The following is a 72,089-nucleotide window of genomic DNA, read 5'->3' as shown; positions in this document are numbered from 1 at the left end:
ATAAAAATATAATTAATTTAAGAATGAATGAGTTTATAATTAAAATTAAAATAAATTAAATAAAAGTAAACTATTTGATGAAAGATATCTATATGTATTATAATTTGCATTAATTTTAATAGAAAACATAGTGGTTTGGTGGTTGTGGGGCCTTTTGGGTTCCTTGAGGGCAGGGATTCGAACCCTACCTCAAGCATTTTAGAAATATTTTCTCCCAATTTTCGGTCGAACCGGCCGGTCCGATCCGGTTTTTACAACTATGCATCTCAATAATGTGTATTAAATAAGAAAATCAATCCTAACATGAAAAGTTCATAAGCCAATTGGGCAACACAAATCAGATACAAATGAAAGCATAAACTGATGAAGAGTTGAAATAAATCCTAATTTCTAAATCCTAAGAGAGAGGAGAGAACCTCTCTCTCTAAAAACTACATCTAAACTAAAAATTATGAATTATCAAAAGCATGTTGAGTCTCTGCATGTTCCCTGACTTTAATCTGTGTTTCTAGGCCGAAAACTGGGTTGAAATGCAGCCCAAAATCTCTGCCAGCGACTTTTGTAATTCTGCAGATTGCGCACGTCACGCGTCTGCATCGTCCACGCGATCGCGTCACTCAGCGTTTTTCGTACCACGCGTGCGCGTCGTTTACGCATTCGCGTCGTTCGTGCAGCTTACAATCCGCGCGGTCACGTCAGGCATACGAACACGTTACTCTGATTTCTTCCATTTCGCGCGGTCGCGTGAGCCATGCGACCGCGTCACTTCTCGCTGGTCATCTCCTCAATTCCTTGTGTTCCTTCCATTTTTGCACGCTTCCTCTTGATTCTCTAAGCCATTCCTGCCCTATGAAGCCTGAAACACTTAACACACAAATCAAGGCATCGAATGGTAATAGGAGAGGATTAAGATTAGCTAAATTAAGACCAAAGAAGCATGTTTGCAATCATAGAACTAAACTAGGAAGGAATTGTAAAATCATGCAAATCCTATGAATAAGTGGGTGGAAAGCTTGATAAAACCACTCAATTAAATACAATATAAACTATGAAATAGTGGTTTATCACCTATTCACATGGACCCCTGCGAACATGCTCAAAATTAATCTGAGTATCATTTGCCATAAGTTGGCAATCAACCATTCTACTTGACCAGTTTCCCAAAAGAAGCATAACTTAGGAATTGAAAAAAGGTCAGCATCCTTGAAGGAAACCAGAAAACTACTCACAATTGGGTTCATCCGAGAGATACGATTCACAACTTGGCTATCTAATGTGGTAATGGTAAGAAAACATTCAGGTAAATGACGCATGTGCGTTGATTTTATTAATCCTAATAAAGCATGCCCCAAGGATGCATACCCTCTTTCCTACATTGATAACTTAGTAGATAATGCATCTGGCTTTGGTAGTCTGAGCTTTATAAATGTATACTCTAGTTATAACCAGATCCAGATACATCTAGAAGATCAAGATAAAACAGCCTTTATCACCGAGTTTAGTAATTTTTGTTACAAGGTAATGCCATTTGGACTTAAAAATGTAGGTGCAACTTATCAATAGTTGATGGATAAAATCATCCAACAACAACTCAACAGAAATATAGAAGATTACATATATAATATGGTAGCGAAGACTCCACAAGAGGGTTCTCACTGTTCAGACTTAACCGAGATCTTTGATCAACTTACAATATACAATATAAGCCTCAACCCAGAAGAGTGTGCTTTCGGGGTACAGGGGAAAAATTCCTAGGGTTTATGTTAACTTCACGAGGAATTGAAGCCAATCCAGAAAAATATCAAGCTATATTGCAAATTAAAATCCCCAAAAATATCAAAGAAGTATAGTAGTTGATTGGTTGTTTAGCCGCGTTATCACGATTTTTACTAATCATTGTACATTGTTTATATCACTTCTTCCGAACCTTGGAAAAGAAAAGGAAGTTCGAGTGGAATTCAGATTGTGAGGTTGCATTCCAAGAATTAAAGGAGATCATATTCAAACCACCCATTCTACATAAGCCAGAGGCAAGTAAACCTCTATATGTATATCTTTCTGTTTCTAATTATGCAATTAGCACTGTTCTTATCATTGAAACAGGAAGAACACAATACCCAGTGTGCTTTGTGAGCAAAATGCTACAGCTAGCCAAGCGATATCCAAAGCTTGAACAGTTAGCTTTATCACTCATAACAATAACAGGCATGCTTCAACATTACTTTCAGAGCCATCTTATCATTTTTCGCACTAAGCAACAATTACGACATATACTAACCAAACCAGAGGTGGCTGGAAGGTTCATTAAGTGGTCCATTGAGTTATCCGAATTTGACATTCAATACCAACCAAGGACTGTTTTAAAATCTCAGATGTTCACCGACTTCATTGCAGAGTTCACCGTTCCAAACGAACAACCAAGGAGTTGGAGCCTACATGTCGATGGAGCATTCAAAAATGAAGGAAGTGGAGCAGGTATCCTTCTCGAGGACGAGATAAACATCACCATCAAAACAATCCTTATAGTTCTCATTCACAACAGGTAAGAATCAGGCTGAGTATGAAGCTCTCCTGACTGGCTTACATCTAGCAAAAGCATATTCATCACTTAAAGGTCTATTGCGACTCCTTACTAGTAGTCCCGCAAATAAACGGTGGTTTTTAGGTACGAGATCCTCTCCTTGAGCAGTACTGGCTCATGACTAAGGATCTCATTATACATTTTACTTTATTTGAAATCACACACATACCTCAAGAATCTAACAGCTAAGCTAACACTTTATCTAAGCTAGCCACTACACGAAAACACACTAACATGCCCATTTTATCATAATACACGCTGGATAAACCCAGTGTGAGTCTTATACATGTCTTAAGTATGAAACAGGACACAAATTGACGTACTCCATTCATAAAGTACATTAAGGAGGGCACTTTACCGAGCAATGACACCAACCACAAGGCTTTCAAAAGGAAGGCCATCTTTTACACTTTGGTCGGCAATAACCTTTATAGAAAAGGCTTTACTCATCCTCTACTAAAATGTCTCGATAAAGGTAATGCTATGTTGGCCATGGCCAAAGTACATAAAGATATTTGTGAAAGTCACATAAGAGGACGTAGCTTGTCAGCAAAAATCCTACGAGCAGGCTACTTCTAGCCCTCACTACGAGCAGACTGCATACTTATGGTTCAAAAATATGAAAACTACCAGTGACATTCCACTATAATACACAATCCTGCCGGGCTCTTACATGCAACAGAGGTACGTTGGCCGTTCTATAGGTAGGGGATGGACATCCTCGGCCCCTTCCCCATAGCGCCAGGACAGGTAAAGTTTCCATTGGTTGCCATCGATTATTTTTCCAAATGGATTGAAGCTAATCACTTGCAAAAATCATAGCCAAGAAGGTGAGATTGTTCCTATGGAAAAATAATTTGCCGGTTTGGAATACCAGGGGAGATCGTAACTGAAAATGGTCGACAATTCATTGATAGTAGTATTTCTGGTCTTATGCAGAATTTCCACATCAAACACCATTTTAGTTTGATTGAGCACCCACAAACTAATGGACAAGCGGAGGCGGCCAACCAAGTTATTTTATAAGCTCTTTGAAAGAAGCTTGATGAAGCCAAAGGATAATGTGCCAAGCTTATACCAGAAGTTCTTTGGAGGTATAACACAACAATACATTCCACCACAGGAGAAACTCCTTTCCATTTGGTCTATGGTAGTGACACCATGATACCAATTAAGACATCCCAAGCTTCATTCCAAATGGACCTATAAAACAACTACACAAATGCAAAAATCTGATCAGTCGAGCTGGATCTAGTAGAGGAGGACCGAGACACCGTAGTGCTTCGACAAAAAGCAATACAACATTTTATATAGAAGAAGTACAACAAAAAGGTGGTTCCCCGAGATTTTCAGTTGCATGATATGGTTCTAAGGCATACAGAGGTTGTGTGAAGACCACATGGCCATGGGAAAGTAGTAGCAACAAGGGATGGTTTATATAAGGTAGCCAAGATACTTGGCATTGGGGCTTATGCCCTTCAAACATTATTGCAAGGCAAAGACATTCCTGGCACATGGAATATTTCATCCTTAAAATGTATCAAAGTTAAACAAATTATAAGTACGGTGGATGAAGGTACTCTTTTTCTACTTATGGGCTTTTTCCCGCATTGGATATTATCCAGAGAGGTTTTAATGAGGCCCAACACCCCAATTTCTTTTCAAACAAAAAGTACCACTTCTTCTTTTAACTTTGTACTGTTTATTTGATGATTATCATAGCATACATAAACTAACTTCAATACTAACATTCAAACTCAACATGTCATCATTAAATATCCAACTTTAAATTCAAAACTAGTATTGGCAAACTGAGATTATTACTCGGATTCAGTTCATAATTACAAATTGAAAGCTAGTATTAAGCAAACCGAGATTATTAATCAGATTTAGTTTATAACTACAAAATGAAACTATTTGACCATCTAAGTTGGTTCCTAACTACAACGGTGTTAACATATCTTGAACAACGTCAAACATTTTTTTCTAGAATGGTCAAGCTTTCCCCCTCGCCCTCACCTAAGGCATCATCATCTACAAGCTTACCATGTACGACAACTTTCGTCACATCAAACTCTTCAACATTCACTCCTAGCAGCTCATTCACCTCACCTACCAGCTCCTGAAGATGTGCAGTAAGTTTCTTCTTCTTGGACTCAAGATCCCTAACTTGATCCTCCAAATATTTTCCCTGTTCTTTCACTTTCAAACTCAGCATCTTTCTTATTAACATTAGATATTAGCCTGGTCACTTCTTTTTTCTTCTCCTGTAAAGCTTTGGTTAAGTCTTTCACTTTCAATTTCTCTGCTTTCTCCCTCTCCAGTACACATTCCTATGTCCTTCCTACAGATACACGTCGAGCTCTAATTACCTGCAAATAGCCGACCACATCACCTAGTCAACTCACAAAAAAAGAAGAGAGAGAGAGAGAGAGAGAGAGAGAGAGAGAGAGAGAGAGAGAGAGAGAGAGAGAGAGAGACTATTATATAAATTTTATTAAAATACTATTATATATTATTATATTTATAAATTTTATTTTAATATAAATACTATTATATATTTTTTATTAAAATTTTTTGCCTCTTCAAACATTTTTTCAAGTTCCGTCTGTACTTCTACGTACTTTCATTCTCTATTAAATTAGTTTGTACTTGATGTAGAAAAATTTGGAGTCACATGGCTATTTTAGTCATTTCATATAATATTTTAGTCTTGTCCATGTATATCCAAACATAATACTAGACATTATATTAGTGTCTTGTACATCGTATCCAAACACAATACACAAAGAATAATTTTTAGTGTCTCTGTCTCAATGTCATGTTCTCTCCTGTCTCTAAAAACAAACACAGACTAAGTGATTAAACTCTAATTCTTTAGTGAGTTAATCTCATCTAACTTAATCAACCGCTAATTCTTTAGTCACTTAATTTAAATTAGAAGATTAAGTCCAATTATAGTTTATGAGCCACACAAGCCCTAAGTTCCCAAAAAGAGACGTTATGTGTCACGTATCGCGTTAAATCCAGATAGTTAGATAGTTGTGAGGAATTGATTTCAAGCTTTAATTCCAGTGATATAAATTTTCCAAGATTCAACAAGAATTCAAATAGAAAAGAGTTATCTTCCAATATACTCTAATTCCTAGGATGAAGAACGAATCCTTGAATGTAAATCAGTGCATTGATTAAGAGTAGAATGGCAATAGTATTAATCCATTAAAATAAACAAAGCTCCTAACCATAATAATGCAGGTTTAGTTGCTCATGACTCAGAGAAAAACCTTGAGTTCTAAAAAAAATGTAAATTGCAGAATGAGAAAGAAGAAGAGAAGAAAGCCCGAATGACTGAATCTTTTCTCCTTTTATATCTAATCATAATTTTTCTAAAATTAAAATTCTAATAACCTAAAAATTATATTTTCTAAATTTAAAACTTAAATTAAAAAACCAATAAAGTCTTCCGTGGAGTTGCTAGACACGGGCTTGGCGCTAAACACCAGGCATTGGCGTTTAGCGCCACCAAACAGAATGCATCACTAAGGTTTCTGGACACCTGGCGCTAAACACCATGTAATGGCATTTAGCGCCACCTTCATAGAATTATGGCACAAGTTACAAGGCACCTGGCATTAAATACCGCATTTGACGTCAGCTTCACAAAATGCTTGCACACTTTACGAGGCTTGTGGCGCTAAACGCTGGGTAGTGGCGTTTAGCGCCAGCTTGACAGCAACTAATTTTCTTCTTTGTTATTCTGCACAAACTCTATCAAACTCGTCCAAAATTTGCCTGTAATAAAAAAATAGCAACACAACTCAAAGTAGCATTTATGGTGGTTTATAACACCAAAATCTTATAAAAACTCAGCAAATCTACATCTAAATCACTGAAAAAAGACAGGAAAGATGTTCACGTATCACAACACCAAACTTAGATTATTGCTTGTCCTCAAGCAACTAAAAACAATAAGAACATAATATGTGGGTTTGTCTAAAAGTTGCGTTTTCAATTAAGCTCCTATCTATCTTCTGAGTGGGGTTGATGATACTATGATCCTGAATAATTTTGGCATCTCACTGTACCTTAGAGACTCAGGAATGCCAATATCATTCAAAACTAGAATCCGGATAATATTATGAATTATCTCCCTCTTAACCTCTGGTTAATCCTTGAACACAACATTTTCTTTTCTTTGGTGCTTAGCACCTTGAACCTAGCCATGACTCTAAATATTTTATCTCAAGCTTTTCTTGACACAGAAACACCACAAGCAGTTAACTGGGGAGCCCTTTGAACTTTGATATTTCTATTGATTGTTCCTAGTCAGTGGTGCTCAGAGCCTTTGGCTTCTCTTTGTTTGCACTTGGCTTTTACCCTAAGTGCTCTGTCTCCAGAATTTCTTGACACATTCACACCACAAGCATATAGCTAGGAAAATAACTCTTTGAGCCTTGATCATTTTTAACCTTCCTCGCCATTGATGTTCAAAGCCTTGGGCCTTACTTTTTATTTTCTTTTTCTTGCTGTTTTTTTTATTTCAAGGATCAATTTCTTGTTTGATTTTTAAGAATGCATAATACTTTTCTAAATTCCTGTTCCTCATAAATTAACAACCTTTGTCCCAGGATCAAATATGCACTGTTCTTTTTCATGCATTCAAAATCACAAATAAATGCCACCACATCTAAGTAGATAAGATAATTCTAAATATAAACTCAGCTGCTCATGCATTATACCACTTTTCTCTTCTCTTGTAATTTTTTTTTTAATTTAAGCTTGGTGAATTATACATAAGACATTTTTTCAAAATAAAAATAACCAAATTAAAGTAAACTAAACTAAAAAGACCGAAAATATTAAAGATCATGCCAGGGGTAGAAAATTAATCAACAAAAAATAGGGAAATAACAAAATAAGAACTGAAGGGGATATAAAATGAAAGGAAAAGCAACCACCTCAATCATCCTGGTGGTCATCTCCCTGGACAGGTTGAGCTCCCTGGTATCCTCTCAGTCACCCTATGTCAAGTCTCATTTGGGTGAGCTCCTGGCACTACCTCTGCTGCTTGGCCAAAGCCTGCTAAAGGAGGGCACTGTGACCATCTGGCCAATCCTCAGCTGCTTAATGGAAGAGATCAGCTGATGCCAATACTTCTGTGGGAAAAATAGTGTCTCTGAGGTATCATGGGCTGCTCATGTGTAACCGGCTTTCCCTCGGCTGCTGTCTCATCTCTTGGGGCCCGTGCATATTCTCTAGAATACTCTATATTCCTTCGAGAGATCAACCTCTTTATGGGAATGAGAATGTCATTCTCTAGGTACACTCTTACGGCATCACTGAGGCAGTAGATAAGATGCGGGAAGGCCAGCTTGGCATGAGTGGAGGTATTAGAGGCAATGCTATAAATATGCTGTGGAATTGTGAGCTCCACCTCCATCTCATTCCCAAGCATAATACAATGAATCATCACAGGCCGGTCCACGGTAACCTCAGAGTGGTTACTAGTCAGAATGATGGATCGTTGAATAAACTCCAACCAACCTTGGGATACTGGCTTCAGATCATGTCTCCCCAACTGATATGGCTATCCCTCTGAATTTAGCCTCCTCATCTGAAATACATCATCGGATGATACTATCTGAGCATCTCTTGAAAAAATAAAGCTCCTCCTATAAGAAATACTTGGCATCACTGAGTAGCATCTTCACTTGCTGTTTAGTATATTCCTTTGGGATGAATCTCAAAGCCTTGTAATTTGCAATATCTACAAATGACGGGGCTCTTTGTAAGGCAAAGAGTTGCTCATCAAAAAAGGTTTCATTCACCGGAATGGGTTGTTATTCACCATCTTCAGGCTCAATTCTAGAGAGGTGGTCAGCCACTTGATTCTCTGACCCTTTTCTGTCTCTAATCTCAATATCAAACTGTTGAAAAAGGAGCACCCATCTGATCAATCTTGGTTTAGCATCCTGTTTGGTTAGAAGGTACTTAAGAGCAATATGGTTAGTATAAACAATAACCTTATAACCAATCAAATAGGACCTAAACTTATCAAAACCAAAAACTATAACTAATAGTTCTTTTTCTGTAGTTGTGTAATTCTGTTGTGCATCATTTAGCATACGGCTAACATAATAAATAACATGCACAAGCTTGTCTTATCTCTGCCCCCAAGATAGCTCCTATAGCATGATCATTCATACATAAATTCAAACAGTAAATCCCAGTTAGGAAAAGCTATGATGGGTGCAGAGACAAGCTGAGCTTTCAGAGTCTCAAAAGCATGCAAACAATTATTATCAAAGCAAAAAGGAATGTTCGCAACCAAGAGGTTGCTCAGAGGTTTAGAAATTTTAGAAGAATCCTTTATATACCTTCTATTAAGTCCTATATGTCCTAAGAAACTTCGGATTACCTTTACATTGGTGGGTAATGATAATTTTTTAATTACCTCCACCTTAACTTTATCAACCTCTATTCCTTTACTTGAAATCCGGTGTCCGAGAACAATACCTTCAATTACCATAAAATGGTATTTTTTTCCAATTCAAAAAAAGGTTTGTTTCTTAGCACCGCTTTAAGACTAAAGAAATGTGTCTCAGGCAAGAATCAAAAGAATTACCAAATACAAAAAAACCATTCATAAATACCTCAATAAACTTTTCAACCATGTGAGAAAATATGGAAATCATACACCTCAGAAAAGTTCCTGGGGCATTTCACAGTCCGAACGGCATTCTCTGTTAAGGAAATACACCAAAGGAACAAGTGAAAGCCATCTTCTCTTGATCTTGAGGGTCCACTGCAATCTACTTATATCCAGAAGATTAAGTCACTTAATTTAAATTAAAAGATTAAGTCCAATTCTAGTTTATGAGCCACACAAGTCCTAAGTACCCAAAAATGAGGCGATTATATGTCACGTATCGCGTTAAATCCAGATAATTAGATAGTTGTGAGGAATTGATTTCAAGCTTTAATTCCAGTGATATAACTTTTCTAAGATTCAAGAAGAATTCAAATGGAAAAAGAGTTATCTTCCAATATACTCTAATTCCTAGGATGAAGAACGAAATCAATTCTTTAATGTAAATCAGTGCATTGATTAATAGTAGAATGACAATAGTATTAATTCATTAAAATAAATAGATCTCCTAACTTTAACAATAGAGGTTTAGTTGCTCATGATTTAGAGAAAAACCTTGAGTTCTCAAAAAAAATGTAAATTGCGAAATGAAGAAGAAGAAGAGAAGAAATCTCAAAGGGTTGAATCTTTTCTCCTTTTATATCTAATCATAATTTTTCTAAAATTAAAACTCTAAAAACCTAAAAATTATATTTTCTAAATTTAAAACTTAAATTAAAAAAATCAATGAAGTTTTCCTTGGAGTTGCTAGAAACGGGCCTAGTGCTAAACACCGGACAATGGAGTTTAGCGCCACCAAATAGAATGCATCACTAAGATTTCTGGACACCTGACACTAAATGCCAAGTAGTGGCGTTTAGCGCCACTTTCGCAGAATTACAGCACGCGTTACGAGGCGGCGCTAAACGCCGAATAGTGACGTTTAGCGCCAGTTTGACAACAACTAATTTTTTTCTTTTTCTTTTGTACAAATTCTGTCAAATTTGTTCGAATTTTGTCTGTAATCAACAAATAGCAACATAATTCAAAATGGTATTTATAGTAATTTAAAACACCAAAATCTTATAAAAATCCAACAAATTCACGTTTAAATCACTGAAAAAAGATGCTCACGCATCAATGACCAAAAAAGATATACTTCGGATTGAGTTCTTAGAAGGACCAGAACAATACTCATTCTAAAAATTTCATTTCAATTCTCTCAATATTTGTTCTATTACTCTGCTGCTCTTTCTCTGGTTTAGAGTCTTTGGGACCTGCAGTTTCATTAGCAACATACTTTTCCATATAATTATCATGTATAAATGATTAGATATCTAACTATTATATATTCTTCTATTCAGCAAGGTAAACATCTTTGTTTAGTAGAATTTTCTTGATCAACTTTATGGTATCATTATTATATTATTCCTTTTCTAGAGAATCAAACATGATTTCATTATTGAATAATCATGATGTATAATTTATTATATAACATTTTTCTTCAGTAATTCTTAGTAATCAACTAATCATTCATTGAATATACAGGGAGTGGAGTGTGGGGTCTATCGAAATTATAATTAATTCTCACTAATCATTCTCAAATGATTTATATGGCATATATAGTCTGGTCCTAGGGCATCTAAATTTTTTCCTAATTTAACCCTTGATTTGGGGTGATCAGGAGAAAAGCATTATCACATAATATAACAATATTAGTTAAATAGATTTTCAACAAGTTGATGCATTATTCGGGAAGTAGGGGCAATCATTCAAAAAAGGCGATCCCCTAAGTCAGATTTTACTTTTATCGTATTAGGTTTGTCATTTTATAACGCCGTCCTTGTTGTTGTTATTGTTTCTTTATATATGGTTTGTTTCGATGCTCTCAACTAGAAGATTAGATACATAGGAAAATTGAATGATAATGGTGGAAGGTGAAAGGCAAGTAGGCATTAATGGATGGAGGGAGAAAAGGCGACAGGGGTGAGACTAGGTTCACTTTCAGATAAGTGTGTTTATTTTTTCTTCATAAGGAAGAGAAGAGTAAGACAATGGACATAGTTGCTATACATCACATGGGAGCGATGACGATGATGTTCTTCTTTTCTTGGTAGGCCATGCATTGTCGACTAAAAATTGCGCATCAACAAAACATGATTTACAGGAATGAATATGACAGAGAGGGAGGGTGGATGCTCTCTCTTAATCAGATATGATATATATAAAAGATATCCAGAGAATGAATGAAGAAGGAGATAGGGGACCCAATGCAAGTCGCCGATTAATTATTATTTAATAATACTAACTTTTTATTATTTCCATATTAACATTTTCCTTGGCATTATTCAATGTATTTTGTTTTGGTGAAAATTCAGGTGCAATTGAGTGAAAGTCATAGGATGAAAATTTAGTCAAATCAGTTAAATTATCTAACGACTCTCAATTATTAACTTCGCGTAAAGTCGATTATACTTGAGTTTTTACTTTTTGCTTTTTGCTTTGGCCAAACTATTATCTCAAAGAAAGCCAAAAACTTATTATTATTATTATTATTATTATTATTATTATTATTATTATTATTGGAGGCCACTCAGATAAAAGACGCTTAAAACGTCTTTTTTTAAAGATGTTTCCATGTTGTGTTTTAATTGGTTTTTGTATAATTTATTTGGTGTTCCTCATCACATATTATTAAATTCCTCAAAAGATTTTTTTTCTAAAAACAATAAAAAAACATTTAATTTAGGATAAAACAAAAAAAGTAATAGATTAACTATTAGATTTTTTTTAAAATATTATTTACATAAAAAATATATCACATTCATCAAAAATATATATATATATATATAATAAGCTCTTAAAATTTTTATAAATAAAAAAATAATTAATTTTTATTCGTATAATATATAAAACAATTACTATATTATTATTATATTATAGATTAAAATTTACTAATTTAAATTTTGTTTTTATTTTTAATATAAGTATTAGAAATAAATAAATTTTTTATAACAAGATGTAATGTAACAAAAAATATATAATATTAATTAGTTTTTAAAAATTCTGAAAAGATGATTTTTTCTAATAAAGTGTTATTAAAAAAATTAACATTATAAAAAATAATTTCAACCAATATGATATAATAGGTTATTAAATATATTTAATATAAAATATATTGAATATGAATTTTTGTTGAGTTTAAATTTTAAATAATTTTTAATTGAATTTCGAATATTTTTTTTAAAGAGTTAGAATATTTTAACATCATTTTTTTGTATCTTTTTAATTGAGTCTTTGATTTTTTAAATTATAATTAAGAGTAATGTTTTAACACCACCAATTAGTCACACATATAAAAATAATTCTATTGTCATAATTATAATCTAACTTTATAAGCAATACAATACAATAAAATTATATATAAATAATATAACTAAATTTTATCTATATCTATAGTCACATTTCATAAATAATATAATTAACTTATATTTATGTTTATAATTAAAATATGAATAAAAATACAAAAAATTATCAGGATGGTTAATTTTTTTCGTTCATAATTTTTTTATTATTTTTGTTGTGAAAAGTTTAATTATTTTAATAATTATTTTTAAAAAAAAAAGATAATTGAATAACACAAAAAAATCTTATTAAGAGTAATTTATTTATATATGATTAAAAAATAATTGAATAATTATATACGGTAAAAAATTAATATTATTAAAAAATAAAATTAAAATTTATTTTAAAATTAAAAATAAAGTTTATTTAAAAATAAAATTAAAAATCATGGTTTTTTTTTTCAAAATTTATCTACGAGTAATTCTATAAATATTTTATGATGAATAAAAATATTAAACTCGTACTAAAATTTATTCTAATAAAATTTATTTTTATTCTACTAAACGTTAAATAAACTATTGAAAAAAATTTTGTTTCCTCCATTAGAGAAGAATGATAAACTTTCATACTTCTATTATGTTTTGGCAATAATTTGGCTTGTTATTTTTTAATAATAATAATAATAATAATAATAATAATAACAATAATAATAATAATAAACAAGTATATCACAGTAAAAAGGAAGCACGTCATCAAATAATTTATCATCCAAATTATATATGAATCAAATTGATAATATGAGGTCTAACACTACAAAATCGATAACAAGGTTAGGGACTTACAAAACCTTTCTTAAGATTATAGAAAAAAATGTTTATATTTGTGTGATATATAAAACAATTATCATATTATTATTATTATTATTATTATTATTATTATTATTATTATTATTATTATTATTATTATTATTATTATTATTATTATTATTATTATTATTATTATTATTATTATTATTATTATTATTATTATTATTATTATTATTACTACATTATATATATATGAGCAAAAATAGTCCAAATGTTTTAAAGTAAAATTTTCTTTTAATATTTGATTAAATGTTAGTTCTTGCACTTTCTCTTAGTTAAAAATATAATCATTATAATTTTTTAGTTATTATTGCTAGGGATGTTTACAAATGGGATATAGCTGAAATCTTGATCCAATCCGCACTAAACTCATTAGATCAAATTCGATATTCGCACTTTTTATGTTTGGATCAGATATCAAATATATCCATAAAATAAAAATATTAAAAAAATTTATTTTTATAAAAAAAGTCAATAATTTTTTTGTTTACGTTTTTAAACATATTTACTTCTATCTTATTAGAGTGTGGATCCGATTCGATCCAATCCGATCATCTTACAGATCAGATCATATCCTCAAATTACAGATCAGATACGGATAAATATTATGAATTTATATGGATATGATCTAATTTATGAACACCCCTAACTACTACTATAGGTTCATTATTACAAAAGAATGCTTCTTTTATTATAAACCATTATTAGATCTTAATTACCATTAAAATAACTTAATTGTCAATAAAGAGATCATACTTATTGGTATCTGAAATTATGTTTGTATTTCAATCCATAGTTGTAAAAACCGAACTGGATCGGCTGATTCGACCGGAAAACTAGTGAACTGGATTAGAACTGGACCCTAGTCCGGTTCGGTTTACTCCTTGGACCGTTTAAGGAATAAAATCGGTATGAACCGGTACAAACCAGTCTAACCGAACTGGTCTGCTTGAAAAAAATTTTAAAATGTCGTCTCCACAAAGTCTCGAACCAAGAAACTTGCAACAAAAATAACCTCTACTTACCACTTAGCCATTACACTTCTAAGTACTATACTTAACAAATAATAATTATATAGTATACATAAATATCTAATTTAATTTAATTTTTGTTTTTTCTATTTTTAAAATTAATTATATTTTAATTATATACGATTATTAATATAAATATAAATTTTACTAAAAATTTATTAATTTACTTGATCTATTTTATTGCTAGTATTGTGATTAAGGTTATTTGTTTTGATGTTAGTGTTAAAATCTACTGATATTATAGGTAGATGATAGGCTTTGTGAATTAATTATTTTTTTATTGTGTCAAAATAAGATACTATTGTAGTATTAAAATTTTATGGTTTTTTTACATTAGTTATTTTTAGAAGTTGAGACTTGATTCTTCATAAAATATTAATGAAGATATGTATTTCAAATTTTAATTTTAAATTTTTAACTATTTTATATTTTATATTTACGTGAGACCGGTTTTATCGGTTCAACTAGTGATTTATCGGTTGAACCAATAAACAAGTGAATCAGTAGCTTGACCGGTTCAATCACTGGTTCGGTTCTAACAACTATGTTTCAATCTAATTTCAAAAATTTCGATTTACTCAATTTAGTCTCCCAACTTAATAGTTATGACTCACATTGGTTCCTAATCTTATTTTTGTCACTGTCTCACAAAATCGTTAACGACATGCTGAGATGGACTAACGACTGCTACATTATACATTCTAGCGACTATTTGATGTGACAATTGAAGTTTTTTTACCTTATTTTTTTCAACTAAACACTTAAAACCCTAATATGAGTCACGGAAACCTAAATTAAAAAATCAAACTAAGTAAAATATATAAAACATTAAGGTGATGGAACGCTTAGAAGCCGATAGTTTAAAGGAAAAGTATATGGAATCAAGTGATTATCAGCCAAAAATTAAATAAAATTACATTAATTTATATTAATAATTAATTTTAAATTTTTTAAATTTAAAATTTAAAAAATTTAAAATTGATTAAATAAATCTAATTAAAACCTATAAAAACATTACTTTTCTCTTTCACTTAATCTATTCACTTCCAACAATTACACACACAGACCTCTCTCTCTTACTGTAAGGTCCTCTCCACCTCTCCACCGCGACTCACTCCTCTTCTATCACCGACATCTAGCTCGTCGGATTCGTCACCGTTGATAAGAACCGCTTCCCTTTCGTAAATCAGATGTGTTATCACCGACATCTGGCTCAAACTTAATTGATTACACCTTCAACCAAGAAGACATACCTCAGCAGGATCCAAATGTAAATCATCCTTAAGAAAAAAGTTGACAGCCAGCCTTGCAAGGCCTAAAACACCTTGAACAAAGTATACCATAGCGACGGCGATGTTATTCGGGGACAAGTCTACACCAAACAATGTGATGTTTCTCATACGGTATTTATTCTTTCTAGGAACACTTGTTTTACTATTGGAACAAGCTTCCAGATCTGTCTCGGTTGTTAATGTATCCCCTTTTTCTGCACCTGCATCAATCGTGCACAAACAAACACAAACAGAGTACACTAATTAAAACAAGCAATCATAACAATTCAATCAACCGATCAGTGTCAGCTAATCCTTAAAATTTAACATAATCTAAATACTAATATTGGTTGGCAGAAATGGTTGAACTAAGAACTGTATTCAACGGCCACAATTACAGAAATATAAAAAAACATTCATTTAATATGAAAAAAATATCCTAATATTTAACAAAAGAAATATTCAATTATATTTTAGTAAAAATAATTAAATATCTATAAAGTTTTAAAAAAATATGAAATTCTTAAAGAAATAGAGACATTCACATTTACAATACAAAAAAATTCAAAAAATATTTAAAAGAACATCTATTTAGTATGAAAAAAAATATTCTGATACTTAACAGAAGAAACATCTATATATATTAACTCGTAGAAATTTTGGATTTACCCAAAAGTATTTGGCTGATTTTTTACTAATATCCTTTTGGTTCCCGAGCATTATTCTAGTTTAAATGGTTTCTATTGGTTGGTTGTGTAAGGATTTTGAAGATGGTCATATACAACAAATTAGTGAGACTACTAAAATCTAAGGTGACAAAAATCGGATCGATTATTGAACTGGTCAAGTAATAACTAGTTTAATAGTTTAATAATTTAATAATTTAATCAAAGTTAAATTGTAGTTGAACCAATTTAATTAAATATACAATAAAATTATATTCAGCAGCCAAATATCTTGAATGAGTTTTTGTTAAAATAAACTAATGATTGTCATGGCATGCTAAATAACTTTGTTGAAACTAAATAGGTATCATATATGGCCGTCAAGCAAAGACCCCTCAAAAAATCTATGATGATCAGAATTACAGCAAAGTCACCCGATATATACAAAAGAGATGAATTTTATAATAATAGATATGATAGGTGAAAAAAATTACTTGATATATTCAGAGCAGTGTTGTCGATTTTAGTAAGAAGGTAAAATTTTTAAACTTATATTATAGACGGAAACACTGTCGATTTCATTAAATTATTATCGACGGCTACGCGAGCCGTCGATTTTATTAGAATTTTAAAAAATTAACAAGTTTAATAGCGACCATCTCCGCCATCTATTTTGCCGTCTATTTTTAATATTATCGACGGCTTAGCCGTCGATTTAGCCGTCAATTTTAATGATGTTTCTTGTAGTGTATGTTATTGTTGTTTTTCATACGAAGAGCGCAACCCACCTCGATGAGTTTTGCAGATGATGACAGAATGGAGGATGGCTTAATGTTTTACTATTGTGGATGGTGACAAAGCCTTTGAGGCTTTTTACTTGAAAACTTTGAGAGACAAAATGTAGCCATTTTATTATAAAAATTCTGTTGTATCTTTGAAACTAGCAGGCCTAAACTCGGCGGATAGTGATTAGTTTTCTTTTGAATATATATATATATATATATATATATATATATATATATATATATAAAACTTGTTTATCTATTACCTTACATATCTTGGAGCTTGTACAAGATTTTATGTATTTTGTTCTTAACTGTGTCAATGCGCTTTAGCTATCGTGTGTGAATGCTTCGCGTTTTGTATTTCTGAGTTATTCTTTGATTCATCGGGATTCTAATCTTAACACTCCTTGATTATATATTATTTTATGAGCTTTAGTCCTATTGTGATGCTTTATCGCCTTTACTTTACGACTATAGGGTAAAGTTTAGCGTGATAGGTATTACACTCTGGCCCAAAATCACCAATACTCATTATCACCATCATTATACACCACATTCATTTATATACCATATCAAATCTTCCTTCAATTAATCATACATATTACACACATTCAAACCACCAAATCATGCAATTTAAACTTATCTTAGGGCCATTAGTCTAAATTTCACACAACATTACATATTATCTAGGAAAAATCGACACCATATCTTAGCCGATTCTCTCTGTACAAAATACCAAAAAAACCTTCTTTTCTACAAGTTTTTCAAGCCTCCAATTTCAACAAGCTCCGGCCACTAATACTCAAACCCAAGCACTCTAATGCCAAATTCAAACTCCAAACAACATCAATTTAATCTAATTCCATGCAATATACCCAAAATCAATACTAGGGCTAATAACTTCCATAAACCACAAGAGTTTATTGAATCCTTACCTTATCCAAAGATGTTTGGGGCAAAATCCACTATCAAATTTATAAATTAAAACACTTAAATAGTAATTTAAATAATAACATATAATTTAAAATTTTATTATTTAGGTTGCATAATTTTAAAGAAATTGAGTAATCTTTTTCTTAATAATACAATCTAAATATCTCTCTTTCTATATATATATATATATATATATATATATATATATATATATATATATATATATATAATTATTTAAAAATTTACTTCTCATACAATTAGAAGTAAACTCTTATGGATATTCATAGTTGAAAAGGTTCTTTCAATTAATGCAGTTGCTATAAAAAAAATTAAAGCTAATATAAAAAAAAAATATAATACTCTTTTGAGTCGATCCTTAAAAAAAACATAAATTTTATATAAATTAAGAATTGATAATTTTAATAGACATGTACTATAAAATTTTTAAATTAACTATTAAGTATCAAAAATTGAATAAAAAATAATTATGAAGTTAAACTCTATAATTTAATAAAAACAAATAAATATTATTATTATATATTATTCAAAAAATTTTAAAAATTGAAGTGGGACACTTGGCCCCACACTAATAATACATGTATATCCGTCCCTGGCCTCTACATTTCTATTGATTGTTTCACCATATCTCAAAGCCCAACAAAATTTGCTATCTTGTCTACCAATGGTTAGTGGAGAATGAAAAAAAGTAGATAAAAGCTTGTGTAGAATTTTTAGTTCCAAAATATCTCAAATTAAGTTTCGATAATTAAAAAAATAGATATAATTTAATTTTTTTAATGTGTTATCTAATATTTGTTCAAGTGTACTAAGAAATAACTTGAGAAATATAAGCAAATTAGATAACTTCTGAACCTAAAAAAGTTTAAACAATAACAATACAACTTCAAAAGCTGAACTAAGTAAACTGGCTATGTCAGGAAGCTATGTAACTAACTCAGAAAAATATAACACACCTCAAAGAATATTGTATTATCCCTTAGTGAAAAACAGATGAGGGTGCGAAGTTGCTGATCTTAGAAAGTCATAAATAAAATAGTTTATTTTGACTTCAACATTTGAATTTGATCGTACTCAACAAGAAAAATAGTTTCAAAGAAGCTTCTTATCTCATCTGCTCAAAGAACACTACAAAGCTTTTAAAAAATGATAAAAAAAAATACTGACAGGAATAAAAGGCACATCACCTTTCACACATCTCTATAGATATACAAGGACAATGACTAATTAAAAGAGGTTTCTAACTACTCATTTTGTCTCAGGACTATATAATAAATATATCTTTAAAACCTCTACAAGATGAAGAAGATTTCTGAGAAGACCACCTACAGAAAAATTTTATTGTAAATCGATTTCTCATCTTCACTCGATAAGTTTTAGACTTATGAAAGTTTAGAAACCTCAGTTGTAGCCTAAATTTGTATTATATAGCAGTTATAGATTACTCTTGTGTTGATCTAAGATAGCTCTATTGAGTATAGATAATCTGTTAGGCTACATCTTAGAATATATAGGATAGAATTTGTATATGAAGTTGTGAAGTTGAAAATTTTCACCATGCATCTGCATTACCGTGAGTACCAATACTCATCAATATCTGAAATATGTTAACCCTTCATAGCTAATATCTTAAAACTATCTCAGGAACTTGGGAAAGGATTTGTCAACTCAGTTATATATAAAAGTTGAGAACATCTTTTTAGTTGGTTTACATTACGAGTCTATAGACTCTACAATTATTTAATAATTTAGACATTTACTGATCCTTACTCATGAGAAGACTTAAATTAAAGAAAGAATATCTAAGGTTTTTAAACCATCTCCATTAGGAAACTCATCCCAGTTTATAACCCATCTGTCATAAAAAGTAACTCCACATCAACTTTTGTGTCATAAATAGTAAATAGGAACTCAAAACATCTCCCTCTTCTCCATTAGGAGGAACTAACTTTAGTCCCTATTGTGGTCCCACTTAATTAATTAATTAAAATACTTGAAATTAATGTAATTAATTTTTTTCAATAATGTAATTTAAATTTATAAATTTAAAAATAATTCACTATTAAAAGATATTAATATTAAATAAATTCATATATAATAATAATACACAATATATAATTTGGGGTTACACTAATTTGTAACATTACTTAATACAAAGAAAAACATAATTAAACTTTATAGTTGACGACAAGCATTGTGAAATTGCGATATATGTTCAATTAAGTCTTCTTTCAATTGTCTATGCTGCTGCATATTTCGAAATTGGACATTTCTTTGGAGAAATTAATGGTATGGTGCGAAATCTTCTTCTCCCAGCTGAGGTTGTGAGAATAGAAGTGTATCTAAGTGGTGTATATAGAGTAACAAAATATTAATTTATTAATAATAACGGTAACATAATAACGGCTAGTTTTGCAACAGCTAATTTTGCAACGGCTAATTTAATATAATAATATAAATTATTAATTAAATAAATAATTAATTATTTAATCTAATTAATTATTATAATTATTAATAAATTAATTATAATTTAATTACTTAATTAATTATTATTTAATTATTTAATATAATTATTTATTATAATTTAATTATTTAATATAATTATTTATTTAATTATAATTTCATATATATTTATTTAAAAGGTAATTTGTCATGTGGCAAGTTATCATTGGTTATGCTTAAGTCCCTCTGAGCAGGGACTCTTCCACCTTGAATTTAGTGAGGGAACTCGTTTCTCTCCTTCTCCAACGGTAATTTCCTCGATGGGTTAGAAAAACGTTGAATGGAGATCACCCATTGGAGGTGCTCTTAGGAGGAACTAACTTTAGTCCTAGTTGGTCCATTTAATTAATTAATTAAAATACTTGTAATTAATATAATTAATTTTTTTAATAATGTAATTTAAATATTTAAATTTAAAAATAATTCACTATTAAAAGATATTAATATTAAATAAATTCATATATAACAATAATACACAATAGATAATTCGGGGTTACACTAATTTGTAAAATTACTTAATACAAAGAAAAACATAATTAAACTCTATAGTTGACGACAAGCATTGTGAAATTGCCATATGTGTTCAATCAAGTCCTCCTTCAATTGTCTATGCTGCTGCCTATTTCGAACTTGGGCATTTCTTTGGAGAAATTGATGGTATTGTGCAAAATCTTCCTCTCCCAGCTGAGGTTGTGATAAGCCATTTTCAACATCATCATACTCTAAGCCTTGAGTAAAATTTCCTGCATAACTGTCTCTTTCATCCTCAACAATCATATTATGCAATATAATACAAGCTCTCATTATGTTGGCAAGCTTCTTCTTTTCCCAAAAACAAGCTGGACCACGTATAATTGCAAAGCGTGCTTGCAACACTCCAAATGCTTGTTCCACATCTTTTCTTTGTCCTTCTTGGTATTGTGCAAATAACTTGCGTTTCTCACCTTGTGGCTTTGAGATTGATTTGACAAATGTGGCCCATTCAGGATAAATACCATCTGCTAAATAGTATCCCATTGTATAATTATTATTACCATTAATAGTATAATTTACCTCCGGAGCACGGTCATTCAGAATATCATCAAACACTGGAGAACGATCTAACACGTTGATATCATTATTTGAACCAGAAACTCCAATGAACGCATGCCATATCCAAAGGTCTGAAGATGCTACAACCTCAAGTACTATGGTTGCAACCCCACGATAACCACTCATGTACATACCTTTCCACGCCTTTGGACAATTTTTCCATTGCCAATGCATGCAGTCAATGCTACCCAACATGCCAGGAAAGCCACGACCTTCCGTCATTTGTAGCAGGCGTTGTACGTCATTTGGATTGGATTTTCGCAAGTATTCATCTTAAAACATGGAAATGACACCTTCAACAAATTTTCCAAGCATTCAATTGTAGTGTTCTCGCCTATGTGCACATAATCATCAACAGCATCAGCTGCTACGCCATATGCTAACATCCGTATCGCAGCGGTACATTTTTGAAGTGGTGACAAGCCTCTTCTTCTAGTTGCATCAAGCCTCTGTTGGAAATACGGATAGACGTTTGAGAGAGCATCTACTATCCGAAGGAACACATCTCTTCTACAAAGTAATCTTGGAAAAGGCGATCATGTCCTGATTTTCGATCTTTGTTGATCCATCTACGAGTAATCGGGATAGGGCTTCTATTGATATCTTCTTCTTCTGAATCTTCGAGTAAATACTCATCGATCCAATTATCTATGAGTGTGTTATCTTGCCATCTTCTTTTGCCATACAAAGTCTCATTAAATATATCATCAAAATTTCTAACCATATGGAGAAATGTAATTTTTAGTTCTCTGTCGAGGTGAGAAACAAAAGTTGAAGTGGAGTTGTGGAGTCATTGGTAGTTGATATTTATAAGTGTGTCTGCAATAAGTACCTTAACAGCTAGTTTTGTAATGGCTAGTTTTGCAACGGCTACTTTTGCAACGGCTAGTTTTCCTTAACGGCTACTTAATGGCTAGTTTTGCAACGGCTACTTAACGGCTAGTTTTGCAACGGTCACTTTTATGAACAATAACAGCACAATAATATTGACTAATTTAAAAACTTACATCAGAAATAAATAAAACAAACTACATCACATACCAGTAATACGCAATAAATAAATAAGAACATCCTACATAACTCTACGAATACAAGGAACCATTAAATAAACCACTTGGCCATTATTTTCTCACATGCAATCTCATGAAGAGCTCATCGTTTCTCACTCATTGTAGACGTGTCAGCATTAAGTATTTGCACATCCATTTCCCTTTCTTTTGCTTTTATCTCCATTTCTTTAATATACCTCTGAGTTTGTAATTCTTGTTCTTTCATTGCCGCTTGAATTTGTAACTCCTTCTCTTTGATTGCCATAATCTTTGTTCTATGTTATTTCTCCTCTTCTCTTTCTTTTTCCCTTTTCATTAGTTCCTTTGCTCTAACATTCTTAATATCTTCCATGAGAGATAATTTTTTGACAACCGATGATTTTCTTTCGCTAAAATCTTCAGACATCTGTGCTTTTTTCTTACCTCTTCGCTTGCTCTTCTTTAATCCTTGTGGGCGAACGGGAGAGTCCACACCGGGTTCGTCAGCCAACGGTGATTCTGGGTTTGATGAGGATGAGTATGCTCCAGTTGCACTAACCTTGGTTCTCTTTGAGCCGCCACTCTGTGTAGGTAGTTGGCTTCTTCATTTTTGCTCCAACCGAAGCATGTTCCAATGCCTCTCAAAAGTAAACTTTTGACAATAATTTGTGGAATAAAGTTTATAAGCCAACTCCTTTATATCATCAGCGTTCGAACCACTCCTTATGTTTCAACTAGCTTGATCGTAGCAACCAGCAAATTGTGCAACAGCCTTGTTGATCTTATACCATCGTTTCTTACATGCAACTATCCCCCTTGTCATGTCGGTGCAAAATTCTACACGGTAGCTATGAATTCGACTCCAAAATATTTTTCCCTTTTGATTGGTACCAACTACAGGGTCAGTTGAAACATTTAACCATCCACTGATCAGCATCTCATCCTCTTTCCAATGCCAGTGTTGAATACTATCTTGCCTCTGATCTTCAATATCATCATCATTAAGGTCGATAGCATCTAATCCACGAGGGTTGGCAAAATCTGAATATTACGAATTTGGACAAGATTGTATAGGAGTCTGAGAGGATGGGTTAGAAGAGCCACCAACACCAGATGAGTTATGTCTTGATGCACTGAATTGAGTTGGAAACAGCAAGGAAGTTGGAGTAACATTTTTGATAAAGGGGTTAAATATGGACGAAAATGGAAAATGAGATGTTTGTGAATTTTGATTTTGCGGTTGGAATATAGAAAACTGATTATTATAAGGAGTTTGAAAATTGAAATTAGAAATATTTTGTGGATTTGGATTTTGAAATGAATTTGGTAGTATGAAGTTTTGATTTGGAACTTGAGAGTTTGAGGTTTGAGATTGTTGGGTATTTGGAATTTGAGGAAAGTTTTGTAAGTAATTGAAGAAAGAGTTGAGTTGGTTTGGATCCATTTTTTCGAACAAAAAATAATAGTAGCAGAACTTTGATTTCGTAAACTTGGAAGAAGATAAAGAAGAGTAGTAGATAGTGTGAGAATAGAAGTGTATCTAAGTGGTATATATAGAGTAACAAAATATTAATTTATTAACAATAACGGTAACATAGTAATGGCTAGTTTCTAACGGCTATTTTTACAACAGCTAGTTTTGCAACGACTAAATTAATATAATAATATAAATATAAATAATATTTGATATTAATTATGATATAAATAATTAATATAAATTATTAATTAAATAAAAATTTAATTACTTAATTTATTTAATTATTATAATTATTAATAAATTAATTATAATTTGATTACTTAATTAATTATTAGTTAATTAATTAATATAAATTATTAATTAAATAAAAATATTAATATTTAATTTAATTAGTCATTATAATTATTATTAAATTAATTATTATTTAATTATATAATATAATTATTTAATTAATTAATATAATTATTTAATTAATTAATATTGTATATAATTATTTATTTTTTATTTAGTTGTCACTTCGCAATTGTATATTGATTAATGGGAGTCCCCATTTAGAGGGACTCCCTCTTCTCTTTTTCTTCTTAAAAAAAGTGAAGAAATTCACTTTAGTTCCCTCCAACGGTCCAATTTCTTTTTTCTCTGACTAAATAGTAATCGGGCTTCTCTATTGGAGATGCTTTTAAAGATAGTTTGTGGTTGGATCAAAGTCTTATATGATGAGAATATCAAGAGAATATCCAAAAAAATTTAGTTGTTAAGGTAACCAATCCAGCAACTTTTTAGCTTGAGAAGCTTTGAAGCAATAATATTTAAAGTTCATAGATGCGGAATATTCAATCCAAGTCCTTCCTAAGAAAATTCGTAAAATAAGGTAAAGTATAGTTTTGTCTTTAAAATTTGTTAAAAATTTAAAAAATGTCCATAAATTTTATTTTATTTTAATTTTATCTTAAAAATTTTTAATTTGTATTAAATATATATCTTTAAAGACTAATTTTTTAAGAAACTTTAGGACTAATTTAGCAATCATTTTACGAGAACAACTTTTAACACAAGCAAATTAGACATAGTTGTCATGCATTATTGCTAGATTAATCTTTAACTTTTTGAAAATTTAGCTATCAAAAAATATATTTGCTAATGTAATTAAAAATATCATAGATAAAATTAAAATAAAATAAAACTTAAGAATATATGTAAAATTTTTAACAAACTTTAAAAATAAAAAATATCTTTATTCTAGTATAATATTTAAATTTCTTAAATTGAATTACAATTTAGTGTGAGTCACTTTGTAGTCTTATAAATGCTTGAAAAAATAATATCTATAATTCTTAAATTGTACGATACAATCTGAGTCAAAGGTGCGATCTTAAATGACTCCATAAAAATAATAACCTTCGTATATTCATTCTAATAGTAGAAGTTTTAATGACTCTTGAACACTGTATTATAGGCATTTTAACCGAGCTAATATACGTCCTTTATATACTCCTTATATTCTATGCTTTACATCTATGTTAGTTAAGAGATTCTCAGTTATGTTTATTTCACGATCTGCCAAGACCTCATATTCTTCTCTAACCAAATTGAAATCCTCAAAGGATATTAAAAACTATCTTATAATTTGAAGCATTTTATATAGTATTTTTGGAATGTATATTAATATATTATTTAAAATAAGATAAATTTTACTCAATTCTCTTTAAAATAAAGAATAAATTATTCTCTTGTGACATATCTTTAATAATTATTAGATAAAATGAGTTGAGTTATTGTAGTTAATATTAACTCTGAATTTAACCTAAGTTATAGTAATCTAACTAGTTAATTAACCAAGGTATAACTTTTTTATAATTTATAAAAATTACTAGAAAATTACATTTTGTAATTTTAATCACACAATAAAAAAATTTCAAAAAATGAAAAAAAAATAAAACATTTGATGCCTCTTTAAGGTTGAAAATCAGTAAAAATTCTATTTGTGTCATTCTATCTTAAGACCAAGAAATAAAATTATTGTACTCTCTGTACCAGATAATTTATGGTTCAATATTATTAACTATCTTTTTCATATGTATATATTTATCAATCACCCCTCAGACGGCTTCTTCTCCAAACACCTACCATATATACAAAGAAAAAATTGATCACCATCGTCTCTTTTTTCCTTTTTTTAAACTCCTTTGATTCTTTCGTGGTATTATATATGTACATATAATCCCTTCTCTCTCTAATTTATCAAGAGAGAATTTTTAAGAATTTTTTATGTCTAATAATTTTTATAATTTGCAAAAAAGAAATATCATGGTTAATTAATTAGGTAATCAAAACTTAGATTAAATTAAAAATCAAAGTTAATTATGATAAACCAACCAATTTTATATAATAATCACTAAATATATTATAAAGAGTAATTTATCATTTATTTTAGAGAAGATTGGATAGAATTTACCTTAAAATAGTTATTTTTTAAATAATCATATTTGCTCTTTTAACTCTAAAAGGGATTTTAAATCAATATGTTAAAGAATTTCTAGAACTTAATTTAACATTTTTTACTGCATACATACAAGTCCAAAAATTTGGAAAGCATTCGTAGTTCACGATGACTGTGTCCAGAATTAGGATACCATACTATATTTTGCAAGGATGATGGTGGTGCTACCAAGAATGTCCTTGGTTGGTGAAATGATAGTGAAGGAATTGGAAGGTGATATGATTGACCTGAAAATGTTGCATTTGATGATTCAAATTGTTGACCAAACCTAATGACAAAACAAGCGAGTTGAATTGTTAAATTTATCACATCTCATAAATCTTCTTCTTGATCAATAGGCATAGAGGATTGAGATAAATTGGCTAATGGAATTGCTTGAGATGGTTTCTTGAATCGATTGAACATATCTTCATATGCTACCAAGTATGATTCTATTTCCAACTACTATAAACTTACCCATTTTTTTGCTGCCAATAAAACCTGATACTCCTCAGTGAGCTCATGAAGAATAGTTTGAATTTATTCATCTTGAGAAAATGGTGCTTCTAATACAATTAAAGAATCTACTAATTGTCTGATTCTTGCAAGATCTTAGACTTTAAGAATAGTATCCCATGTCTAATAAAAAAATTTGCAGGACATAACACTGTTTTTAAAAGTTGTGTCCATAGATGCTAATAGCCAAGTCATAAGTGATTTGTTTAAGTTTTCTTTTTTAAAGGTTTTTTATTTTGTCTTTGTTGGCTTTGCTGGATCTTTAGAATTCATTGTTTATACAGGGAACTTTCTTTCTTGAAGTGTGTCCTTCAAGATTCTAACTTTCCACTGTGATGATTGTAGTTTGTTTCCATCAAGCTTATCTAAAATGCCTGGTAAGAGATATTAAAATTAGTGACTTGGTATGTATGTACAAGCTAGTGACTTGGTAACTCCTTGTGCAACTGAATTGATAACAGAATTTCAGTTACACTCTAATTACATAAAAGATAAGTTAGGCTAAATTTTGTCGCTAAATTTTTGGTTTATGAATAAAATGAACTTATACTATCCAGAATAACCATCCGAATACCAGAGATAACCATCCGGATCACAGGGATAATAAACATCTCATGTTATAAAAAGCTAATTTTGGATTTACCAAGGTTCGAACTCTTGACTTTCCAGATCTGAAACTCTAATACCATGTCCTAAAACCACTCATCCCAAAAGCATAACCTAATAGGACAATTTTAACACTAATAATCATATCTCTAATATTTTCTAAACCTTTATTGTACACATTGTACGCTTAGGTCATTGACTCCCTATACTTTCTCTTTTTTAAATTGTTTTTCTTCCATGCATTCATTTTCCACTCTCTCACAAACCTAAAAGTTAGGCTGCGGAAGCTTCTTGATTATTGTGTTCTGTGGCTCCTAACACATGATTGATAACTTTTTTATAGCGTAGGGCACTTTCTAGGGTGTAGCATAACGAAATAATGGAAAATATTTCAATTCCTTATTTGTAACCTAACAGATAGAGATTATTGCTGCATTTTTTGTTGACATTTCTATGTCTTATATGTTCTACCAGATTATAAAATTCACGGATTATGACTGCTCACAAGTGATTATTATCCACTAAATTATCGTTATCATGTCATTAGATACTTATATTTAATAACTAATTTTATTATACAAATAGCATTTTGATATATACGCAGTGTTTCATTTTACTTTCATGCATACTACATCTTCATTCTTAGTTCCACTGTATATGATGAGACTTGACTTGATTAATTAAATTTAGTATATATCTCAACACCTTATAACTGATCCAATTAAAAGGTATAATTGACTGCTCTTTCCACATTGTTAATTGATTGAAATATTATTAACAATTTTTTAATCACGCCAAGCCACATATTAAACTCTGTTATACCTATTCTTTTCAATTTACATTAAATTAATAATATTATTCTTCTTGATGAGAACAAAACCATATATAATAATTAAAACAGTGATCTTGATATCAGATGAAACGAATTTATTCTGTGGATGGAACTCGATGGAAGCTAAGAAATATAAGTTTGATATTTTGCATGAGGAAGAAGCCGGGTACACATCCTAATTCCTAAGTATATACGTACAAAGTTCAAAAGGATAATATATTGAAAGTTATTTACATTTTGTACATATTATAATTAATTAATTTATCACCGAGGACGGTGATTTTTCGATCTTCTACCAAAAATGGAAAAGGGAAGAAAAGAAAATTAAATATTTAATTATGAATGGGAGGGTTCTTCCCTGCAGGAGTGTAGTCCATAGTAGCTAATTCATGAACCTCTTGTTTTGGGTCAAACACATTGCTGTTGACCTTCTTATTATCAATATTCTCAGATAATAATGATGATTTCACTGTCTCGCGCAAACTTCTTGCAGCTGCATCAACACAAAACAACGCACAAGCTAATAAGTAGTCATCTATCTTCAGTTAATTATGTACTCACTTTAATATTATTTAAAAAAACACTTCTTCCTATTAGCTTAATTTAAAAGAAAAAATTTAATAACATGTTATCAGAGATTTATATGTCTCCTCCATCTTATTCACTTAAGCTTTTGAAAAAAAGTAATTTTATAACATAATATAAAATCTCCAAAAAAAGAATTTTAGTAAAAGACAATAAATAAAAAATTATGTAAAAAATTTACATAAATTCATAAAAAACTATTTTATAAGGACATATTAAAAATATGAATTATGCTACGTGTACTAAAATCAGACACTAATATAAAATACTTGCTAAAATGCAAATATATATTAAAAATAAATTAAACTACATATATATTTATCTACAAATATATTAGTGGCTGATTTTAGTGGCTAATTTTGATGTACAAATAGCATTTTTGTAAAAATATACTCATTCATTTGTTTTTTTCTATCGAAAGTCTCTAGAAGAAGTATAGTTATTAAATTGGAGAGAGGATTTAATCAAAGTATATAAATAGTGAGAGTGAACGAAATAATAAGCTCACCTGTAGCTGTAGTGGTAATGAAGCACAAGAATAGAAAAGCAACAAGAAGAAGACGAAGGCGTTTGCTTGGTAACGTAGCCATCTTATATATTTAATTTGATATATTTGGTGTGGTGGTGTAACGTAATAAACCGAAAATAGTTAAGGTGGAATAATGAAGTCGTACATGGAGAATTAGAGGAGTTGGCGTCGTGTATATATAGGGAAGGAGGAGTGAATGAAGGAAATGAAGGAAGCATTTGGGTGCGTAAGAATTCATCTGAGGAGGAGAGTGGACGCAAACAAGAGAAACAATTGTTCAAATTTAGGTTCAAATCAATGTCTCCCTGCTTTCTCTTCGCTGAAAACGACAACACTTTTTATTGTTGTCCTCCCCCAATCGACAAAACTAAATAGAGGATCCAAGCATATAAACTATACATGAACACTTAATTCCTTTATTACACAATGCTATATATGCATTAGTGGTACCTTGTCCAACGCTTTGCACCTTCTCATTCTTCAATTTTTACTAGTATGTTGTGCAAACATCCGCAACCGTACCAAACACTCTATCTAACCAGTAAATAATTTTCATTTTTTATTGATCAGTAATAATTTATATCTATATTTATTAAAATTTATATTATAAACTAATACAATTTATTTATCAAAAAATTTAATATTTATACCGACTAAATAATAGTCAAAAAATCAAAATTACTAAAAATTAGTGATGTACTAGAATTTCTTATATCTAATATATATGATACTCCAACAAATATATAATAATTGATTTGATAATTAATTTTTAATATAAATATAATATTTTTGAAAATCAAATATGTCTATGTAAATTTTCTGAGATCAAATTCCGAACCTAAATTTTCATTATAATATATATATTGGAGTATTGGGATGTATAATCCATCTCTCTGAATTATGTATCCTATACACTTGCAAATTGCCTTGTAAATTGCAATAAACTATTGAATATATGGTGAATGGTGATTATATATAAGGGTATTTTTATTAAAAAAAAGTTTTATCACATTGAGGCAGAGCAAAGGAACAGTTAAAACAGAAAAGCAACAAATCGTATATAATTTTTAATTTTTTATGTTATTTTTGACATTGTCGTTAACAACTAATCATCCACCAGATTTCTCCTATATAAGAGCGAGTGCAATAATATATACAGTTTTAAATTTCTAGAGATTAATCAAACAGCGACATTATGATGAGAACCTGATATTAGGCATTTGTGCATAGAATTGAAGAATTGATGGTGTTGCAAGCACATGGCACTTCTCCTACAACAGATGCAGAGAGTGGCTGCTATGCATCCATGAGCAGAATTATAGGCCATATATAAGAAATTAGGATTTTATTAGGGAAGAAGCCAAATATAAAAAGTACTGTAACATATAGATTATTATTCACTTTAATCATGCCTAGTTTTTGAAGCAAGCATTTAATATAATGAACCAAAATACATAACCGACAACGATGTGGGGTTTTAGATCATTTTCAAATAATAAGGGAGGGCAATAATCAACATTCAACAATGTAATACATACAGAAAAATCACATGCAAGAGTGCTCATCTATCTAATTGTGGGGTTGCTTTGTCCCTTTATATAATACCTAGCCATATACTAATCATCAAATTATTATCTTTCTCATAGGGCCCCTTATGCTTCTTAACTATAAGAATAAATAGCACCAGAAAAATTACTGCTGGAAAATCGAGAACCATTAAGAAGAATACGTAAATTACTAAAGGGATTTAAGAGAATTAATTACTTGTAGATATACACACTATACGTAATTACAAGTATTTTGATGTCAAGAGACTAAAAGCATTTTTGAATTTCTAAGTATTTTTTAAAAGAATTGAATTCTTTTATAATGTTAGCCTAAGACTCATTTATAAACTTTTTAATTTTTATGTAAACTGATAATTATACTTTATATTATAGTTATAAAAATCGAATCGGATCGGTTAGTTCGATCAAAAAATCGATAAATCAGACTCTTAATCGATTTAGTCCAGTGTTATAACAGTTTAAAGATGAGAATCGATAAAAAAGGTCAACATCGGTTAAATTCAGTAGAAATCAATAGAAAATCGATCTAACCAAATTCTTCTAAAAAAAAATTCTAAAATTATTAAAGATGTGGTTTAAAATCTGAGTCCTCTTTGTTATTACATGTTCCTTTTGTCACTAAACTATGTTATTTCTTATTATTTTATATGTTAATTATTAATTAATATAATAAAAATATACAATAATTTTATTAATATTATTTTAATTTTATATTCACTTATATTTAAAATAATTATATTTGTTATTATTCATAATTATTAATATAAATATTATTAAATATGTATAAATAAAAATATCAAATATTTTTATTAATTTAATTACAATATCATTATTCATTTTATGATTATATGATATTTATTAAATATTATTTTTTAATAAATACATATAGTATATAACAATATAATAAATAGAAACTAATTAGTTAGTTATTAAAATAAAAAATATTTACTTTAGTATAAAAAAATTAAAAATTTTTATTATGAAAAATACTAGAATTCATATACTTATTTAATGATAACTGGATTATAACTTGTTGATTATAATTTGTTAAAACTTGATTGTTTTTAAATATTAATGAAGATATGTATTTTAAATTTTAATTTTAAGTTTTTAACTATTATATATTTTTTATTTATATAGGACTGATTCTATCGGTTTAACCAATAATTTATTGATTCAACTAATAAACCAACAAACTAATAATTTGACCGTTCGATTCTGACAACTATACTTTTTACACTATTTTCGGCCAATTTGAATTGCCCTATGCAATTGTTTCCACACTCTTTGCTTAGTCTCATCAATTGAAAATCTCAAAAAAATAACTAAAATGTCAAATGATTTCATTTAATTAAAAATAAATATTATATACAGAGATATTAACATATAATTAATTATTTTTTTACATGATTTTTTTTATAATAATATTTTTGTCTGACATAATGTCTCTCAAAATTTTTCACTTGAAATTTTATAGTAATTGAAAATAAAAATTTTTTGTTATTTATAATAGTAAAAGAGCTGTATACAAACATACATAATAATAATAATAATAATAATAATAATAATAATAATAATAATAATAATAATAATAATAATAATAATAATAATAAATAGAAAACACATATTGACCAATATAAGTACATTATTTCAAAATGTTATCTTATAATATAAATAAGAGTACCCCTTCTTTTTCTTTTTTTATTGACTGAACAAAAATAAAACAATCAAATATTGGACATATAACATAAAATAGTTTATTAGACAAAAAATTATATATTATTATCTAGTAACACTTGTAAAAGAGAAAAAGAGTACCAAAATTTTGTTCTGAAGAGCGTCTTTTTTTTATTATTTATTGGCTTATAATTGTAAAAACCGGATTAAAATCCTATTTATAATTATAAAAATTGAATTGGATTGACCGATTAGTTCGAAAAATTAGTGAATGGGACTTCCAATCAATCTGGTCTAATTTTTGAACCACTTAAAGATAAAATTGATAAAAATGAAGTTTGAATTTGGATTTTCTTTGTGCTTGCATGCTCTCCTTGCCACTAAGCCATGTTGTTTCTTATAATATCAAATGTTAATTGTTAATTATATAGTAAAAACGTACAATAAATTTTTTAGATATTATTTTAATTTTATACTCACTTATATTTAAATTAATTATATTTTTTATTATTCATAATTATTAATATAATATAATTAAATATGTATAAATAAAAATATTAAATATTTTTATTAATTACAATATAATTATTTTTTTATGATTATATAATATTTATTAATATTATTTTTCAATAAATACATATAGTATAAAACAATATAATAAATATAAACTAATTAATTAGTCATTAAAATAAAATTAAAAAATCTTTATTATGAAAAAAACTAGAATTTTATATACTTATTTAATAATAACTAGATTATAACTTGTTGATTGTAATTTGTTAAAACTTGATTATTTTTAGAATATTAGTGAAGATATATATTTTAAATTTTAATTTTAGGTTTTGGACTATTTTATATTTTTTATTTATGTAGCACCGATTTTGTCGGTTCAACCAATAATTCGTTGGTTGAACCAATAAACTAATAAATCAATAATTTGACCAGTTTGATTACCGATTTGGTTCTAACACTATGTTGCTTTTTTTCCCTCAAATTACTTGCATACTCCAATGAATTGAATAATTTTGCATATGAACCAAATGTTAAAGATTGTTTTCTTGGGCATGTTCGTGCGTGTTGTAATTAAAATGCAACTTAGCTTAGTCCTTTTGAGTTGAAAAACAGTTTAGTGTTTTAATTTGTAAAGAGATAGATCTTCTTTTATCTTTTTTAATTCTATTGTAAATTTGTGATAAAATCCCAATTTATAAACAAATAGGCTTGTAACATTTTTTTATATTCATGAGTATTGATAAATAATATTAAATCTTGTTCTATGTTGTATTCTTGTTTTACTCTTTAAACCAAATTTAATTCTTATAAACTTAATCTTTATTCATTTCTTATGCACCATCTTTTGCCTTTATAGCTTGTTTGATCATTGTTAATAACCTCAGGACATTATACTAGAATTTTTTAATCTAAACTCCTAAGATATTTTCGAGCAACAACCTGTCAATGAATCTTCCTTCTTCACTCAAAGTGGTCATTTGTGATAACCTGTTGTCAAAAATAGCGAAGCTTTTGCTCTTGAACCAGAAGCATCAAATTCAAAAATCTGAAAATCTCAGGTGCTACTCCCTTTCACCATTGACGGTGTAGAGTTAGCTTTTATTGGCCCTATCATCTCTCCCAATGCCACAAACAAGATCAGAATTTTTTTTCCTGGTCACTCAAAGAAAATCTGTTGCTTTTCAAGACTCTATTCCTATTGGGTATTTCAACTCACACAACAGGTTATTCAGAAATCCCAAAAGACCAACATTGATGGTTACTATGCTTGGTTGGATAGGGTTGAAATCGAAAAGATGTCCCTGTGGAAAGAAATTAAAATATGCGATCTAATTTAACTCACTAAAATCTCTTACACCGTTAATTCAGGACTAATGAAGGTGCATTATACTTTTGGGACAAGATTTCTCATATTTTTCACACCTCATACGGCATGGTTACTCTTACTCTTCTGGGTATAACTGCTATAACTGGTTTACCTCTTTGGGAGAGAAAACTTTAACTACCACTAAGTCAATCACAGGAGTTGAGTATTTTATTGATCTCTTTTTTACCACCTACCAGAGTTTCATTCGCAACAACAAAGGTCAAAATGAAGAAAGTTTTGGATAATGAGCACATAGTCTTCCTTCTCTATTGGTTGAGCGGCGTTATTTTCTGTGCTCAAAGCATTCAAGTTGAAGCCACTTATCTTTGATTGGCCATTATGTTAGACGAAAGTAGGAAATTTTGTCTAACCAAATTGTTCTTGACTCAACTACATCTCACTTTAGATTGGATCATGGACCTTATGAGGGAGCCGCTTCAACTCTTCTGTAAGGATAAGGAACCACCACTAGATTCTGGCTTTATGGTTGAATTGGCATTGTGCTACCCGAGGACAGCGAATGTACTAAAGTAGCTAGCGTAACTTCCAATCCCTGCTTAGAAAACAAGAAAAAAGGATTAAGAGAAGAGCATATAGAGGAAGGTTGGATGTAATTCAAGTACAGAAATATGGACATGAGCCCCCACAAACAAGCTCTCAGGAAAAAAGAATTGAAAATAGGCCAAGCCTTTTTCTAGAACTATTTGGAAGAAGACAAAGGAGCCTAGCTGACCCAGATCCTCAAAATCAAGAGAAAGAAATCAATTGAAAGAGGACTAAATATAAGTCCAATCGATCTGCTTCCTTCAGTAGTTAGTTACAAATGTATGATAGGTCTATTATTGTTGGCTAGGAAGTCTGCACAAAAAGTTACCTTGGCAAAGGCTGTGAACAGGAAAGGAGAATCACTAATGTTGACGGTCCCGTTTGATTTTTTCAATTATGACTTTCTGCCATTTTTTAATCTAAGCGACAACCATGTTTGAACCAAAAAGATCCTACAGACTCTATGATTATGGGGCACCATCTGCTTAACTTAATTTTTTCTGAGAAGTTAATGACTTTATATGATAAGATAAAACACTTCTTACATGCTTTCTGTTACTTGCTAGAGAAAGGCCACAATATCAACGTGACTCATTTTGCCAACTGTCAAGCTGGTCTAGAATGGTTGATGCAATCTCTTACCCCAACTAAAATTACACAAGAGAAAAGTATTATCATTTGGTCACAATTCTTGACTCTCCAACTACTTTTTGCTGGATTTCTAGGTAAAGATGACCTAAGAATAATAGTCTATATGTCAAACGTCGTATCTAGAAAATTTGGACTAACTCAAGCCATTCCATCTTCTTATCATCTTCAAGAAGCTCAATCTTTGCATACCAAAACTACTTCACTAGAAGATCCGTTGAACCTTCAGAAGGACAATGCTTTTCCAAGTAAATTCCACCTGTTACCCTATAAGACCTGTCTGTTGATCACATATTTATTTTTTTTTCTTAGTGAAAAATATATTACTCTTCCATTAAAGTCACTTTTAGTTGTCGAAGGATGACTACTGCTCTTATGATGCAGCAAGTGAGGAGAATGTTAATTATTAAAAAAAGTAATTACAACTAAATCATTTGTCTATTTGAATTAAACAAATTATGCTCTTCTTTGTGTGATTGTTAAATTTTTTTTCTCATGTATGATGCCTTTTTTTACAGAGAAAAATACTACATTACTTGCTATCAATCCTCCTCTAAGAAAGACTTCTAATAGGCTTGTAGGAAAAAGGAAGCTCAATCCTAATTACCTAGTTGGGTCAAAAGGAAACTTGAACTAATTACGATGTCATCATCTTCAAATAATGATGATAACAAAGACACATCAAGTACATCCAATGACAATAATGAGAGACCAGCAATCTCTCAGAACAATAATGACGAAGACGAGAACAACTCATTTAGTAATAAAGCAGTAAGTGACTCCTCTTCTAAAGACACTGACATCGATGCCTTTTGCCTCAGTGGTTAATTTGTTCCTCAAGTATATTCATCTATTCTCACATCCTTCAGGTTAAAAATAACATTGTCTTAAAGAAATTAACTGTTCATGATGTCTCTCATGCTGAATTTTTTTTACCATCAATTTCTTTTTATGTTAATTTCATTAATTATCTTCGTTCTTATTTCATTTCTCGTTCTAGATTACTGCAGCTCTTACTATTTCACTATTTGTGCCTAACACCAAAAATCCTGCAGCTACCACATCAGATCAACCCACACTTAGTATCAAATCTGATAAGGTGTAATATGTCATTTAGACTAATTAATTTTTTTTTTTGCAAATTTTGTTGACATCTTTTTTTGTATTCTTGTTTTAGATTCTAAACTTTGAAATTCATCTGAGTGAGCTACTGAAAAAATAAATGCCAATCATTTCTATCCATGCTCATACCTCCAATATTGTGGTGAATGTCTTGTTGTCAAACTTAGAAAGTTTGAATGAAGCGTATGCATGTAGTATGGATAGTATGGATGCGGATAAGAAAGCCATAATTGACCATCCAAAGTCACCTTTCAACAAAATAGCTCCATGTACACCTCCCACAACTAAGGCTGTTGGCAAATCCATTCTACTTCTTTTGGGCGCAAACAACTTGGTACTATCCTATCCAAACTTCTCTTGACGCTTGCCACTAATCGGTACATTAAGGCTCAACTTTCTAACATTCTTTAGACCTTTTCAATTACTTCGCATCTTGAGACTATTGACCCTTTGTTGGCTCACTTATGAAAGGTTTATGAGGACCATTACATCAAATTTTTAGACTCTTAAGCAACTATCTCATCATATCAGCAATCAACTAAATCTTTTTCCAAGTTGAAACAAGACACCTCGTCTTTTGAAATTGCTAAAACTACCCTGGCTATCCATATTGCAAAAGCTAAAGACTGGACTCATGAATTGTACGAAGAAATTCAAGACTTGGAACAACAATTGGTTGTCAAAAAAGAGATAAAAAATAAGTTAGACGCTGCTTTGATAAAGAATGAAGGTCTTTGTTAAAGCAAGCAGCATGCTTGATAGTAGCAGTGTATCCTTACAATCCCTTAAAAAGAAGATGCTTTCCTCGAATCAAGATGCAAAAGAAGCCATGAATTTTCAAACTACTCTTCATATTGAAATTACTCATTTGAAAGAGATCTTTCAGGCTTAATCTTATATTTTTCATATGAACTATTTCTTTTAATATGTTCCTGAAATTTTTTATTTTTAATTAGATTTTACATACTAAGCAAATTAGAGTTTTTTTGCTTTTTTATTTGTTTTTGTATGCACTCTATCTTTATTTTGTAAACTGGTTGACACTTGTTCCGTTTGAAAAGTTATTACATTACTTCATATCAAGACAATTATTGATATCACAATAACCTCTTTTATATTTTATTTGAGATGACCTCCATATTTGTCTATATCAGGTTGCCCTAATGCATGCCACCTCATATGTGTTTGCCTCAAGTGTTGGGAATAAGGAGTATGACCACATCCAATCAATCATGTGTCAAATAATTTGTTATTGTTATTGTATTAAAATCTTAATATAATAAGGTCATTGATTAAATTTAGAGATTTATCATTGTGATAGTGATCATAATATTGAGAGATAAATCTTTTATAATTTAATCTAAATTATTCTTGGTCATAGGATTATTAAAAAGGACATTAATAATCCGGAAAGACCAATATATATATATATATATATATATATATATATATAATGATCTTCATTGGATGAAGATTAATAGATCTCATTTATTAAATTATATATATAGATGGTGCATATAGAGATATGACCATTGAACTGACTCACTTTGAAAATTCCTAATGGTTATAATTACCGCATATTTGTCAATAGGATATTCTCAAGATGAATATAGTAATAGAGTTTCCTTTGACCTGCGACTGTCATAGTAATTAACAATTTATTTATTATACTTTGATTCCAGACACCTAATACCCTAGAGTGCTAGTTGAATGGACATTGGGTATAATTTAAATACTTGTAGAATTAATGATTAGTCAATAAGGAATCTGTCAACTCTCGGTAAAGAGTTTGAGCTCTATGATTATAATGACTGAGATGAATAAAACCTTGGCCAAGGAGATTGAATGAATGAAGAAATGAGTTTCTTAAGTCATTCACAGTTCATAATAATAATAATAATAATGGTAACAAGTTAGAGTTTGACAATTAAACCATACTTTAAGGATTAACCAAGAGTTGGAAAGATGGAAGGAATTATATTTTGTTCTTCTAAGGTTCTTAGTAAAAATATGTTACTTCATACTATCGGGTCATTGAGGAGTGTTGCTAGATGCCAACCTTGATTAGTAAATTTAGTATGACTAATTTACTACCCGCTTAGTATTGAACCTATGGAGTCACACACTAACGAGTGTTCTAATCTTTGCTATAGAATTATTTAATTATTATTTTTATTTGATCAAATACATAATTATATTAATTCAAAAGGAATATTATTATATTTTTTGCTAGCACCAAGAATATAATAATAGTATGATAATTGAGAATATTAAATGAGATTTGAGAATAATTAGTTATTCTATTTCTAAATTTAGATGAGATCCTAACTGATTTTGTTTCAAATTAAGTTATGATATAATTCATAAATTTGAAGGATTCATATTTAGAATTTCAAGGTTTAAATTTGAATTGAGAATTAAATTTAAAATTAGTAACAAATCTCATATTATATATATATGTGTCAAGAGTAGAGGAGATGTGTGAGAGTAAAATATAAGGGTTTTATTCCTTTACTTCTACACACATAAACGTATGTGAGCCTGATTCTTGGAGAAGAATTTTATGGCGTGCAAAGAGTTTCAAGAGGTTTCTCAATTTAGATCAGATATTCATTGGTCAAGGAGTTGACAGCAAAGGTTGGTCTTGGTGTGGATACGCATAGAGTCTTCGTACAATCGAAGAATAAAGTTTTTACTAAAGCGTCTAAAGGTATTTAGATCTGATCTTGATATTATATTATTGGAATAAAGTTTAAATACAAAAATAGATCTTTAAGAATTACTTTATTTTCTTCTGCTGCGTGTTATGAACACATGGAATCCTTTAGTGGTATCAGAGCTTTGACTTTTTTGTGTTTAAATTTTTATTCATATTTTCTTAAAGTTTGTGAATTAATAGGATTAATTCAAATTATTTTTTAATCATGTGATGTATTTATTTCCATTGAGATGGTTTCCTAATAAATTAATAGTTAATTTATTTTAATTATTTAATTGTGATTAAATTATCATTTTTTAATATAAAAGTTATATTTATAATCAAATATTTTGTATGATTTTATTTATATATTAAATTTTATTGTGATTTTGATCACAATAAAAGAAATAAGATGTAAAGTATCTCTTGTTTGTTTTTTATATATATAAGTGTATATATAAAGGTCAAATTTGATTTGATAATTTTTTATGGCTAAACGTTAGTACATAAAAAATCAAATTTTGATTTGATTGATGTAGTTTGAGCACTATATTTTTAGAAATTAGTTTTTCTAATATTCTTGATTATAAAGAGCGACCTAATAACCAGGAGTTTTATTTTCAAGATAATAATCAGTATATACATTTGATATATTAGGAATTTAATTTTATATTTTGCCTAGACAACCTGGGAGTATAAATTTAATCTATGAGTACTGATGAAAAATTCTCTAACAATTTAGAGATAAATCCTAAAAATTAGGAGATTGTCAAATAAATAAATTTATCTGTTGTTTACAAGGAGCAACATGACAAACAGGAAACTTGTATTCAAAGATAGAATTTATTTATACATATGATGATGTATAAGGAGAATTAATTTTATACTTGAACCTAGACAACCTAGGGGTATAAAATATAATTTAGTTAAATAATTATCTGACAACCAGATAATTATTTGGGATTATAATTGTATGAGATACAATTTAATCATGTTTATTTGGAACAGGGATTAGTAATAACTTGACAACCAAGATACTCATTCGTGATTCTAAATAATTTTGTCAGAAATATAGATTTCCTGATTTACTTTCATATTTTAAATTTTTAAATATGTCCATTTTTCGTATGGCATACTTGAAAGTAATAAAGTGGCTATACATTGAGAATTATTCTTATGTATAAAAGGGTTTCATGGATATGATAATCCTATTGAAATAATATTGTCCAATAAAATTGATGATAGAATAGTCAGTACTTGTGAAGTATCTAAAATATTATTTTACTATGATATAGGTTGTTTTGACAACCATGAGTTCTAATTTCAAAAGCATATACCCACTATTTATTATTGAACATCTTGAGAAGATGTATGGTGTCCAAAGTAAGATAGTATGACTATCAAAGATTTTATTTAAACTAGTGGGAGTATTGGGCAATATATTTTGAATTAAACAACTTTAGAAGTTGCAATGCCATTAGCCAAATGGCTTTAGCAAGAATTGTTCTTACAAGCAATTTTAGAGATTTATTTTGTTACAAACAATTTATAATTGGCCCTAATATGATTAAGGTTTGTGGTCTTTTTGGAAAAGCTCAATATGAGTATTGAGGATGCATATCAAAATTGCTCTTAAGGGTTGGTTTGACCCATAATAAAGATATTGAGTATTTTTATAAGAGCTTAAAGTAAAATCTCTAATATCTAATTGATATTCTATTGAATAGAGAATGAGATTCTCTCAATGCACAAATATTAGTACTCTATGTACCTTATAATGTTTAAAAAATATGAAATTTGATTTAGTTGAGTATCATTGTTTGTTAAATATTTGGACTACATTTTAGAAATGTTATTAAATTAACAAATTCCTCACTAAATCAATTTTTTTACTTATATGAGATATGAAAATGGCATAAGCCTAAACTCAAGAACATTAAAGTTTGGAGATGTCTTATATGTGTTAAGAGATTGTATAACAATAGAATTGAAATTAGGTTTGATAAATGAGATTTATTGGTTACCCTAAAGAAATAATGAGTATTATTTCTATCACCCTTCTTAAGACAAAGTGTTTGTGATAAGAGGTTAAACTCTTTTAAAAAAGGGATTCCATCTTAAATAAAGAGTGGGAGTGCAATTACTTTTATTAGAATTGTATACCACTCAATGGAGGATATATTTTCTCCTGAAAGTATTAAAAAAAGTTTGATCGTCAAACTAACTTTTTGAAAAAGTAGCCTATTTGTATCATGATACAATTCTATAAAGATGGATCTAATGGTTACTTAGATTTTTTTATAATCATGTTCAATAAGGATTGTCCTTAAAATAAAATTATGCACTATTGTAGTGGGAGATTTCATGTTTTGACAAACAGGCTCAAGAGCAAAGGTGTTTAAGGTCAAAAGAGTTTTGACAAACACAAATGTGCATTAAAAATTATATACATGATTGATTGGCTCTAGTGCAAGTGGGAGATTATTGAGATAATAGTATGCCCAAGATCCAATCTATCATGATTGGCTCTTGTGCAAGTGGGAGATTGTTGGGAATAAGGAGTATGACCACAATCCAATCAATCATGTGTCAAATAATTTGTTATTGTTATTATATTAAAATGTTAATATAATAAGGTCCTTGATTAAATTTAGAGATTTATCATTGTGATAGTGATCATAATATTGAGAGATAAATCTTTTATAATTTAATCTAAATTGTTATTGGTCATAGGATTATTAAAAAGGACATTAATAATCCGGAAAGACCAATATATATATAATGATCTTCATTGGATGAAGATTAATAGATCTCATTTATTAAATTATATATATAGATGGTGCATATAGAGATATGACCATTGAACAGACTCACTTTGAGAATTTCTAATGGTTATAATCACCGCATATTTGTCAATAGGATATTCTCAAGATGAACATAGTAATAGAGTTTCCTTTGACCTGCGACTGTCATAGTAATTAACAATGTATTTATTATACTTTGATTCTGGACACCTAATACCCTAGGGTGCTAGTTGAATGGACATTGGGTATAATTTAAATACTTGTAGAATTAATGATTAGTCAATAAGGAATCTGTCAACTCTCGGTAAAGAGTTTGAGCTCTATGATTATAATGACTGAGATGAATAAAATCTTGGCCAAGGAGATTGAATGAGTGAAGAAATGAGTTTCTTAAGTCATTCACAGTTCATTATAATAATAATAATGGTAACAAGTTAGAGTTTGACAATTAAACCATACTCTAAGGGTTAACCAAGAGCTGAAAAGATGGAAGGAATTATACTTTGTTCTTCTAAGGTTCTTAGTAAAAATATGTCACTTCATACTATCGGGTCATTGAGGAGTGTTGCTAGACGCCAACCTTGATTAGTAAATTTAGTACGACTAATTTACTACCCGCTTAGTATTGAACCTATGGAGTCACACACTAACGAGTGTTCTAATCTTTGCTATAGAATTATTTAATTATTATTTTTATTTGATCAAATACATAATTATATTAATTCAAATGGAATATTATTATATTTTTTGCTAGCACCAAGAATATAATAATAGTATGATAATTGAGAATATTAAATGAGATTTGAGAATAATTAGTTATTCTATTTCTAAATTTGGATGAGATCCTAACTGATTTTGTTTCAAATTGTGTTATGATATGATTCATAAATTTGAAGGATTCATATTTAGAATTTCAAGGTTTAAATTTGAATTAAGAATCAAATTTAAAATTAGTAACAAATCTCATACTATATATATGTGTGTCAAGAGTAGAGGAGATGTGCGAGAGTAAAACATAAGGGTTTTATTCCTTTACCTCGACACACATAAACGTTTGTGAGCCTAATTCTTGGAGAAGAATTTTATGGTGTGCAAAGAGTTGCAAGAGGTTTCTCAATTTAGATCAGATATCCATTGGTCAAGGAGTTGACAGCAAAGGTTGGTCTCAGTGTGGATATGCATAGAGTCTTCGTACAATCGAAGAATAAAGTTTTTATTAAAGCGTCTAAAGGTATTTAGATTTGATCTAGATATTATATTACTGGAATAAAGTTTAAATACAAAAATAGATCTTTAAGGATTACTTTATTTTCTTCCGTTGCGTGTTATGAACACATGGTAATCCTTCATCAAGTACTGTCAAAATAAATCAAGTGTGAATTTGTTGACATGCTTCTAGCTTTACACATGTTTATTTACTAACCCTTTTATTTTTATATGTTGGCATGTGCTAGATTATACTTAGAAGGTGATAAGTTATTTTCATGCATTGATTCTTATTTTAAATTAATACCTTGAACACATATTTGTTTTATAGACTTAATGCTTTACATTGTCAATAAAACTTGTAGTTTATAGGAAGCACATGGATATGTTAGCTTGTACTCATCCTAAATTTGACAAACTAAATTGAAAATGTCAGTTAGCCTTTCATTTTAGGTTTTGACATTTCAACTAGGAATTTTCTTATCCCTAAACATATGGAATTTTTACCTCATGTATGCCTGGCCTATACACTTTTAAATATTTGTCATTTATTGAAAGAATTCTTTTTTCTGATTCAACTTCAATAATCTTATAGGCATTTTTAGAATAAATTTTGTCAACTATATAAGGTCCTTCCCAAGTTGAAGACTACTTACCATAAGCTTTTGACTTTTTTTTCATAGGAAAAATTATTTTTCACACTAAATCTCTGTAACAACCTAATATTCAAATCCTTATGCTCGAGTCATAAGTCAATGATATTACGGTGGTACGACTCTCAGGTGGATTTTAATATATAAATATAGGTAATTTCGAAAGGAGTACTAATCGAGAAGCCTGAAAAGAGTAGAAATAAAATCGCGAAGACGTATCACTCACGTTTCGACAACGAAAAGTTAAACTGTGAAGCCGAAAGCGATATACGGACAAGGCATAAAGGAGATTAAGAGATAGATAATAGATGGATATATATATATATATATATATATATATATATATATATATATATATATATATATATATATATATATATATATATATATATATATATATATATATATAACATAAGTAAATAGCCACTAGTCGCGACCCGCGAAGTTTAGGCCGGCTAGGGTACAGTATGAAAGTAGTTGACAACAGTATATCCTAATCTCTTCCAAAGGAAACATAAGAGCCTCTATAGGCAAGTTCCAAAAGAGTTCAATACATAATATAATCTTTTCAAAACAAATGTGGAGAGATTCTACGCAAAGCACAAAGTAGAGAAAATAAAGATCTTCGCCGTTTCTCAGACGAACCACAGCTCACTTCTGAGCACCTGGACCTGTATCTGAAAAAAAAGCGATATATATGGAATGAGAACCCCAGGCCCATGGGTTCCCAGTACGGTAAAAGTGCCAAATAAATACAATGCACTGCAATAAAAACTCACTAAGCATCTTAAACTCCTTTTTACCAAGTATCCAGCCTAGATTCTCACTAATCCATAAATAGGCATCTGTCGTAAGGGGATATTAAATCTAGTTCATGTTACACATGTTTCCCAACTCGCTGATTCTTCCACGAATCAGACTCAGAATCATAAGAAAAACCATCACCAGTTGTTCTGCCTTAGCAACTCTATATCAATACATCATACCCTCGCCTGGAGCTAGTGAAATCACATCACTGCGTCTACCCAGGGGGCTCAAATTATCTCATTCAAAAATCATCATCATCATGCAATTGCATCATCAATTCATCTCATCAAGAATAGCCCTCACATCCACCGACACCAACATGAGGGATCTCTCAGTTGTACAAACACAAGCAATACAGACAAGAAATACACAAATAAGGTACAAGTAGAACAAGTAGCACATAATTAGGTAACATAGCATATATGATGTAGAAATCCAAAACAAATAGGCAAACCCAAACAATTCAAACATATGAAAATGATGTATGCCTGCCCTATGGCTGATGATATCATCTGTCGGTTATATAGCCAACCCGACATGTCCTGGTAGCTAACCATTGGACAGAAACACCCCTTGCGGAGCAAGTAGGTTTGAGCTACAACCCCCTTGCTACTACCCGCTCAACCCAGAGCCAGCGGAACAACCACTATTGCGGCTACTACCCAGGCGGGTGTTTAAAAGCTCAACCTGGAGCGAGTGGATTCACCACTACTGCCGCTACTACCCAGGCGTCACAATCTCTGACCTGGAGCAAGTGGAACCAATCACAACCCTTGCTACTGCCCAGGTATCTTAGGCATTAACCCGGAGCAAGAGGGACGAACCACAACCCTTGCTACTGCGCAGGTATCTCAAACATATATTCATTCAATCTCAATTCATATTATCAATCCTCATTGCTATCAAATCTCAAACATTAACCTGGAGCAAGTGGGACGAACCCTAACCCTTACTACTACCCAGGTATCAGAGCTACATTCATTCAAAACTCCATAATTAACTCATTTATCATAAACATCATTTTCCATCTCATACCCGGAGCAAGTGGACAACGCCACTGCATACTACCCGGGGTTACACATCACATTTCAACATTTTCCATTATTATCCATTTAACACATTCATTCATTAATCATATATACATTTATACTAAGCCATAATCAATAATGGCTTTGCCGTAACTCGGCAATAACTCAGCCATCCGGCTCATGGTTCAATCAAGAACTAGCCATTTATCAATAAATATAGCCCTTCGGCTCATGTCATACACGGTACTTCCACCGTCATCCTCCATATCTCATATAATCATCTTTGATCATCATTTATCACAACTTCTCCCCTTGCTTCATTCGCAAGTTACCACATCCCCTAGCTCCTTCTTCTTTACTAGGCATATCATAATGATTTAATACGTAAGGGGTGAGATCGGAGGCTTGGAAGTATGAGATTTAGTTTTTAAAACTCAAAAATCAACTTTGGGATGAAAACAGGGCCACACGTACGCGTACTCCACGTGCACGCATGGATGGCCACAAAGCTCATCGACGCGTATGCGTCATACACGCAGACGCGCGGATTGAAACACAGCCAGACGACGCGTACGCGTCAGCCACGCATACGCGTGGTTGCATTTGCGCCCCAGGCACAAAACTGGCACAACTCTTGGGAAAATGGCTGGGCATTGGGTGCAGCGCATCGACGCGCACGCGCACACCACGCGCACGCGTGGATGGTGCCTTCTTGAAGAACGACGCGTACGCGCCAAGTGCGCCTACGCGTGGAGGGTCATTCTGCTAAAAATTTTCTATGTTAAAAGCTGCAGAATTCATAGATTCAGCCCCCAATCTTCCGATGGACATAACTTTCTCATTTTAAATCATTTTTCGCCCGTTCTTCGAACGGCATGGACATCCCGGATCCAATTTCACTTTTAAACAAGTTTGGCACAAAACGGAGATCCAGAGTCCAAGTTATGTCCCATCAAAGTATGCCCAAAAACCATGTTTTTATACAAAACCACAAGGTGCCCTTTTCAAAACAAGCCATTTTCAACCCTTTTTAAAATCAACCAAAACATGCTAGTTTCAACCCTTTTTGAAATCAAGCAAAATATACCAAAATCAACATCAAGCTTCCTCAACTCATACATTAACGCTTTGCCACGATTCACAAAACTGCCATATAACCATTTTTACCCATTTCAAACAAATGGCTAAATTACAAACACATTAATATGTCATACATCTTTCCTCATCCCAATTTCCAACAATGCTATTTCCAATCAATCATCATTACACATAATCAATATTATACTCACTGTCACATGGTTTCACCCACAAATCAACCTTAATCATTTCTCAAGTATATATCATAACATACATATCTCTTATGCATCATCATACCATCAAGGCATCAATAATCATGATCACATATATGACCACATAACATACCTCAACCAAAACCAAACATACTTCATCTATACAATTTCACCCAAAATTACCAATTTCCACACTTTAACTCCTCAAACCTCATTATTCAATAACCAACCCAATCATTCATATATTCATTATCTGAAATTCATCCAATCACTTGTGTCATCATACAATGCACACATTAACTTACCTTCCTTACCTCTTTCTGGCCTTCGGCCCAAAATTTACGGCCTCTGGCCCAATTTCACAATTTAAATGCATAAACCACAAATTAATACTCATTACCCAATACATCAAATTCTCAATACACCAAGCATTCAAGGCCACACAATTCTCAACCCAATCATTAATTCACAATACATACCAACTATGCATATTAGCACCAACCATTTACACAATCCAAACTTAATCCTAGGGGCATCTAGCCCTGGAATTCTCATCACACCACACGGTACTTAAATGAAACTTAAATCGTACCTCTTGTAGCCAAACCAATTGAGCCTCTTCTTTGGAAATCTCCACCAACCCTAGTTCCAAGCCTCACCAAAGCTCCTCAAGCAACATCAATCTCCCAATTGTGCACCTAAATCATCAAATACACTAACATAACCATTATCACATACATACATCAACCTAGGGCTCATAAAAGTGACAAATCACAAGGGTTGGAGGATTTCTTACCTTAACCCACTGAAGTTTGTGATGAATATCACCCATGGCTCATACTAGAGCACTCCTAAACAACCAAAATCACAAGGTTTCCTCAAAACCCAAACTAAATTCGAATTTGAGGAGGAAAATAAAAACTGGGCAGAGGACAATGGATTAATCACCACAAAACTTAGATATAATTGTAGAGGATGAGAAGAGCGATGCGTGGCCGCAAACAGCTCATCAATCGGAGCTCCGTAGCTCAAGTTATGGTGATTTGAAGATCAAAGAGAGTTAGGTTTTCTCTCTTCTCTTCTCTCTTCCCAATTTCAGCGCCCAACACCCCTTCTTTAGGGCAAAATGAGCTGAAATGCTCATAACTAATGTTTATATATGTTGGGTCTTGGGCCCACTTAGGCCCGGTTCACTTATTTTTGTCCGTTGGCCCAATTTTGGACCAAAACCTTTAAGATTAGCGCTCTAAATCACACTTCAAATATTTCTACCTCCCCTAATTATAATTCATCATTTCTTAATCTTATTTACTCATAATCAATTTTCTCAGCTGCAGTACCAGACAGATCTCAGCTAGTACTTCCGGTCAAAATTTCACTGCGCATTTTTACGCAGAAAACTATGTTTTTCAACTCGGAAAAATTCACTGAATCCAAATATCATATTTAAATAATCAAATTCCAATTGCCAAATCTTCCACCCATATTCGCTCCTACTTAACTTGTTATTTAATTAATTTCGGTTAGACCGGGTATTACATTCTACCCCCCTAACAGAAATTTTTGCCCTTGAAAATTCCATCCATCACTACGAGTACGCGAGCATAGTCTGCCTTTATATCAAACGCAAAACAGTTCCAAGGTCTTTTTACTCTACGCTCTTCCGTTGCCGCGCTCTGATTTCTCTATCTCCGAGGGTCTCGGTCATTTGTTCAACGCCGCCCAACAGCCTCGTTCCTTACTTTTATCGTCTCATCAACTCACACCCTATTAAATCTCAAATAATGTCATCAATAATATTGCCATCATCGTTAATCATAGCCATCATTCCACATCACTATAATCAATCAAAGATCATTCTCGAAACTATAACCAACACTCTTTCAAATTCTTGGGAAATCTTGACAGCACCTCTCCTAAAAATTGGAGTCTACCACCCATCACGGGTTTCCTCAAACCAATCTCAGTACCGCATCAGCATTGCAATTTAAAGGTTTCCAAACTATTCCTCTGAAACCGATCATTACAAATCTTGATCTAAATCCAAGGTCACCATGACCAAACATCATAGCACTCATCTCTCGAAAACAACAACTTGCACTCAATCATCATCTACATCCGATTACGCATCAATGATAATTTCCTCATCCGTTTCAGAACCATCAAGGCTCACAGCCGCAATTAATTCCAATTATCTAGAATCATTATCTGTATAAGCTCACTAAACTTTTAAGTACTCAAAGCATAAAGCATTTCTAATCATACCCCATTTTTCCTTATTATTACCATACTATGCTAATGCTTTAGCAAGCTTCCGCTATGCCACTTTGATTTCTCGTCAAGTATTAGCTCCATCACTTATTTCCTCAAGTACCCAACCACAACTTAGCATGACTGGTATTTCAAATCAACATTTCCAAATCCATCATTTAGGACCATCCGGTTTGCTTCTCAGTCTAATATTAAGATTGACAGTCCCAGTTCTACTGTACATGCGGTATTATAAAATCACGCACTGTCCTTTAAGTTTGATGATAATAATTACCTCAATCTTATTGTCGCAATCGGCCCGCATCCTGACTCTCTCCTTGTTGGCAATTTCTTGATACATGCCCTGATAACCTTCACTTGTAACATACGCCTAACCCCAATCGGCATGGCCTATTTGGGTGATGACTTTCACACCTCTGACAGCTCGAAACATCAGAAGCAACCGCTGCCTGTTTTCCCTTACCGTTCCTTTGGGACTCCTCACTTGTCGCAAAGTTATTCCGTCCTTGGGGAAAGTGTTGTATGTATCCTCTCTCCTTAAACTCTCGACCCCTTGGTGTGAATCCTTGGTTGTGCTCTCTATGACTTTCTTCCTCTGCAACCCTCCTTTTCACACACTCTTCAGCAATTCTGCTCTTATTCACCAACTCTGAAAAAGTTTGGATCTCCATTGGTCTCACTGAACTTAAGATGTCGCTCCGGAGCCCTCCTTCATACTTAATGCATTTTCATTCCTCGAAGTCTCCTGGAGCTCCCTGACACATGTGAGAAAACCTGAATAGCTCCTCAAATTTGTCTGTATACTCAGATATAGACATAGCACCTTTCTCCAGCTGCAGTAACTCCAATTTCTTGGATGTCCTGGCGGAATTCGGAAAGTACTTCTTATAGAATTCCACCTGGAAGGCATCCCAAGTGATAGGATCATATCCCTATTGCAGGAGGCGTTGAGCCCCTTGCCACTAATGCGATGCTTTCCCCCGTGAGCAGATAGGTAGCAAATTCAACACGCTGCTCTTCAAGCACCAACTGTGCTTGCAGTGCTCGCTCCATGGCCTGAAACCAAGTATCAGCTTCAGTCGGATTGGTGGTTCCCTTGAACTTAGGTGGATTAACCTTTAAGAAAGTTGCCAGTGTCATCGGGCCCTGAGCTTCCCTTCCGCCATTGCCATTATTGTTTATCTGTTGCCCAAGAGCCTCCGCAGTAGCCTGCATAGCAGCAGCCATATTCTCCAATGCCGCCATAAGGTTTACCGAGTTATTCGGGTTGATTTCCAGTTCTTGTGTACAAGTACAATCTCTCTCACGTCCCCGATCGGGTCCACGAGGCGCCATCTGGATCCTATACACACCAAACAATCGATATCAAGTTGATCAGTCTCAATATCGGAAGTATAGTGCTTCAAGGTACCAAAGGTACACTCATGGACTTTATGTTAGATGTATCAGTTAGATACCCTAACTAGCACAGGCACAGACTCAGAGTATGCATTGAAGCATAAGCAGTTCCATTCCTCAGGCTCACGAGGACGAACTGCTCTAATACCATAATGTAACACCCTAATATTCAAATCCTTATGACTCGAGCATAAGGATTTGAATATTAGGGTGATACATTATGGTATCAGAGTTACATTCATTCAAAACTCCATAATTAACTCATTTATCATAAACATCCTTTTTCGTCTCATACCCGGAGCAAGTGGACAACGCCTCCGCATATTACCCGGAGTTACACATCACATTTCAACATTTTCCATTATTATCCATTTAACACATTCATTCATTAATCATATATACATTTATACTCAGCCATAATCAATAATGGCTTTGCCGTAACCCAGCAATAACTCAGCCATCCGGCTCATGGTTCAATCAAGAACTAGCCATTTATCAATAAATATAGCCCTTCGGCTCATGGCATACACGATACTTCCACCGTCATCCGCCATATCTCATATAATCATCTTTGATCATCATTGATCACAACTTCTCCCTTTGCTTCATTCGCAAGTTACCACATCCCCTAGCTCCTTCCTCTTTGCTAGGCATATCATAATGATTTAATACATAAGGGGTGAGATCGGAGGCTTAGAAGTATGAGATTTAGTTTTTAAAACTCAAAAATCAACTTTGGGATGAAAACAGGGCCATGCGTACGCGTACTCCACGCGCACGCGTGGATGGCCACAAAGCTCATCGACGCGTATGCGTCATACACGCGGACACGCGGATTGAAACACAGCCAGACGATGCGTACGCGTCAGCCACGCATACGTGTGGGTGCATTTGCACCTCAGGCAGAAAACTGGCACAACTCTGGCACAACTCTCGGGAAAATGGCTGGGCATTGGGTGCAGCGCATCGACGCGCACGCGTGGATGGTGCCTTCTTGAAGAACGACGTGCACGCGCCAAGTGCCCTACGCGTGGAGGGTCATTCTGCTAAAAATTTTCTAAGTTAAAAGCTGCAGAATTCACAGATTTAACCCCCAATCTTCCGATGGACATAACTTTCTCATTTTAAATCGTTTTTCGCCCGTTCTTCGAACGGCATGGACATCCCGGATCCAATTTCACTTCTAAACAAGTTTGGCACAAAACGGAGATCCAGAGTCCAAGTTATGTTCCATAAAAGTATGCCCAAAAACCATGTTTTTATACAAAACCATAAGGTGTCCTTTTCAAAACAAGCCATTTTCAACCCTTTTTAAAATCAACCAAAACATGCTAGTTTCAACCCTTTTTGAAATCAATCAAAATATACCAAAATCAACATCAAGCCTCCTCAACTCATACATTAACGCTTTGCCATGATTCACAAAACCGCCATATAACCATTTTTACCCATTTCAAACAAATGACTAAATTACAAACACATTAACATGTCATACATCTTTCCTCATCCCAATTTCTAACAATACTATTTCCAATCAATCATCATTACACATAATCAATATTATACTCACTGTCACATGGTTTCACCCACAAATCAACCTTAATCATTTCTCAAGTATATATCACAACATACATATCTCTTATGCATCATCATACCATCAAGGCATCAATAATCATGATCACATATATGACCACATAACATACCTCAACCAAAACTAAACATACCTCATCTATACAATTTCACCCAAAATTACCAATTTCCACACTTCAACTCCTCAAACCTCATTATTCAATAACCAACCCAATCATTCATATATTCATTATCTGAAATTCATCCAATCACTTGTGTCATCATACAATGCACACATCAACTCACCTTCCTTACCTCTTTCCGGCCTCTGGCCTAAAATTTACGGCCTCCGGCCCAATTTCACAATTTAAATGCATAAACCACAAATCAATACTCATTACCCAATACATCAAATTCTCAATACACCAAGCATTCAAGGCCACACAATTCTCAACCCAATCATTAATTCACATTACATACCAACTATGCATATTAGCACCAACCATTCACACAATCCAAACTTAATCCTAGGGGCATCTAGCCTAGGAATTCTCATCACACCACACGGTACTTAAATGAAACTTAAACCGTACCTCTTGTAGCCAAATCAATTGAGCCTCTTCTTTGAAAGTCTCCACCAACCCTAGTTCCAAGCCTCACCAAAGCTCCTCAAGCAACATCAATCTCTCAATTGTGCACCAAAATCATCAAATACACTAACATAACCAATATCACATACATACATCAACCTAAGGCTCATAAAAGCGACAAATCACAAGGGTTGGAGGGTTTCTTACCTTAACCCACTGAAGTTTGTGATGAATATCACCCATGGCTCATACTAGAGAACTCCTAAACAACCAAAATCACAAGGTTTCCTCAAAACCCAAACCAAATTCGAATTTGAAGAGGAAAATGAAAATTGGGCAGAGAACAATGGATTACTCACCACAAAACTTAGATATAATTGTAGAGGATGAGAAGAGCGATGCGTGGCCGCAAACGGCTTGTCAATCGAAGCTCCGTAGCTCAAGTTATGGTGATTTGAAGATCAAAGAGAGTTAGGTTTTCTCTCTTCTCTTCTCTCTTCCCAATTTCAGCGCCCAACACCCCTTATTTAGGGCAAAATGAGCTAAAATGCTCATAACTAATGTTTATATATGTTGGGTCTTGGGCCTACTTAGGCCCGGTTCACTTATTTTTGTCCGTTGGCCTAATTTTGGACCAAAACCTTTAAGATTAGCGCTCTAAATTGCACTTCAAATATTTCTACCTCCCCTAATTATAATTCCTCATTTCTTAATCTTATTTACTAATAATCAATTTTCTCAGCTGCAGTACCAAACAGATCTCAGCTGGTACTTCCGGTCAAAATTTCACTGCGCATTTTTACGTAGAAAACTATGTTTTCGGACTCGAAAAAATTCACTGAATCCAAATATCATATTTAAATCATCAAATTCCAATTGCCAAATCTTCCACCCATATTCGCTCCTACTTAACTTGTTATTTAATTAATTTCGGTTAGACCGGGTATTACAATCTCCAACTGCAAATATCTTTATTTTAACTCGTCGGTTGTATGATTTTGACGTAATCTCTTTTTGCTGAATCACCCACTCTAAAGCTCTCAACCTTTCATCATTTAGTTCATTGATCTCATCATACAAAGAATTCTAATAATTTACTACTGGTATCTCATCTTATCTAGGCACCATTATACTTTACAAATTGATATCAATTGGCAACATTGCATCATGACCATAAACTAGCTTATACAGAGTGGTTCCAGTAGAACATCTTCGAAAATTTTGGTAAGTCCAGAGAACTTGACTAAGAATTTGATGCCAATTTCTTGGTTGCCTTCGAATGTACTTTTTAATTAATGCAATCAAAATCTTATTCCCCACCTCCAGCTGTTCATTGTTTTGGGCATAATAAGGTATAGAAGAAAGCATTTTTATATCCCTAAACTTGGCATATTTCATGAAATTTTTTCCAATAAACATGGTTCTTGATCAGCGATAATAGATTGAGAAATTCAAAATTTATGCAGAATATGTTCCTCATTGAAATCAATTATTTCATTATGAGTGACATCCCTCGAAGGAATAGCCTCTACCCATTTAGAAAAATAATTAATACCAACCAAAATAAACTTAGACATTTAGAAGAAGGTGGGTGAATCTGGCCAATCAAATTTAAAATCCAACCTCTAAATGGTCAGGGTTTAATTATAACATGCAATTTTGATGCTGAAATATGTTGAAGATTTCCATATTTGACACTCTGGTGCACGAAATTGTGATCATCAATGGCGCCATCAACATGGTACGCTCAATTGCAATCTCAACTTTTTATCACAACTTCGCACAACTAACCAGCAAGTGTACTGGGTCGTCCAAGTAATAAACCTTACGCGAATAAGGGTCGATCCCACAGAGATTGTTGGTATGAAGCAAGCTATGGTCACCTTGTAAATCTTAGTCAGGAAAACTCAAATGGTTATGAATGATGAATAAAACATAAAGATAAAGATAGAGATACTTATGTAATTCATTGGTAGGAATTTCAGATAAGCGCATGAAGATGCTTGGTCCCTTCCGTCTCTCTGCTTTCCTACCGTCTTCATCCAATCCTTCTTACTCCTTTCCATGGCAAGCTGTATGCAAGGGTTTCACCGTTGTCAGTGGCTACCTCCCATCCTCTCAGTGAAAATGTTCAACGCACCCTGTCACGGCACGGTTATTCATCTGTCGGTTCTCAATCAGGCCGGAATAGAATCCAGTGATTCTTTTGCGTCTGTTACTAACGCCCAACCTTCAGGAGTTTGAAGCTCGTCACAGTCATTCAATCATTGAATCCTACTCAGAATACCACAGACAAGGTTTAGACCTTCCGGATTCTCTTGAATGCTGCCATCAGTTCTAGCTTATACCACGAAGATTCCAGTTAAAGGATCCAAGAGATATCCACCCAATCTAAGGTAGAACGGAGGTGGTTGTCAGGCACACGTTCATAGGTGAGAATGATGATGAGTGTCACGGATCATCACATTCATCAAGTTGAAGAACAAGTGATATCTTAGAACAAGAACAAGCGGAATTGAATAGAAGAACAATAGTAATTGCATCAATACTCGAGGTACAGCAGAGCTCCACACCTTAATCTATGGTGTGTAGAAACTCCACCGTTGAAAATACATAAGAACAAGGTCTAGGCATGGCCAAATGGCCAGCCTCCCAAAGAGGGTTCAATCATAAAAACATGATCAAAAGATCTAGAGATCAAAAGATTCCAAAGATCCAAAGATGAAAATACAATAGTAAAAGGTCCTATATATAGAGAACTAGTAGCCTAGGGTTTACAGAGATGAGTAAATGACATAAAAATCCACTTCCGGGCCCACTTGGTGTGTTCTTGGGCTGAGCATTGAAGCATTTTTCGTGTAGAGACTCTTCTTGGAGTTAAACGCCAGCTTTTATGCCAGTTTGGGCGTTTAACTCCCATCCTTGTGCCAGTTCCGGCGTTTAACGCTGGGAATTCTGATGGTGACTTTGAACACCGGTTTGGGCCGTCAAATCTTGGGAAAAGTATAGACTATCATATATTGCAGGAAAGCCCAGGATGTCTACTTTCCAACGCCGTTGAGAGCGCGCCAATTGAGCTTCTGTAGCTCCAGAAAATATACTTCGAGTGCAGGGAGGTCAGAATCCAACAGCATCTGCAGTCCTTTTTAGTCTCCAAATCAGATTTTTGCTCAGGTCCCTCAATTTCAGCCAGAAAATACCTGAAATCACAGAAAAACACACAAACTCATAGTAAAGTCCAGAAAAGTGAATTTTAACTAAAAACTAATAAAAATATACTAAAAACTAATTAGATCATACTAAAAACATACTAAAAACAATGCCAAAAAGCGTACAAATTATCTGCTCATCACAACACCAAACTTAAATTGTTACTTGTCCTCAAGCAACTGAAAATCAAATAAGATAGAAAGAAGAGAATATGCAATGAATTCCAAAAACATCTATGAAGATCAGTATTAATTAGATGAGCGGGGCTTTTAGCTTTTTGCCTCTGAAAAGTTTTAGCATCTCGCTCTATCCTTTGAAATTCAGAATGATTGGCTTCTTTAGGAACTCAGAATCCAGATAGTGCCATTGATTCTCCTAGTTAAGTATGATGATTCTTGAACATAGCTACTTATTGAGTCTTGGCCGTGGCCCAAAGCACTCTGTCTTCCAATATTACCACCGGATACATACATGCCACAGACATATAATTGGGTGAACCTTTTCAGATTGTGACTCAGCTTTGCTAGAGTCCCTAATTAGAGGTGTCCAGGGTTCTTAAGCACACTCTTTTTGCCTTGGATCACAACTTTATTTCTTTCTTTTTCTTTCTTTTTCTCTTTCTCTTTTTTTTTTCGTTTTTTCTCCCTTTTTTTGTATTCACTGCTTTTTCTTGCTTCAAGAATCATTTTTATGATTTTTCAGATCCTCAGTAACATGTCTCCTTTTTCATCATTCTTTCAAGAGCCAACATTCATGAACCACAAATTCAAGATACATATGCACTGTTTAAGCATACATTCAGAGAACAAAAATATTGCCACCACATCAAAATAATTAAACTGTTATAAAATTCAAAATTCATGCAATTCTTCTCTTTTTCAATTAAGAACATTTTTCATTCAAGAAAGGTGATGGATTCATAGGACATTCATAACTTTAAGGCATAGACACTAAGAGACTAATGATCACAAGACACAAACATAGATAAACATAAGCATAATTTTTGAAAAATAGAAAAATAAAGAACAAGGAAATTAAAGAACGGGTCCACCTTAGTGATGGCGACTTGTTCTTCCTCTTGAAGATCCTATGGAGTGCTTGAGCTCCTCAATGTCTCTTCCTTGTCTTTGTTGCTCCTCTCTCATGATTCTTTGATCTTCTCTAATTTCATGGAGGAGAATGGAGTGTTCTTGGTGCTCCACCCTTAGTTGTCCCATGTTGGAACTCAATTCTCCTAGGGAGGTGTTTAGTTGCTCCCAATAGTTTTGTGGAGGAAAGTGCATCCCTTGAGGCATCTCAGGGATTTGATGATGAGAGGGGTCTCTTGTTTGCTCCATCCTTTTCTTAGTGATGGGCTTGTCCTCATCAATGGGAATGTCTCCATCTATGTCAACTCCAACTGAATAACAGAGGTGACAAATGAGATGAGGAAAGGCTAACCTTGCCAAGGTAGAGGACTTGTCCGCCACCTTATAAAGTTCTTGAGATATAACCTCATGAACTTCTATTTCTTCTCCAATCATGATGCTATGAATCATGATAGCCCGGTCTATAGTAAATTCAGACCGGTTGCTAGTGGGAATGATTGAGCGTTGGATGAACTCCAACCATCCCCTAGCCACGGGCTTGAGGTCATGCCTTCTCAGTTGAACCGGCTTCCCTCTTGAATCTCTCTTCCATTGGGCGCCCTCTCCACAAATGTCTATGAGGACTTGGTCCAACCTTTGATCAAAGTTGACCCTTCTAGTGTAAGGGTGTTCATCTCCTTGCATCATGGGCAAGTTGAATGCCAACCTTACATTTTCCAGACTAAAATCCAAGTATTTCCCCCAAACCATAGTAAGCCAATTCTTTGGGTCCGGGTTCACACTTTGATCATGGTTCTTGGTGATCCATGCATTGGCATAGAACTCTTGAACCATTAAGATTCCGACTTGTTGAATGGGGTTGGTAAGAACTTCCCAACCTCTCCTTCGGATCTCATGTCGGATCTCCGGATATTCACTCTTTTTGAGTTTGAAAGGGACCTCGGGGATCACCTTCTTCAAGGCCACAACTTCATAGAAGTGGTCTTGATGCACCCTTGAGATGAATCTCTCCATCTCCCATGACTCGGAGGTGGAAGCTTTTGCCTTCCCTTTCCTCTTTCTAGAGGTTTCTCCGACCTTGGATACCATAAATGGTTATGGAAAAACAAAAAGCAATGCTTTTACCACACCAAACTTAAAAGGTTTGCTCGTCCTCGAGCAAAAGAAGAAAGAAGAGAGTAGAAGAAGAAGAAATGAAGGAGATGGAGATGGCTTTGTGGTTCGGCCAAGGGGAGAGAAGTAGTGTTTAGGTTGTGTGAAAATGAAGGAGTGAAGATGGGTTTATATAGGGGTGGGGGGAGGGTTATGGTTCGGTTATGGGAGGGTGGGTTTGGGAGGGAAAGTGGTTTAAATTTGAATGGTGGGGTAGGTAGGGTTTTATGAAGGATGGATGTGAGTGGTGAAGAGAAAGATGGGATTTGATAGGTGAGGGGTTTTTGGGGAAGAGGTGTTGAGGTGATTGGTGAATGGGTGAAGAAGAGAGAGAGAGTGGTGGGGTAGGTAGGGATCCTGTCTGGTCCACAGATCCTGAGGTGTCAAGAAAAAGTCATCCCTGCACCAAGTGGCGAGCAAAATTGCTCTTTATGCCAATTCTGGCGTTAAACGCTGGGCTGATGCCCATTTCTGGCGTTTAACGCCAACTTCTAGCCCTTTCCTGGCGTTTAACGCCAGTCTGGTGCCCCTTTCTGGCGTTAAACGCCCAGAATGGTGTCAGACTGGGCGTTAAACGCCCATCTGCTAGCCTTACTGGCGTTTAAACACCAGCAGGATCTTCCTCCAGGGTGTGCTATTTTTCTTTCTGTTTTTCATTCTGTTTTTGCTTTTTCAATTGATTTTGTGACTTTTCATGATCATCAACCTACAAAAACATAAAATAACAAAGGAAAATAGATAAAATATAAAACATTGGGTTGCCTCCCAACAAGCGCTTCTTTAATGTCAGTAGCTTGACAGAGGGCTCTCATGGAGCCTCACAAATGCTCAGAGCAATGTTGGAACCTCCCAACACCAAACTTAGAGTTTGAATGTGGGGCTTCAACACCAAACTTAGAAGTTGGTTGTGGCCTCCCAACACCAAACTTAGAGTTTGACTGTGGGGGCTCTGTTTGGCTCTGTTTTGAGAGAAGCTCTTCATGCTTCCTCTCCATGGTGACAGAGGGATATCCTTGAGTCTTAAACACAAAGGATTCTTCATTCACTTGAATGATCAATTCTCCTCTATCAACATCAATCACAGCCTTTGCTGTGGCTAGGAAGGGTCTGCCAAGGATGATGGATTCATCCATGCACTTCCCAGTCTCTAGGACTATGAAATCAGCAGAGATGTAATGGTCTTCAACCTTTACCAGAACATCCTCTACAAGTCCATAAGCTTGTTTTCTTGAGTTGTCTGCCATCTCTAGTGAGATTTTTGCAGCTTGCACCTCAAAGATCCCTAACTTCTCCATTACAGAGAGAGGCATGAGGTTTACACTTGACCCTAGGTCACACAAGGCCTTCTTGAAGGTCATGGTGCCTATGGTACAAGGTATTGAAAACTTCCCAGGATCCTGTTTCTTTTGAGGTAATTTCTGCCTAGACAAGTCATCCAGTTCTTTAGTGAGCAAAGGGGGTTCATCCTCCCAAGTCTCATTACCAAATAACTTGTCATTTAGCTTCATGATTGCTCCAAGGTATTTAGCAACTTGCTCTTAAGTGACATACTCATCCTCTTCAGAGGAAGAATACTCATCAGAGCTCATGAATGGCAGAAGTAACTCCAATGGAATCTCTATGGTCTCATTTTGAGCCTCAGATTCCCATGGTTCCTCATTGGGGAATTCATTGGAGGCCAGCGGACGTCCATTGAGGTCTTCCTCAGTGGCAATTCACTGCCTCTTCCTCCTCTCCTAATTCGACCATGTTGATGGCTTTGCACTCTCCTTTTGGATTTTCTTCTGTATTGCTTGGAAGAGTACTAGGAGGAAGTTCAGTAATTTTCTTGCTCAGCTGACCCACTTGTGCCTCCAAATTTCTAATGGAGGACCTTGTTTCAGTCATAAAACTTTGAGTGGTTTTGATTAGATCAGAGACCATGGTTGCTAAGTCAGAGTTACTCTGCTTAGAATTCTCTGTCTGTTGCTGAGAAGATGATGGACAAGGCTTGCCATTGCTAAACCTGTTTCTTCCACCAGTATTGTTGTTGAAACCTTGTTGAGGTCTCTGTTGATCCTTCCATGAGAGATTTGGATGATTTCTCCATGAAGGATTATAGGTGTTTCCATAGGGTTCTCCCATGTAATTCACCTCTTCCATTGAAGGGTTCTCAGGATCATAAGCTTCTTCTTCAGATGAAGCTTCCTTAGTACTGCTTGGTGCATTTTGCATTCCAGACAGACTTTGAGAAATCATATTGACTTGCTGAGTCAATATTTTGTTCTGAGCCAATATGGCATTCAGAGTGTCAATCTCAAGAACTCCTTTCTTCTGATTTGTCCCATTGTTCACAGGATTCCTTTCAGAAGTGTACATGAATTGGTTATTTGTAACCATTTCAATTAGCTCTTGAGCTTCTGTAGGCGTCTTCTTCAGATGAAGAGATCCTCCAGCAGAGCTATCCAAAGACATCTTGGACAGTTCAGACAGACCATCATAGAAAATACCTATGATGCTCCATTCAGAAAGCATATCAGAGGGACACTTTCTAATTAATTGTTTGTATCTTTCCCAAGCTTCATAGAGGGATTCTCCTTCCTTCTGTCTGAAGGTTTGGACTTCCACTCTAAGCTTACTCAATTTTTGAGGTGGAAAGAACTTTGCCAAGAAGGCATTGACTAGCTTTTCCCAAGACTTCAGGCTTTCTTTAGGTTGTGAGTCCAACCATATTCTAGCTCTGTCTCTTACATCAAAAGGGAATAGCATACGTCTGTAGATTTCAGGATCAACCCCATTAGTCTTGACAGTGTCACAGATTTGCAAGAATTCAGCTAAAAACTGATGAGGATCTTCCAATGGAAGTCCATGGAACTTGCAATTCTGTTGCATTAGAGAAACTAATTGAGGCTTAAGCTCAAAGTTGTTTGCTCCAATGGCAGGGATAGAGATGCTTCTCCCATAGAAGTCGGGAGTAGGTGCAGTAAATTCACCCAGCACCTTCCTTGCATTGTTGGCATTGTTGTTGTTTTCGGCTGCCATGGGTTCTTCTTCTTTGAAGGTTTCTGTTAGGTCCTCTACAAAGAATTGTGCCTTAGCTTCTCTTAGCTTTCGCTTCAAGGTCCTTTCAGGTTCAGGGTCAGCCTCAACAAGAATGCTTTTGTCTTTGCTCCTGCTCATATGAAAGAGAAGAAAACAAGAAAATATGGAATCCTCTATGTCACAGTATAGAGATTCCTTGAGGTGTCAGAGGAAAAATAGAAGGCAGAAGTAGAAACTTCGAACTTAAAGAAGATGGAGTTTGAATTATGCATTAAGGAATAGTGTTAGTCCATAAATAGAAGGATGTGAGAAGAGGGGAAGAATCTTTTGAAAATTAAGTAAAAGATTTTGAAAACATTTTGAAAAACACTAATTGATTTTCGAAAACCATGATTGAGAAAGAAGTAAAGTGATTTTTGAAAAAGATTTTGAAATTAGAAATCAAAAAGATTTGATTGAAAACTATTTTGAAAAAGATGTGATTAGAAGATATGATTGATTTTAAAAAGATGTGATTGAGAAGATATGATTTGAAAAACATTTTAAAAAGATTTGATTTTGAAAATTAATGACTTGGCTATCAAGAAAAGATATGATTCAAACATTAAACCTTTCTCAACAGAAAAGGCAACATACTTGAAATGTTGAATCAAATCATTAATTGATAGCAAGTATTTTTGAAAAAGGAAAGAAATTGATTTTGAAAAAGATTTGATTGAAAAGATATGATTTGAAAAAGATTTGATTTTGAAAAATTTTTGAAAACTTGAAAAAAATTTGCATTGAAAACAGAATCTTCCCTCTTGTGCCATCCTGGCGTTAAACGCCCAGAATGGTGCACATTCTGACGTTTAACGCCCAAAACTCTACCCTTTTGGGCGTTAAACGCCCAGCCAGGCACCCTGGCTGGCGTTTAAACGCCAGTCTGTCTTCTTCACTGGGCATTTTGAACGCCCAGCTTTTTCTGTGTGATTCCTCTGTTGTATGTTATGAATCTTCAATTCTCTGTATTATTGACTTGAAAAGACACAAATTAAAAATATTTTTGGATTTTTAATGATGAGGAATAATCAAAATGCAACTAAAATCAAATAACAATGCATGCAAGACACCAAACTTAGCAGTTTGTATACTACTGACACTGTCAAAATGAGAATGCATATGAGACACACAAAATACTCAAGTCAAGAGAATTCAAAGATCAGAGCAATGAAATCATAAAGAACAACTTGAAGATTAATGAAGACACATGCATGAATGCTAGGAGAACAGAAACATGCAATTGACACCAAACTTAATATGAGACTCTAGACTCAACAAGAAATATTTTTGAATTTTATGATTTTGTAATTTTTTTGTGCTTTTTTTGAAAATTAAGTGGAAAAAGAAAATAAAGGTATCAAAATTCTTAATGAGAATTCCAGGAATCATGCAATGTTAGTCTAAAGCTTCAGTCTAAAGAAATTAGACATGGCTAAACAAGCTTCAGCAAGACATTGCATTCAAGAGCTAAATTGATGAATATCAATCAGCTTTGGTGATGATAAGAACATCACCTTGAAACACTAGAATTCATTCTTAAGAACTCTAAAAAAAAATACATAATCTAAGCAACAAGATGAACCGCCAGTTGTCCATACTCGAACAATCCCCGGCAACGGCACCAAAAACTTGGTGCACGAAATTGTGATCATCAATGGCGCCATCAACATGGTACGCTCAATTGCAATCTCAACTTTTTATCACAACTTCGCACAACTAACCAGCAAGTGTACTGGGTCGTCCAAGTAATAAACCTTACGCGAGTAAGGGTCGATCCCACAGAGATTGTTGGTATGAAGCAAGCTATGGTCACCTTGTAAATCTTAGTTAGGCAAACTCAAATGGTTATGAATGATGAATAAAACATAAAGATAAAGATAGAGATACTTATGTAAAGCTACCGTCTTCATCCAATCCTTCTTACTCCTTTCCATGGCAAGCTGTATGCAAGGGTTTCACCGTTGTCAGTGGCTACCTCCCATCCTCTCAGTGAAAATGTTCAACGCACCCTGTCATGGCACGGCTATTCATCTGTCGGTTCTCAATCAGGCCGGAATAGAATCCAGTGATTCTTTTGCGTCTGTTACTAACGCCCAACCTTCAGGAGTTTGAAGCTCGTCACAGTCATTCAATCATTGAATCCTACTCAGAATACCACAGACAAGGTTTAGACCTTCCGGATTCTCTTGAATGCCGCCATCAGTTCTAGCTTATACCACGAAGATTCCGGTTAAAGGATCCAAGAGATATCCACCCAATCTAAGGTAGAACGGAGGTGGTTGTCAGGAACACGTTCATAGGTGAGAATGATGATGAGTGTCACTGATCATCACATTCATCAAGTTGAAGAACAAGTGATATCTTAGAACAAGAACAAGCAGAATTGAATAGAAGAACAATAGTAATTGCATTAATACTCGAGGTACAGCAGAGCTCCACACCTTAATCTATGGTGTGTAGAAACTCCACCGTTGAAAATACATAAGAACAAGGTCTAGGCATGGCCGAATGGCCAGCCTCCCAAAGAGGGTTCAATCATAAAAACATGATCAAAAGATCTAGAGATCAAAAGATTCCAAAGATCCAAAGATGAAAATACAATAGTAAAAGGTCCTATATATAGAGAACTAGTAGCCTAGGGTTTACAGAGATAAGTAAATGACATAAAAATCCACTTCCGGGCCCACTTGGTGTGTGCTTGGGCTGAGCATTGAAGCATTTTTCGTGTAGAGACTCTTCTCGGAGTTAAACGCCAGCTTTTATGCCAGTTTGGGCGTTTAACTCCCATCCTTGTGCCAGTTCTGGCGTTTAACACTGGGAATTCTGATGGTGACTTTGAACGCCGGTTTGGGCCGTCAAATCTTGGGCAAAGTATGGACTATCATATATTGCTGGAAAGCCCAGGATGTCTACTTTCCAATGCCGTTGAGAGCACGCCAATTGGCTTCTGTAGCTCAAGAAAATCCACTTCGAGTGCAGGGAGGTCAGAATCCAACAGCATCTGCAGTCCTTTTTAGTCTCCAAATCAGATTTTTGCTAAGGTCCCTCAATTTCAGCCAGAAAATACCTGAAATCACAGAAAAACACACAAACTCATAGTAAATTCTAGAAAAGTGAATTTTAACTAAAAACTAATAAAAATATACTAAAAACTAATTAGATCATACTAAAAACATACTAAAAACAATGCCAAAAAGCGTACAAATTATCCGCTCATCACACTCCTCACAAGATCTAGCATAATTTATACAATCTTTTTGAATGGTTAGCCAATATAATCTTTTCTTGTTTATAATCCATTTCATTTTTTTCTCTGATTAATGGGCACCACAAATTCCTTCGTGCACGTTTGCAAGATCCAAATACGTCTCTTTTTCTTCCAAACATGTCAAAAGATTTTCGTCAATAGATATAACACATTATTCATTATAACATAACTTTGAGCTTTGTATTTAAGTTTTTTATCGACACTGAGGTTTAGGTTCTCTAAATATTCCACAATTCGAATTCTCCAATCTTTTGGATCTATTTTTTAAACAAAAACACTTCTCTTTCTCTCACAGGAATAAATATTTTCTTATCCTTACCAATTTTTCTAGTGTTGTGAACTTGATCTTATATCTTCTTGGTCAATTTATATGTTTCTTGATTTAATTTCCTTAAAATATGCCTCACATTGACATTGTCAAGCTCACTCAACAACTTTGTAGCTACATTGAAATACTTTATTAAATTTTCACTAACACACATATACTCAGGTGACATTTGACGGACTACAAGCTGTGAATCCTCAATTTTTTACATCTTTTACTCTTCTTTCTAATAATCAATGTTCTGAAAATTGGTTCGAACTGGTCGGTCGAACCGGTTGAACCGTGAACCGGACCAAAAAATGAATAGGATAATCATCAAAACCGCAAAATCCAAAAATCGGAATTGAAACGGCAAACCAGCCGATAACCGGTCGGTCAAACCGAACCGTGACCCGGCCAGTTTTTTGGATGGCAACAAAACGCTGCTGTTTTTAGCTGCTGAATCCCTAAATGTCCAAAATCTTGAGATCCCTAATTGCCTTCCCTTCTATGCTTCAGCCTTCACTCCTTCAGTGCTTCTCAGTTTTCATTCATCGAGCAGGATTCACTGAGCTACTTCCAAGTTCCAATGCCTCACTCAGTCACTGTCACACCATCACACGGGTCGAGCCACTGCCATCGAGCCACCGTAGAGCCGTCGATAATTGAGAAGTGAGAACGCCTCACTCTCACATGGGTCGAGCCACCGTCGTCGAGCCACCGCAGAACCGTTCGAGAACTGAGAAGTGAGAACGCCTTACTCTCACACGGGTCGAGCCACCGCAGCAGCCGTCGTGAACTGAGAAGGTGCCTTCGCTGTCTCCCACCGCCTCACTCTCACTCTCCCTGTTGCATGTTCTGTTGAAGCCTTGAAGGTGCCTTCGCTGTCTCCCACTCTCCCTGTTTTATTTTTCTTTGAACTGTGTATTATAAAACTGTGAACTGATTCAAGATTCAAGTGATTGGAGAGAGCTAAACTGTACTGTGATTATTGATTAGTGATTACTGAAACTGAACTGTGATTCAACATGATGAACACTGAAACTGTATTGGATTTTATTGTTATTTCTCTGTTGTGTCTGTTCTGAAACTGATTAGTGATTTTCTGAATGTGAAATCAATCAAAGAAATTGATTTTGTGTTGTCGAAATTATTGCTAAAATGGGTTTATTGCTCTGCTGCTGCTGTTTTTTAATTTATGAGTATACTATTTTTGAATTTTTGTTGATAGATTTATTGATTTCAGAATTTAGAGTGATTATTTGTTGCTGTGTTTTAATTTTAAACCAAATTGATGCTTTCAAAAAATTAACAAATAGCATATGTCCCATGTTATTGATTTAGAGCAAGGAAATCATGAAGATGATGCTATTGTTTGAGGTCTTGGGAGTGCTGTTGATGATGGTAGTGTATTTCTCTTATGCAGAAGACAGCGGTTCAAGCCACTCTCATTTCTAATGTTTTTTACTTCATTCTTTAACTGTAAAATTTGGTTTCTGATGCTTTTTAATACAAAATTTGATTGATTCTGTAGATATTTAGACACCCTTTTGTTTATGATTCATGGAATTGAGAATTGGATTATTTGGTACTGCTCTATCTGTATACTTGTTCTATATCTTGGTGTTGAGTCTCACAAATATTTTCAATTACTTACAGCTGTGGTTTCCTTCTTGAATGTAATTTTATTTTTCCAAAAGAAATCATAGAGGAATAGGATTGTAGATTTTTTAATTGAGTGATGAATGTAAAGCTGAAGATGATGATGACAAAAGTGCTTGGAAACATATATTTTAAGAGAGTTTAATTTTTTTTGAGTTTGTAAATTGAAAAGATCATATAGTTTTAGTGTGTTTATGTATGTTTTATTTATTATTTCATTATAAAACGGTTTTTTCGGTTTAACCATGGTCGAACCGGTTGAACCTGAAAATCAGTGAATCAGTAGCCAGAATGGTTCGATGACCGATTTGGTTTTCAGAACCTTGTTAATAATAATTCCATTCCTATTATTAATGCCTCATACTTTGCCTCATTGTTGGAGCATGACTAATTCAATTCAAAGAAGAAGTTACTTGGCTCGCCATTTGGGAAAATAATTAAAATTTCTATACCAACACCACCTTTATGGCATGAACCATCAAAATATAATTTTAAGGTATCAAACCAACGAAATATAGCAAACTTTCATCAATGTTAATACAGGAATGGTCAACCAAAAAATTAGCCTGAACTTGTCCCTTAATGGCTCTTGCAGGAATAAAATGTAAAGAAAATTGTGTCAAAGCCAACATTCATTTTCTTAGTCTACCATTAAAGATCGGAGAAGACAACATATATTTAAAAATATCAAACTTAGAAATCTTAATAAACAAGAATTAAATAGTACTTAAATTTAAGACAAGAAAAATATAAAGCTAAACAAAGTTTCTCCATTGGAGAATAACGGCTCTCAACATTATTTAGTACGCTGCTTAGATAATAAAGTACTCTTTCGTTGTCATCCTTGTCTTCTTGAGCCAGCATTCCACCAATTGTTATTTCTGAAGCTAACACGTAAAGTTTTAGAGGTGTTTCGTGCCTTGAAGGTATTATAACAGGAGGATTAGTCAAGTACTTCTTGATGTTGTCAAAAGCTTCTTGATGCTCTGATTTTCACTGGAACTTTTCCTTTTTTTTTTTCAATTTGATTAGAGGCGCAAAAACTTTAGTTTTTCCTAACAGATTGAAAATGAACCTTCTGAGGTAATTAATATTTCCTAGAAATGGTTGCAGCTATTTTTTGTTAGTTAGAGGAGGAGTCTCTAAGATAGCTATTGTATTTTTCTTGTTAATTTCAATCTCATTTTTCTGCACAAAAAAACCAAAAAAAATTTATGCACTCACACTAAAAACACATTTTTAAAATATTCATTTTTAATTTATACTTTCTCATTCTTTCAAATACCTTTTTAAAAATTTTTAGATGCTCTTTTCTATCATTTGATTTGACAACCACATCATCAACATAGATTTTTATAAAATATCTAATAAAGTCATGAAAACTTTTATTCATAGCTCTTTAATAGGTTGCACCAATATTTTTAAGCCCAAATGGCATCACAACCCATTCAAAAGTTCCTAAAGTACCTGGACAACTAAATGCGATTTTTGACATATCTTTTTTTAGCTATGTATATTTGATTATAGCCTGAATATCCATCCATAAAACTTAAAATATCATGACCAGTAGTAGAATCTATCAACATATCAACTTTAGAAATTGGATATTCATCTTTTGGTGTTGTAGAATTCAAATCTCTAAAATCAATTCAAACTCTTAATTTTTCATTCTCTTTCATGACAGGAATAACATTGAAAATTTAGTTGACATACTTTGTTGTTCTTATAAATTTAGCCTTAAGAAGTCTTTCAATATCTTCCTTAATCTTCTGCATAACCTCAGGAGCAAATCTTCTTGGTGGTTGCTTGACTGGTTTGACGTTGGCTTTTAGTGGCAATTGATGCTCTACTAGTTCATGACTCAAGTCTAGCATCTCTACATAATCCCATACAAAACAATTACAATATTCCTTAAAGATCTCCACCACTTCTTTTTAGAAATCATCAGGCAGCATCTTGCTCACATATGTTGGTCTAGGATGATCACCATTACCAATATCTACCTCTTCCAAAAGATCCTACACCTCAACTTTCTTCACATTGTCAATATTATTTTTTTCAAAACCTAAAGGACCATCATCATATATACAATCATAAGGTATATTGTCAATGCACCATTCTCTGCCTGCCATATAGGCTAACAGCCAAGCCAGTTGGTACATCAAACTCATCATCTAAGTCTCTCTTGAGGTCGTATCTGTCCCGACTTTAGGGACCAAAATAAATTATTCATATCTATTTTTCACGTCTCAATATTTTCAGGATCAAATGCCTTGGTATCAACAGTCAGTGACTTAACTCCAGGATTATACATCCTAAACTCCACATGCATCTCATCATAGTAATAGGTACTGTTGTCAGCAAGAACTTTTTCTACTTTTCCGTCTTCATTACATAAAATCAATTTTGATGTAGAGTGGATGGAATAATGTCCATCCCATGAATCTAGTCATGTCCCAAAAACAAGTTAAAACCAGTCTTAGAAGGAACAACAACAAACAAAGTTGGTCTATTAATAGAACAAACGTCAATTGACAGCAGAATCACACCTCTAACAAAAAAAGTCTTTCCATTAAAATCTGTCACCCCAATACTACTTTTGATCAAATTTTTTTTAGTCTTTCCAAGTTTTTCCATCATTCTTTCACGCATGAGATTGGTAGCAACTCCCTTATCAGTCAAAATCTTATTGACTATCCTTCCATCAACACGATCCTTGATATGCAGTGGGTGCAAATGCTTCTTGTCATTTTTAGTAGGCTTCTCAAACAATTTCCCACCACACATATTATCATAACAATTATCTTCTAATGATTATACTTACTGGACTTGACTATACTCTTCAGGAAGCACTAACACCACAACTATAAATTGGTTGACTCCAAATATCGCATCTAAGTTGTCATCAAAATCAGTATCAAAATTGTCAGTAATTTAGTCTTCATCTTTTTTTTTCTTTGTGCTCAACTATTACTTTTTTTCGACCAAATTCCATTTTTATATTTTTATTGCTTTTAGGGTGAGTAGAAGAGTTGCTTGTTTCTATAGACTTGGCCATAGTTGGCAAAGGAGAAAAACTCTTACCATGCTCCTTGTATGGTTCCAAAAGAACATACTCTGGTATGTTCTTGTTTTGCTCAAAATTTATGATAGGAAAATACTTTGGAACAACTCTGACCATTTAGTCAAGGAGAATAACTAGGAACCTTTTGCATGTTAGGATTATAACAAGAATAAATTGGCTTTGAAAGAATAGGTACATTTTTTAGAACATATATACTACCTCCATCTTATGCATGATTCAGATTTCATAATTGGGACTCGTAATATCTAGACTTAAAAGGTCTAAGCCTCACCTATTTATTTTTTTCCTCTTAAAAAATTATTAGGTTGATTCTGCACATTTTTCACATTCTGGACCCATTTGTTATTTAAAATTTTGGCTGTAGGGACTCTTGTCTTTTGAGAAAAATCATCAAATTTTTTGTCAATCATTACCACAGTTTTCATCTTTTAGTTGACGGGTTGTATTCTAGTATTGTTGACACACTTGTTCAAAGAAACCTAACAATCTAACTTTTGTTTTCCTTCAGCAATCTTTCACTTTAGCTTATTAGTTTCGTTCTCTTTTTTAGCAATTTATTTTTCAACTCAGCCTTTTCCTTCTCTTCGACTTTATACTTTTCAATTTTTTTTGCAACTTTCTTGTCAAAAATAGCACTGCACTTTAGATACATAGCGATGGTGCTGTCAGATTCTTTAATTCTCAGCAAAAAATCTAACAAATTCTCACTAGGACGAGGATAAATTGGCTTCTTGTCTCACTCAAAGTCCCTCAGGTTTTTATTTTCACCTTGAGCACTAGCCATTGTGGTGTCAATTTCTAATATATTGACTGACAAGTTGAATGGCTTAACATAATTTGAATCAGTAATGAATGATTCAATGTCCACCTTCATAGTAATTTTATTCTCAAACGTCAACCTTCCCTCCTCAATAGCTTTTTGTATTAAATCCCTTAAACGGACGCAATTATTAGTGATGTGCGAAAATACCTGATGACACTTATAAAATTTCTTATTCTCTATTTCATCAGCCGAAGGCATCTTTTTTACTTGTGATAAAATAAGTTGTGTATCCTTTAATAAAACCTCAAATATTTGGTCTGCCTTAGAAATATAACAAAGATAAGTCTTATTTTCAGTTTTAAAATACGAAGAAACTTTTTTTAATAGGCTTCAAAGATTTGCACACATAAGGAGGACCCCACGTAATTCAACAATATAAATCTATTTTTCATCTAAATCACTACTATAAGAAAAACAAATATATGTAAGCTTTTTTTATAACCTTCTTTAAAATTCTCATTTTCTTTCTTAATTTGTTCTATTTGTCATACTCTCTTAGCTAGCCGGACAAGAACTAAAATATGTCGATTAACAAATTTTTTTCTAACTTCAAATTCTAGTCCATAAGTAACCATTTCGACAACTTTGATTTATGAAATTGGAGTAAAATACTTATTTCTCATGTTTCTAAATTGTGCCAAATAAGTGTCAATGAATTTTTTCTCTACACGTTTGACAGAGCATAAATCCGTAAGGCTAATTTTTAATTCACCTAAAAAAATTAATCCTAAAAATTTATTTCTAATTGTGCCCAAGAATGAATGAAATTTGGTCTCAAGTTGGAGAACTAAGTAAATGTTTTTTTTAAAAAAGAATAAAAATATCTCATCTTGAGATATTCATTAGAAGCTGCTTCCCAATTTTAATAGTATATCGTGTAACACCCGCACTATCAGAGCGTCATACTTCCAG

At 32.9% G+C, this 72,089-nt stretch overlaps 1 long non-coding RNA gene and 1 other non-coding gene across 2 annotated transcripts; one reads left to right on the top strand and one right to left on the bottom strand.

The window, feature by feature from the left end:
* Positions 1–28,774: 28,774 nt before the first annotated feature.
* Positions 28,775–31,179, bottom strand: LOC140175863 (uncharacterized). Its single transcript, XR_011866722.1, has 2 exons — positions 29,749–31,179; positions 28,775–29,148 (listed from the first exon to the last, which is right to left on the bottom strand). It is a non-coding gene; the product is annotated as an uncharacterized lncRNA (long non-coding RNA).
* A 30,301-nt stretch (positions 31,180–61,480) lies between these two features.
* Positions 61,481–61,588, top strand: LOC112718779 (small nucleolar RNA R71). The gene has a single exon (XR_003161107.1). It is a non-coding gene; the product is annotated as a small nucleolar RNA R71 (small nucleolar RNA).
* Positions 61,589–72,089: the final 10,501 nt, after the last annotated feature.

This window comes from Arachis hypogaea, chromosome 10 (assembly GCF_003086295.3).
Source record: "Arachis hypogaea cultivar Tifrunner chromosome 10, arahy.Tifrunner.gnm2.J5K5, whole genome shotgun sequence".
In the NCBI taxonomy this organism is placed as follows: domain Eukaryota; kingdom Viridiplantae; phylum Streptophyta; class Magnoliopsida; order Fabales; family Fabaceae; genus Arachis; species Arachis hypogaea.
This window is presented reverse-complemented; position numbering and strand designations above follow the sequence as displayed.